Source organism: Pinus tabuliformis, chromosome 7 (genome assembly GCF_031772625.1).
Source record: "Pinus tabuliformis cultivar Carrire ecotype Pingquan chromosome 7, CPIR1, whole genome shotgun sequence".
NCBI classification, from domain to species: Eukaryota; Viridiplantae; Streptophyta; class Pinopsida; order Pinales; family Pinaceae; genus Pinus; species Pinus tabuliformis.
The window spans coordinates 1,877,253,115-1,877,325,203 of NC_142293.1; positions in this window are offsets into that span (position 1 = coordinate 1,877,253,115).

Below are 72,089 nucleotides of genomic sequence, written 5' to 3' on the forward strand. Positions count from 1 at the left end.
ATGTTGAAATTGATGAATGTGAAGCAGGTGCCTACTAAAGTGGGGTGGGAGGGCACGTCTCCAATGGAAACCGACTCCGAATGCTGCTCCAGAATTAAAATGGACATAACTCGGCCAATATAACTCAGAATATTTATTATAACATGTCTTTGGAAGCAGAAGGGTCATTTTTCATCTTCCCATGAGTTGGAAATCCTTATCTGGACACTCTGAGATCTCAGATTCGCACTGCAATAGTTCCGCCGTCACAAAAATTATGATAAAATAGCTGATTTTAAATCAGCGATATCTCTCACATCCGAACTCCGATTTGACCCTTTTTTTTTGAAATTGGGTGATTTTTCGAGAGGAATCCAGATCTGGTATTTATTTTTGTAAATTTCGTACCAAATGTTTCAGATCTGATCTGCAAAGTCGCCGCCCAAAAAAAAAATCCCTGCAAAAAAATGAGAAAAGAAAAATTCTTCCTGCTTGACCCAAGAAAGTGCTCTGTGCAGGTTGTAGCACATGCCTGAAGTATGCATCAAACCCTCATTCCCATGGAATCATAACTTGCTCTGATACCACTGATCCGGATCTTGGGGGGAGGCCCCCAAAATCTAAGAGATTGAAATGGATCTTGGGAGGAGAGACCCCCAAGATCTGAAAACTTGAATTGCCAGAAGAAAAAAAGAAGAGAATGCCCAATAAACAAAACCACAAAGAAACTTTTATTTAAAATAGTAATGAAAATAAATCAGCTAGGGTGATGGTAGCTTATCTCTGAGAAGAGATGTGGTGGCTACATGCCTCTGAACCATAAAGGCTACATTGTGGTGTACAATCTGTCCTTTTACAAAATGTGACTTCTTACTTATAGTATTTTTCAGTTACAATACCACGGGTCAATTCCATGGGTGAATGAATACCATGGGTGGATTTTACAATACCAGGGGCAGATGCCATTTACAATACCATGGGTGAATGAATACCATGGGTGGATTTTACAATACCATGGGCAGATGCCATTTACAATACCATGGGTAAATTCCATGGGTCAATGAATAATATGGGTGGATGAGTACCATGGGTTGATGCCATTTTCCATTCGGATCAATCCCGAATAGCACAGACCCATTTTGGAAGCTGAGGAGCTGAAAGAAGATCCTGAAAAGGTGGGGGAGGATTGTCATCCTCGCTGTCATATTCTAAAGAAGAAATACTTTTAGAAGTAGAAGGGATAGAGAGAGGTGGCACATCCACCGAACTAAGCTCGTAGGCCGATATATTTTTAGCAAACTTTACATCTCTTCTAATGATAACATTTTTGGACTTAAGTGGAATAAGTCTATATCCTTTGACATCTTTAGAATATCCAACAAAAATACATTTTTCACTCTTAGGTTCTAATGCTTTATGTTTCTCATCTGGAATATGGGCCCATGCTTTACTTCCAAAAACACGAAAGTGACTTACATCTAGTTTAATTAAGCTCCATGCTTCTTTTGGAGTGATATTCTTTAAAACCTTAGTAGCAGTGTGATTTAGTATGTAATTTTCACAGTTAATTGCTTCTACCCAAAAATTAAGACTGAGTCCTTTAGATTGAAGCATACAATTAGTCATTTCTTTTAAGGTGTGATTCTTCGTTTCAACTACACCATTTTTTTGTGGAGTATATGGAACAACATGTTGTGTTTGAATTCCATTCTCAATCCAAAAGTTGATGAATTTGTTGTTAACATATTCTCCGCCATTATTAGATCTTAGCTTAATAATTTGATGTCCAAATTGTTTTTTAGCAAAGGTCTTAAAGGTCAAGAACATGTTAAATACTTCACTCTTGAGTTTTAAGAAGTATACCCAAGTACGTCTGGAGAAATCATCAATGAAAGTTAAGGAATACTTGTAGCCAGAAAATGAAACAACTGGAAGTGGACCACATAAATCACTATGCACGAGCTGTAAAGGGGCTGAGGCATGTCAAGAGGCACGTTTTTCAAAACTATCTCGATGATGTTTTTCAAGTACACATCTGAAACAAACACCATCTCTGCAAGATACCATTGGAAGACCTATCACCATATTTTCTTTACATAGATTTTGAAGGGAGCAATAGTTTAAGTGATCGAGTCGCTCATGCCAAATTTTGCTTACTTCATCATTATGAGCAACAAATACTGAGGGAAGATTTGATGACCCAAGGTTGTTAAACTTATACAACCTTATAGAATCATCAGTAATTCCAGTAGCTAAAATCTATCTAGGATCTCTTAGGTCCTTAATTACAACATCGTGAGATGAAAAATTCAACGATTTTACCTTCACCTGAATGAGTTATCTTATATAAAGATAGAAGGTTGCATGATAAGGTTGGAAAACATAATACATCATTAAAGTGACCATTGTCTTGATGAATAGTTCTAGTCCCTACAACACTAAGAGATCTATCATCACCAACATATATATTTTTGGTGTTACAATCATTTAAAGAAGAAAACATGGCTTTGTTTTTGGTCATGTGATAAGAAGCTCTAGAATCAATGAGCCACTCATGAGAATGAGAAGAAGAAGATACATTTAGTGCATAACCAGACCAAGATGCTTGACAACCACATGTAGAAAGTATTATTCCTGGAGATGAAGTTGAAGTTGAAGAGTGCTCCAAATGGATGTTATGCTTCTTCATTGCTGCTTCCAAGGCTTCCATCTTCTTGAAGCATTTGGATTCTAAGTGACCATCTCGATTACAAAAGTGGCAATGTCTATCACTCTTCTTCCCTTTGTTTTTATTTTCCTTATCATTTTGTTGAAATGATTTTTCATTTTGAGACTGAAATTGCTTAGGACCCTTGTTTGGTTTAGGACTATTCTTTTTAAGATATTGCTTCTTAGGATTCTTTGAATTTGGTTGTTGTTGGGCAGCGAAGGCTTTCTTAGAAGAGTTTCCAAGATTAAGAAGACCAATATATAAGAGTTTTTCTTGTTCTCTTATTAAAGAATAAAAATGGCATCAAAAGATGTAGACTTGTAGTCTTGTCCTTGAGAAATGAATGTTTCTCTAGTAGAATGAAAGGTGGAAACAAACACAGAGTAGGCTAGTCCCAATTTAGTAAGAATGGAATAGATCAGGCTACCATCGTATTTCTTAACATTAACACCTTCCAAGAGAAGTCTAAGGGTCTTGAACTTAAACAAAAAATCTTCAATGGAAGAAAAATTATTGGGGTCCAATGTAAGCAACTCATTTTCGAGTTGATGGACTCTAATCTCATTTTTAATTCCAAAAACTTTAGTAAGTTGTTTCATTGCTTCATTAGGAGTATCAAGTTTTGCAATATGGAATCTAAGGTCTGGAGAAATAGACATCCCTATTAACCCACATGCTTGATCTTGCCTATTTTCGCGTTTGGTTTCCTTATCTTCATCTTTAGGTTTAGTTTCTTGGCCTGAGGCTATTCTATAAAGACCTTTACTTCTAAGTAAATCCACAATGTAGGACCACCATTGGAAGTAGTTTGTGTTGTCAAGAATAACTTAGCATGGACTTTCCATTTTAATAGAAATTGAAGCTGTAGATGATAAAACTAAATGTTCCAATGGAAAGATCTCGAAAAATTAGGCTAAATAAAAAAAAAGGCTCTGAAAATGGCTTCCGGATGAAGAAGTCATGGCTTTTTGAAAAAAAGTTGTTGAAGATGTCGACGAAGAGCATGAATATGCGGAAATGAATGATAATGTTATATTTAAAAAAAATCTTGTGCCCCCCCTTCCAAACTTAATCTAATTAGCCCACTTTAAAGAAAACAATTATGTGACTCACTTTTATAAATAAGTGAAAGTCACTTTTACAATGGTACTTTATGAGCTATCCACTAAATTATAATTTAAATAAAAGATAAAGAGACTTTAGAATTATAAGTGAGTCACTTTTTATAATGGCTGAGAACACTTTTACATAAAGTAACTTTAAAGCATAAGTTACATGTGCTTTTTGAAAAAGTAACTCAACAAAAAGAAAGACTTGAACTCAAGACCTTCTCATAAAGTAACTTTGGACCAAGTGAGCTAGTTTAAAAAGTTGGTAATTTTTGGAAAAACTAAAGGGCTCTTTGTTTTTTTTTTTTCACTAAAACTTTGGGGTGCGTGCTTACCTGAAAAAACTCTTTTTTTTCCTACAAAACAAAACCACAAAACCCAACACAAACATACAAAAAAAAAAACAAACCTTACTGCTTGAAATTAGCTTTGGTCGGAAACTAAATATTTTCCTCAATGTTTTTGATTTTCCGAGATCACACTAAGGCGCGACAGAAAAGAGCATACGCATGAGAAAAATCCTTCCTTTCTATTTCTTATTTTATCAAATCGCATAGAGTCGCGGGGCAAAGAGCATACGCAAAAATGAAAGGTATAGATTCGGTAATAAAAAACAGAGAGCTAAATAAACCGAAATAAACAGAGAGATGAATAGCTAGAAGTGCAAATAAATATTGTATACCTCCAAATCTTAAAAATGATGTAGCTAGGGCTACCATAAATCTTTTCACGTGAAACGAAAGGGGTTCATCACTGGAACAGATGCTCCTAACACAATAGAGCAGTCCTCTCAACCTAAAAGCAGTAAAAAATAGTAGATCTAGGAAACAACAATCGGATGCAGTTGTATCAGCTTTAGATTTGGATCACCAACAAATGCGGCCTTCAAATAGATCTGATACCATGTAGGAATTTACAAGGTGAGTTCCTCAGACAAAACATCAAAGGACACCACTCACAAACATATCATAGAGTAATACACCAGTATACTTAACGTGGTTAAAACCCTCAAAGTGGGAAACAGTCCACGACCTGAGCCAACGCGGCCACTTCAGGCAATTTATTAATAAATGAAAGAAAATTTACATAAGCTTCTCTCATGAATGGTCACCCTACAAATGACCCTCCATGCTCTTTAAATAGAGATCATGGACCAATCAGGTGTTAAGTCACAGATCAAGTGTTGGTAATACCGGGGAGAGAATGAACAGTCAGATCACTACATATCATGACCGTCAGATTGTAAGTTACAAAAGTACATAGTAATGAAACACACTTTACCTAACTCTAAAATAGACCAAGTTATACTTAAAACTAATTCCTATGTGTCAGAATATCCTAACAAGTTATCGAGAAAGATTGAGATGATCGAAAAGCAATTCATAACCTATAACCTCAAGATCAAGGGAAATACTCCCTATCCTATCTTCTTGATCGAAGCTAGTCTGTCCCTCACTGAAAGTGCGACTATGTTTAGTGTAGAGTTTCCTGTAGGTTTAGCAGCTCATGTAATTTCCTAAAACACAAGACAAGAATATGTAGAATTCCTACAGATACTCCGATAGATCTAGAATTCTAGTTAAATTAGACATAGGTAATTTGTTGATATTCAAGAGAGGAGAGAAAAAATTTGCTCCATAAAATGAATGTATTAAATTAATGAACAATAGTAATACATGAGCAACCAAACCCCTAATCCCAAAGGGAGGTGGTTATATAGAAATTGTCGAATCTAGAAAACTAGGAAAAAACTAGTAAAAAACTAGAAAATGCTAAGAAAAGCTAAAGGGAGGCCTAAAATAGCAACAAGGACTCAAGGCAACATATGCCAACTATCAGCCACAAGGAAAGCATGAGGAGGGGCGCATTTCATAAGGAATGCAACTTTAAAACATGCTAAAATGGTCCGGGGGACCAAATTCTTCTATTTAAGGGGGAATCTTCATGTGGGGCGCGAATCCTCAAATAACTCAAGTGGATGAGGTGTGGTTAGGTCTGAACATGCACTTAGATGTCTAAATGGTTTAAGAAAGTGGTTGGACCAATATTTCCATAATATTAAGCCTTTAAAGGCAAAAAACAAGGGAAAGTTGGTCCACTGAGCTAGTTTACCAAAAGCCAAGTGTGAACATGATTTTTAGTGCATGTGGCTAAGTCAAGGATACTTAGGCTAAAAGATAAATGTAGATATTAGGATTATATTCCAACACCCCACCTCATCCTAACTCACTTATCTAAATTGAGTCCTGGCCAAGATGTCATGTTAGGTACTCAGGTACAATAAATAAAATATCCTCATAAAATGAAGAAAGAGGGAAAACCTTGTGGGAACACCCCCCCCCCCCCCCCCCTCCCCCCCCCAAAAAAAAGGAAAAAAGGGATAAGTGGCCAGAAGGGCCTACTCAGCTCTCTCCACCACTCCAAGCCTAGCTCTTGGTTTTGAACATTTATTTTCAGTGAAAGACTTGGTGAAGATGTCTGCAACCTGCTGCTCAGTGGGGAAGTACTGCAGTGATATGACTCGGTCACGGATCAACTCGCAGATGTAATGCGTGTGAATCTCGATGTGCTTGGTCCTCTACCTCTGAACTGGATCAATCAATATCTAAATGGACCCCTGGTTGTCACAAAATATTACAGTCAGAAGTGGATATTGAATACCAAACTCGGAGAGAAGCCCCTGCAACCAAATAGCCTGTGTAGCTACATTCACTGCGCCTCTATACTTTGCCTCGACTATAGATAAAGAAATTGTGGATTTCTTCTTAATAGACCATCAAAAAGGCCCTGAAGCAAAGCTAAAAACATAACCAGAGGTGGACTTGCGGTCTATACCATCGCCAACCCAATTAGAATCTGTGTACCTAATTAGTGAAAGTGGGCAATCTGCAGCATAAAAGATACCAAAAATGGAAGTACCTTTCACATATCTAAGGATTCTCTTTGTAGTTTTCCATTGAAGCTCATGGGGCTCCTGCATATATCTGGAACAAACTCCTATTGCAAAATATATATCAGGTCGGGTGTGAGTAAGATACAAAAAACTCCCAACCAACTGTTGATATAGTGTACTGTCCACCAAAGGTGTAGTACCTGCATCCTCAAATCTGATCCCCGAAAGAATGGGAGATGTTGTTGGCTTGCATTCTATCATCTGAAAGCAGACAAGTAGATCTAATGCATACTTATACTATTCCATCTTGATCCCTAAAGTAGACTGAGAAACTTCAAGACCAAGAAAGTAGTGCAACAGTCCCGAATCTGTCATGGAAAATCGATCGTGCAATGCTAATTTTGCCGAATCAATAGCTGAGGTAAGGTTCCAAGTCATTAGTAAATCATCTACATAAGGTACTATCAGCAAAATGGAATCATCATGTTGTAGCAAATAAACATTCAGATCAGATTTTCATCGAATGAATCCAATGGAAAGCAGGAAAGAATCCATCTTTGCATACCAAGCTCTCGGAGCTTGTTTTAGGCCATACAAAGATTTCTTTAATCTGAAAAAAAAGAGTTCTGAATGTATCCCTATGGCTTCTCCATATATATCTAGTCCTTGATATCTCCATGAAGAAATTCACTCTTCACATCCATGTGATGAACTTCCCATCTGCGAGAAGTAGCAATGGCTAAAACTAGTCAAATGGAGTCCATTTTTGCAACAGGTGCAAATGTCTCTATGTAGTCTATGCCATGTACCTGTGAGTATCCTTTTGCAACAAGTCGATATTTGTACTTGCTAATCTCACCATCTGCAGGAATCTTTGTTCGATAGATCCATTGGCATCGAACACGATTTCTTCCTTTCGGAAGTGGAACCAAGTCCCATGTGTTGTTTTCCATGAGAGCAGAGTACTCTTCATCCATGGCAGCCTCCCAAAGTAGGTTTCCAGTAGCCTCAGAGTGTGACTATGGATCTGAACCAAGTTTCATATAGCAATGTATGGGAAGCAATGGTTCGGTGGCAGCCAGGGCTTGAGGAGCCCCAAAAAACTATGATCTAGTCCTTCTCGCATCCGCAGGATCACCGACTAGTTCACCTGCATCTTGCAGGGTTTTCTCTGCCCAAGTTGGAAGCTGAGTTGGAGTAGCCATGTCCTACTCCTCATCCTCTGAATCAGTCCCAAGAGGCTTCTCTGAAGTGCTCGAAGAAGTTTCGGACTCCCCCTCATCAGTTGCAACAAGCGGTTCCTTGGCAGGGTTTGCTGAAAAATCATGCAGTGATTCTTCTTCAAACTTCACACTCTGAGCTACAAGGAAATTTTCAGTGTGAGAGTCTAGCAATATATATCCTTTGACATTTTCAGGATATCCAACAAAGATACATTCAACACTTTGAGGCTCCGAAGCCTTCCTCTTATCTGTCAGAATGTGAGCCCATGCTCGTGAACCAAAAATGCGAAAGTGCGACACTTTCAGTTTCTTACCGGTCCAACATTCAAATGGAGTGGTGCCTTTGAGTGCTTTGTGAGGAATGCAGTTCTGAATGTATGCTGCACAATTAATAGCTTCAACCCATAGCTTAGGAGCTAATTATTTGGACTGTAGTATACAATTGGCCACCTCTTTTAACGACTAGTTTTTCCTCTCCGCGACGCCATTCTGCTGTGGTGTATATGGCACTGTGTGTTGTAGCTGTATACCTGCGTCAATACAAAGTTGTTGCACATCTTTGTTGACATACTCCCCCCCATTATCAATACGAAGTATCTTAATATTACACCTAGACTCATTCTCAACAAGTTCTTTAAATTCTATAAGGCATTCAAATACTTTCGATTTTAATTTCAGAAAAATACCCAAGTAGAGTGAGAGAAATCATCTATGAAGGTGAGTACATATCGAGCCTTACTGATTGAAGGATACGGGAATGGGCACATGATGTCACTGTGAATCAGCCCAAGAGATGAAGAAGCTCTCTGTGCCTTCCCTTTGTCAAACTTTTGCTCCGGATGCTTGCCAAGAATGCATCCTTTACATACACGCTTGTGAATTTAATAGCGGGCAATCCTTCTACCATGTTTTCCTTGTTGAGTTGATACATGTACTTACAGTTTAGATGGCCAAATATTTCATGCCATAACCTGCTGATATCATTATATTGTGATAGAAATACAATGCTAATATATTTAGGAACAAAGTGGGAGAAGAAATACAAATGAGAACCATGATCTGCAATTCCATGTGCAAGTTGTGAGCCTGTGGAAATGTTGATAATCACTACGGAGTCCGAAGTGAACTCCACCTTCCTTCCAGAGTTGGAATGCGTGATCTGATATATCGAGAGAAGATTTGTAGATAGTGAGGGAACATAAAGCACATTTGTAAAGCAACCCCCTTCAAGGTCTACAATTCCTTCTCTGCACACCTTTGTTGGTGTGGCATCTCCCAAGTAAATTGGGGATCTCGTGCTTTCTTCGATGGAGGAAAATTCATCTTTTGATGTAGCCATATGGTTCGATGCACCTGAATCAAGGATCCAAGCTAATGGAGTGGATGTGACAGCCATTAAAGCATGATCATCTCATGCTCTCCCTCTCCCATCTCCTGTTCTGTTATCATCCTTCTTCCTTGCATTCTCGGGCACGGTGAGATTGTGCTGCTACAATTGCTTAGCCATCTCATCGATTACTTTCCTCATGCAATTTTCTTCGAGATGAAAACCTTTGGAACAATAGCCACAAAGTTTTCTTTCCTTCTTCTTCTTACCCTTAGGCAAAGAAGAGCTCTCTGAAGATTGTACGGGTCTCTCCTTCTTCGATTCATTAAATTTACCCTTCCTTTTTGCTTCTCTCTTCCACTGCTCTTTGGAGCATTATTAGCCGCAAGTGCTTGGTTCTTTGAACTCTTGATGGCACCCATTTGGACTAACTTAGCTTGCTTTTGATTCAATGTTGCAATGAATTCATTCAATGGAGGCATTTTCCATTTTTTCTGAGTCAATTTAGATGCTTGAAAAGACGATACAAATACAAAATATTCAAGTCCTAATTTTGAGAGAATCGAAAGGATGAGTTGATCTTCCTCTTTCTTGAATCCACATGCATCAAGTTCAAAGAGGAGGGATTTAAACTTGGTGAAGTATTCTTGTAGGTTTCTAAAATGATTTGGACTGAGCAATATGAGTTCATTCTCCAGTTGATGCACTCTCATTTCATCCTGCTTGTCGAATAGTCCTTCAAATGTGGTCCAGACCGCATCAGGAGTAGTGGCTCCGCTGAGATGAAAGAGGATTTCTCTGGTAATTGATAGGAATATAAGCCCAATTGCTTCATCGAATTTATTGAAATAATTGATCTTCTACACTGCAGAAGTCGGTTCAGTCTCCGTTCCCATTATTACCCTGTAAAGCCCTTTGCTTCGAAGGAGCAGAGTAATCTCTGTCTTCCATTCGAAGTAATTGAAAGGATTTAGAACGAATTTTGTGGGCTGAGAGAGATGATCCATTGCTTCTTTCTGCACATCTTGATGATTTATACCTGCAAATAAAACCGTGTACAATCCACTAGATTCGAACTAGCTCCGATACCATGTAGAATTCTTGCAGAAACTCCAATAGATCTAGAATTCTAGTTAAATTACACACAAGTAATTTGTTGATATTCAAGAGAGGAGAGAAAGAATTTGCTAAATAAAATAATTTATTAAATTAATTAACAATAGTAATACATGAGTAACCAAACCTCTAATCCCAAAGGGAGGTGGTTATATAGAAATTGCTGAATCTAGAAAACTAGGAAAAAACTAGTAAAAAACTAGAAAAGGCTAAGAAAAGGTAAAGGGAGGCCTAAAATAGAAACAATGACTCAAGACAACCTATGTCAGCTATCAAACATGAGGAAAACATGAGGAGGGGCACATTTCCCAAGGAAGGAAACTTTAAAACATGCTAAAATGGTTCGGGGGACCAAATTCCTTGATTTAAGGGGGAATCTTCATGTGGGGCGCCAATCCTCAAATAACTCAAGTGGATGAGGTGTGGTTAGGTGTGAACATGCACTTAGATGTCTAAATGGTTTAGGAAAGTGGTTGGACCAATATTTCCATAATATTAAGCCTTTAAAGGAAAAAAACAAGGGAAATTTGGTCCACCGAGCTAGTTTACCAAAAACCAAGTGTGAACATTAATTTTTAGTGCATGTGGCTAAGTCAAGGATACTTAGGCTAAAAAATAAATGTAGATGTTAGGATTATATTCCAACAGAATCTACTCTTCTCTTTACAATGGAAGCCCATAAAGATCGATAAAAGCAGTAATTGACAAGAGGAAGATAATCAATGGCACATAACACAATATGTATCCAGGGAAAGCCACAACTCAAAACCCCTACTATCTATATTGTATTAATCAGAAATCTAAGATGAGAATACAATGCTTCTTCTCACAAGAACAATCCCTACACAAGTATAATCAACTCTCAACTCACAAGCTAGCTCAAGCCAAATCCTTAGCCTATTATGTAGCTCTCCAAGCCCTTATTTCCTTGTGCAATTCCTAGGATGAATAGCTCATATTTAAAGGGATTCATGCTTCTATAATTGTGCAATCTAAACATAGGTCCTTCTCTGATTGCATGCATGATATTTACAACTCAATAAATCATACAACTGATAGTATATGTCCCTGCACTCTAGACTCAACTGGGTCATTCTCTGAACTGACATGCATGAGTTTCTCATGAGGGAATCTTCTGTTAACTAGAGTAACACTTGTGGATGCACCAGTGCACCAACTGACTGTTAGTCCTCTATTAGTTCCATAAACAATTAGAACTAATTTAACTGACCATAACTCAGTAAACTAAGTTATCTAATTACAACTCAATTTAAACTTAATCTGGACCCATAAAATTTAGGGAGAACACTTACATGACTTCCAAAAGACTTCCAACTTGAAATTCCTAAGCTAATTAAGTCGACTTAACCTAGTTTAACTATTACAAGTTGTTATGAGAAAATAATTACAATTTAAATTCACATTTAAATTCAAGGACAAATTAAATTGGAATTTCTGGATTCTATTTTTAACATTTATTGTTGCTATTTTCAACACTCCCTCTCAACAAGAAAGGAATTCAAATCGATCTCGGTCTTGAACCTTTGGAATCTTCTGCATGCAACACTTCTCTATAATGTTGTTTCTACAACAACTCAAGAAACAAAATCCAACTTGAATCAGTATGATGCATTTGTTATCAAAGTCTCTGACTGCTACTACCTCTGTCAACTGAAAACTCTGCACTTATGTTGACTCTGCCTTTCTGCATTGTTGTCAACTCTTCTCTGTGCTCTTCAATATCTTACTGTTCGAACTTTTGTCACTCTGATCTCTGACTGCATTAATTGCGACTGATTCCTCCCACTATTATGTAATTTGGGCAACTGTAACAAGGTACAATCCATGAGTTAAAACCTCTCAATGGACCCTACCCACTTTCAACCCTCTTGGGACTATCACTTCACATTGCCCCACCTCACACCTGTAGGTATGGTTTCATGTTCTCCCTTTGCCCACTTGGCTCAAAATTTCCCCCTTGTTAGCACTCCTTTATGTCCCAAGGCTAAGAAAGGAGACCGATGGAGGTAACCTCAAACCAACTTTGGATCTAGTATGCCTAGCTGGATAGTGTCCTAGGTCATCAAAATAGTTAATGTGTCATCATATATCTCATGGTCTAGGATTTCACTTGATTTTCGTCATTATGTCAGTCATCAAAATCAAATAAGGGAGTCATGTCCGTCATTTGGATCACCATCATGAAGATAAGGCAATAGAAGACATCATTAAGGAGCAGTAGGCACAGATCAAAGAGTTACAATATGACCTTTCTAAATCCAACCACATGGTGGCATTCTTACAACAAGAAAACAAATAGCTAAGGAAAACCCTAGTAAAGCAAGGAAAAGTGAAAATGGACTCTTGATCATCAAAGGATAAGAGTAAGGACATCATGGATGTAAAGCAGCAATATGAAGACACACAAGTACATCTTGAGAGGAATACCACCAGGGCTATGGCAAAGAAAGGACAGCATCTGAAAAGCCATGTTCATCCCCAACCCTAGACACCATTGATGACACTATAACAGTTGAGTTTGAGAAAGACAAGGAATATTGGCTTGAGAAGGTCAATGAGCATCTGGATATGCTCTTGAAGAAGACCATCCAAGCATTATAATTCTTCATGTCATATTCATTGAGCATTTCTCCATCATTGAGCTTCATCTCAGCCACCAGGGCATCCAAATGCCTCCTAAAAACACTTGCTTACCTACTACGTTGTGTTTCTGGCTTCTATGCTATGGTTTTGAATTTGGAGGCCAAGCATGCATCAAAGGGGTTCCTTTCAAAATTTCACAAGTTTTATCATCTCCTTGGAAAGTAAGTAGACATTTGTCACCTTTCTTATGCATCATTCTTCTTAGAAAACTCAGTGAAAATCCCTCTCTTAGGGTTTCACTACGCTTTTGGTTTCTATGTGTTTTTGCTTCATTACAGTGATAAAACACCTAAATTTTCTTCTCTATCACCCTCACTTACACCTCACATACCTCCCCTAAACATTTCCCATACCCATTCCCTTCATCTCCCTCATTTTCCCTACAAACCCTAGCCTACGCTACGCTTTTGGAAAATTCCTAGGTTAGGATTGTGTTTTGGACCTTTTCACACCTTTCCCTCACTCTCTTCAAGAAATTCCACCTCCCTACACTCCCTAACATTTATCCATACCTCCTATAATTTTCTCACAAATTTACCTAATCCCTAACCCGTCCATTCCCTTTCCTCAATACAACAGTCCTTTTTTCCCTGTTTTTCCAATCATACCCTACCCTTCCTTCCTACCTAGATAGGGTTTTATCATGCAAATTGAAACCATGGATAGTGAGAACAAAAAGTATAAGGAGAGCAATTTTCTAGATATGAGCCAACTCATATCCAAGAAATCATGGCCTCATCTTTCATCAAGAAATCCTTTAAAGATGTAGGCTTCCTAGGTTTTTGTGAAAGGATTCAAGAGGCAGGTTTCCATACCAAATTGACAAGCCTCTTTGCCACCAATTTTAGGAGGGATAAGGCCAACAGGGACACCAAGCTTCAGAGAGACATGGCAAGGCACTATTACACAAGGAACTAGATTTCCAAAATTAGGGTTAGGAAAATGAAAAAGAAGCTAAAGAAAACCCTAATCAAGCTAAAGAAGAGAGACAACCTTGATTTGATTGTTGATGCATCATTGATTTTCCAATCCATCACTCTGAAAGAAAAAGAAAAAATTTGAAGAAAGTTTGAGAAATTTTGGTCAAATTTTGGAATTTTTGGCAATTTGACAATTTCATGATGCACATAAACACAACGAGTTCACGTCGTGCTTCTTCTCATATCCTCCAAATGATAACATTTTTGTATGGATGGATAGATATGGGTTAGTAAATTGCAGATATACACTTGGTTTTCCATGCCACTTCACAGGTTGCAAGGAAAAGCTAAAAAACTACCTTAAAAACATGTTTCTGCGACCTTTCTAGACCCCACGTTGTGCTTATGGGAGTACTTTTAGGAGAATGAAGTTTAAGGTGGATTGGAGGTGAATTTTTGTTGTTTTGAAGGTTCTAAGATCTACTAGACATCCTAATATATCTTCATCAACCCTTAATTCAGTAAAAAGATCAAGGAAAACCTCTCAAAAGTGCCCTCAAAGCCTCACGTTTTGCTTCTGTCCCTCATGTTGCGCTTCTGTCCCTCACACTGCGCTTTTGACTGTTTTTGGTAATCATTTTCAAAAGAGGTTTCTAACAAAATGAAGATGAATTTTGAAAAAAAAGAGAAGGTTTTTGTTACGGATAGATGAGATCACAATAACCTCCTTCAATTTCTGCACATGTTTCATGGATTGGGAGATATTCAAAATTTCTTACAAGCCTATTTCAGAAAATCAAATTCTCCAATTTAATTGGTTGTTTTAGCCATTCTTTTGTGGCACAGATTCTAAGAATATTGGAATGAATTCCATAAAAAACCTTATCTACAAAACCTCTCCCATTTTTGTAAAAAGTGTTATGGTTAAGAAGATATCAGCTTATCTTTGACCCATATTGTTTTGTTGTGCTTTTGCAATGCACGTTGCGCTTCTGTAGAAGAAAGTCAATTTTCGAGTTTTGCTTGGTCAAAGTCAACTCTTGTCATTGTAATTTTTTTCTAATGTGTTTGCATAATGTAATTAAGTGTCATAGTGATGGTAAAGGCCAATTTCATGTAAATTTCATTGTAATTAATTCTTGTGAAGTCAAAGTGAATCAGTTAGGGCTAAATTGGGAGTTAGTTTCTAACCTCCCTAGTTTTAGGTTTGGTTAGAGAGACTGATATAAACAGTTCCTATCATGATGGATTTGAACCTTAAGAGGGGGAAATGGTGTTTTTGATCTATATGTAGCTAGATCTAAGTAAAATCAAAGGTTGGATGCTTGAGAGTCAAAGGCTTTGAAACTAGTGTACACATCACTTTTGCCAAAGTAATATAGGCAGTTTGCAACTATTATCTTGGGATTCAAGTGCTATGACTTTGTGACAATATTTCTTCTTTGTTTTATCATCAGTATGAATGTTATGTCTCCTTAATTCCATCTTAATTCTTTCATGTGATCATCTCAGTAGTCTTCAAGAATAATTCATATGTTTATGCTTTATTTGATGAGATTTTCATGTTATGTGTTATTTCCTCTGATAAATGAATTCATAACTTTATGATCATTTTGATCCTTCCCTATTTCAACCTTGTACCACAATGACAACTCAAAAATGTCACTGAACATACCTACCTTTCCCCATTATATCTTTGTAGCTGATCTTTTGAAACCCTGACCTAGTTTCCTAAACCTATTAACCCTATTCCAGTGAACCCTAATATCAAATCCTACTAAGCTTTGAATATCTAGCCTGAGATATATCTTCCTCTCCAGTCACTCATTGGCTATGAGATCGTGGAGAGAGACCTCTTTGATTTGGTAGGGCTAGCTACCATATCCAAAGGTAGTTTGAGGTTGCCTCCGTAGGTCTCCTTTCTCAGCCTTGGGACACTAAGGAGTGCTGACACCCCTACCGAAGGTCTTTGCATGAGTGGATGCCTCCACTTGGTCTCCTCTTAGCTTCTCTAACTATGGCTGCTCCATAATTTCTTGAAGTTGCTTCTGAGATTTCTTCTAGGGATGCATTTTGAGATGTAATTTGCTCTCCCTCTCAACCGCCAAGTCTCTAACCTTTGCCTTTCTCCTCAAGGATTTGCATGCATCTTGTACCTCAAGAGCATACAAGTTCTTGACTCATGCACCGATCTATTTCACCTGTCCCATGGTGATGCGTCTAAGGAACACTTTTCCTTTACTAAAATCACATCATAGCCACGGTCTTCCAATACCGTGACTGAAACAAGATTCTTCTTTAGTCCTGGAACATACAACACATTTGTGATCCTGAGAAGGGAGCCAAACTCCCTCTGAAAGGTAACCGTACCGATCGTGGTAACTCTATACCTCCCATCATCTCCAAACTCTATGCTCTACTTGAGGTCTTTCTCCTTAAAATCACTAAAGAGATCTCTGCTTCTCTTCATATGGAATGAGGTACCGCTGTCAAGATACCACATGCCTCCCATTATAGTGTTGACCATGCATGCAATGAGAGTGAAATCAAGTTCATATTTTGAAGCTAGAGTTTCACCTGCTGCAACTACTGTAGGCTCCTTCTTGCTTGCTTTCTTCTGTGGGAAATTCGTGGCATAGTGCCCATGCTCGTGACAGTGAAAACACTTGAATTTTGACAAGTCCATATTCTTGCCACCCACCTCCCCTTGGGACTTCTTTCCCTTGGCCTTATTTACCTTACCTGCTAAGGCAAAGTCTTATGCCACTTCCTTGGAAGAGGTCCCATCTCTGGTGTTTCATAGAAACTCCTCTTGAACCAAATTCGACCACATTCATTCCCAATATAACAGCTTCTCCCTCCCATTGATAGAGTCCTGATAACTATGCCAAATATTGGAAAGTCTTAGAAGAGCTAGGCTCACCATATCATCCTCGGAAACAACGATTCCAACACTTCCAAGTGCATCCCGACAATGGGAGAACTTAGTCATGTTATTTGGAATTGAGTCGCTCGCCTCCATCTTGATTTTTCGAAGCTTTTCCTTCAGTGCTAACTTCCTATGGTCACTGTTGTTCTGAAACAGGTTCATCAATGCTTTCCACATAGCATGCAAAGTTTCCTTTCTATGGAGACTCGAGACATTGTGGTCTTGAACTCTCTCAAGGATAATTCGCCTCACCCTTGCCACACACTTCTTTCATTCAGCCAGATCTTTTGCATCCAATGTTGTCGGCTTAGGAATGTCTTGATCAATGAATTCCTTCAAGCCATTATCCTCCAACACAACCTCCATCCCGTCCTTCCAGGCTATATAATTTGAGCTGCCATCCAAGGCATACTCGAGCCACAAACTGTAGAATGCCATCTGCCGATCCTAAAGTATGTAATGCAAATTCAAATTTCACCTGTAGCCTTTAACTCAAAGAACTTGAAATCTCCTCTACTGTACTGTAATCAGCTCTAATACCATGTAGATTTTCCTGTAGGTTCAGTAGCTCATGTAATTTCCTAAGACACAAGACAAGCATCTACTCTTTTCTTTACAGCGAAGCCCATAAAGATCGATGAAAATGATAATTGACAGAAAGAAGATAATCAATGGAACATAACACCAATATGTATCTAAGGAAAGCCACAACTCAAAACCCCTACTATCTATATTGCATTAATAAGAAATCCAAGATGATAATACAATGCTTGTTCTCACAAGAACAATCCCTACACAAGTATAATCAACTCTCAGCTCACAAGCTAGCTCAAGCCAAATCCTTAGCCTATTCTGTAGCTCTCCAAGCCCCTATTTCCTTGCACAATTCCAAGCTCAAGCCAAATCCTTAGCCTATTCTATAGCTCTCCAAGCCCCTATTTCCTTGCACAATTCCAAGGATGAATAGCTTGTATTTAAAGGGAATTCATGCTTCCAAAATTGCACAATCCAAACATAGGTCCTTCTATGATTGCATGCATGATATTTACAACTCAGTAAATAATATAACTGATAGTACATTGTCCCTACACTCTAGTCTCAATTAGGTCTTTCTATGAACTGACATGCATGAGTTTCTCATGAGGGAATCTTCAGTTAAATGGAGTAACACTTGTGGATGCACCAATGCACCAATTGACTATTAGTCCTCTATTAATTCCACAAACAGTTAGAACTAATTTAACTGACCACAATAAGCTGAGTTATCTAATTACAACTCAATCTAAACTCAATCTAGACCCCTAAAATTTAGGGAGAACACTTATGTAACTTCCAAAAGACTTCCAACTCGAAATTCCTAAGCTAATTAAGTCAACTTAACTTAGTTTAACTATTACAAGTTGCTATGAGAAAAGAATTACAATTTAAATCCAAAATTTAATTCAAGGACAAATTAAACTGGAATTTCTGGATTCTATTTTTAACATTTATGCTTTCTATTTTCAACATTTAGATATTTAATGTATAAGAATAAGCTTCACAATATGGAATCCAAGAGGCTCCGAAAAAGTGCTTCTAACTTCGGTCAAAACCCCTACCTATGCCTCAAGCGCGGGTGGCATCAGGGTGCTCAGTCTTGGCTCAACCTTTGGGGTATTAAGGACGAGATCATCATGGGAAGCAAGGACGATATCAAAGATACTACTACCTCTAGTTTTAAGGATAAGATGTGGAATGATAAGGAGCTAGAAGGTAAAAGGAAGCTAAGGTACTATAAGGAGGTGATCAACCCCACCCTTGATAACCAGGATTATCTCTCTATGTTTACTAGCACTAAGAAGAAAATGAACATTGCTAGGATTAGAACTATCTCCCAATATTCCCTCGGAGAATAGAATTTGCCAAATTTGTGACAATAAAAAGATGGAAGATGAAAAGCACTTCCTTTTAGACTACTCGACTCTTGCTCGCATCCGATATCAATTCCTTATCATCAACCACACCTCCAATCTTCTTGACTTATTAAGCCAACCCAACTATAACAATCTTGGAACGCCCTGCACCTTCATCACAAAAACAAGATTTTGAAGGACAATTACACTATCTTTTCTTGAGATCCAATAGACCACATTGGTCTTCGTGGACGTTAATCATCATCATCATCATCATCATGATTTTTTTAATTGAAAATTTATTTATAATTTTATTAATAAAAATATATTACAATATAATTTTATTAATTTTAACTTTTTATTATTAATTTAACCAACATTTAAATTTTTAAACTCAACATTATTACTTTACATTTTTATTTAAGTGTGCATGTAAATATTTACAAACATTTATGATTACAACTCTCCAATACTTTTTTGTTGTTAAATTTAATTTTTAAAATGTTATTAAATAAAATTAAAATAAAATATTTATAAAATATTTTGATTTTGAAATGAGATATGGTTTTTGGACATGTGGTATTGATAAGCCATGGTATTGTAGCAAAACTTATTTACAAATTAATAATATCCATAATAAAGTAAGATTCAATATTCATAGTTAAATTAAAATTCACTATTCAATTTATATAAACAGATTTTTTATATATAATTTGTCAAAAACAATTTTTATAAATATAAATCACAAAAAATTGCATCTCACCAATTATTCTTATATTATATATTTTACTATATATTTTACTGTATTATGTATATTATAATTTTTTTATTTAATTTTTTTCCAGTACTTTTATTTTATAAAAAAAATTAAATTCTCAGTGAAATAGGTACAATACCTCTTCATAAGGGCGAATCGATGATGAGAAGAAGACCGCTGACTTGACTCGCTTCATCAATCTACGCGACAGGCGAAATGTGCGGAGGAAAATACTCTCCTGCAACGATCACGCAAGAACGAAAAATGCTATTGGAGGACCGCTTTACCGTCCACATCAAAGGAGAAACCGATCACGCAAGTCAAGTCAGCAGTTTTCATTTTACTTTATTAGTTTTTATTTTACTTTATTTGAAACTTGATACAATACCTCTTAATAATGGCGAATCGATGATGAGAAGAAGACTGCTGACTTGACTCGCTTCATCAATCTACGCGGCACGCGAAATGTGCGGAGGAAAATACTCTCCTCCAACGATCACGCAGGAACGAAAAATGTTATTGGAGGACCGTTTTATCGGTCCACGGAGAAAGGGATAACGCAAGTCAAGTCAGCCATTTTCACTTTACTTTATTAATTTTTAGTTTATTTTATTTGGAAATTAGTCTTGAATTAATGATGAACTACACTAGTGATTTTGCGAAAGACTTTATTTAATTATATTTAAAATTATAATAAAAAAATTTATTTAATTATATTTAAAATTATAATAATATAATGGCGAATCGATGATGAGAAGAAGACTGCTGACTTGACTCGCTTCATCAATCTACGCGGCAGCGAAATGTGTGGAGGAAAATACTCTCCTGCAACGATCACGCAAGAACGAAAAATGCTATAGGAGGACAGCTTTACCGGTCCACATCAAAAGAGAAACCGATCAGGCAAGTCAAGTCAGCAGTTTTCATTTTATTTTATTAATTTTCATTTTACTTTATTTGGAAACTAGTTCTGAACTGATGATGAATCACATTAGTGATTTGCGAAAAACTTTATTTAATTATATTTAAAATTATAATAAATTTTGTTGTTTAATTATATTTAAAATTATAATAATATAAAAATATTAATATTAAAATATACATCAAATTATAAGTTATATTCTAAAACTTTAACTTTAATTTTACAATATTTCAAACTCCATCATAAAATCAATCATTATAAGTTATATTCTAAAACTTTAACTTTAATTTACAATATTTCAAACTCCATCATAAAATCAATCATTATAAGTTATATTCTAAAACTTTAACTTTAATTTTACAATATTTCAAATTCCATCATAAAATCAATCAGAAATTACTGATTTAAATTAAAAGGACAAAAGTTACATTTTGATAATCAAATATAGTCAAAATATTTAATCCCCTTAATCAAATACTTCATAAAAGGAAACAGCGTTCCAAATGTCAAAATTTTGTTAAACAACATAATTCCGAATTTTAAAATTTAAATCTCCCCATGTCCATGCTAAAGTCATTTATTGTTGGTTGGTGTAATATAGATTTGGTGGTGGGATATAATCTAAATATTATAAAATTTAACATTGATTTTAACTTAAAATTTAATCCAACTTATTAAAATTATATATTATAATTTATTGAAATTACAAATTATAATTATTAATTTTATACCTTTTAAATTTTTCGAAACATTAATTTATTAAAAGATTTTATAATTTAATATAGAGATGTTGTCACCTAACATTAAATTTAAAAATAATAAAATAATAATTTACATTAACAAATTATAAATAATAATACTCAAAAAAATAATCTTGCTCATAGTTAAAATACTTCAATTTACACTTTATTTTTACATGAGTTTATGTAAAGATATAAATTAACCGAAAGTTTAAAAAAAATTACATTTTAGTATAAAGACGAAATGTAATTTCTCTAGTGAGATGTAATGACCCGAGAAGATGTAAATGTGAATTTTACTATGGTAAAAGACAGTATAGTAGTTGTTGTTTTATGTTTAAAAGAAACAAAACTTTGATAAACTACATTATTGAATAATTTAAATATTTTCTTGAAATGCTGGCAGCCTCTGGGAAGTGGATTTCAAAGAAAGAGATTAGTTGTAATAACTGATTGAAACTGCCCTCCCAAACAGGAAAAGTCCTGGTTGTAGGGAGGAAGTTCTGTGCTGTTGGGACAGAGAGAAGAAATCTTTTCTAAGGAAAAGGAAAAAAAAAAAGACAAGAAAGAAACGGGTTAAGTCTGGTAAGGACCAGATAACCAGGCATAAGGTGCACAAATCTTGTTGAGGCCTGAAGGCCTGCAAGATAGCTCGGGGGGAGAATCCTGTCTGATGGATGGGTCTCATGGCTGGGTGGAAGAGCAGAATCAAGGTACAGAAGACTTGCTTAAGTACCTGTTCATGACTCTGGTGAACCAGGTATGGTTTCAAACTGCAGGGTCTCTGTTGAAATTAAAAAAATGAAGGAATGTACAGTAGACTTACAGTGGTCAAATGATAACTGTGTTTCATTCCCGTGATTACTACTCAGCTAATAATATAACTGCATAGATGTAGTTTAAAATAAGGACAGATTATTAATTGTTAGGCATGACCTAAAACTTGCTAAATTGTTAACATAGCTACACAGGTGTAGTTTTCCGTTAAACAACAGATTATAAAATGATCAACATGATACAAAGCAATCAGGGAGACAGAGATAGTCTCAAGCAGGAAAAGCGATTAACGGGACCAGCAGTCCGGAACCCTTGAATACAAACAAACTGTTAACGAAATATGCTATAATAAGAAAAAATTTGGAAACATCTGAGCCTGAGTATTAAATACCGGCGGTAGTTCGAAATTGATATACATTGACAGACAGAAGTGAATCTATGTATATTTATAAGAATCTGTTGAAAAGCGAGCAACTAATATACTATTCCAGACACAGAAGGAAATAAACATATTCTGTAAACGTACGAGATGGAGAGCCATACCCTAAACTGTTACATTCTTTATTAGCAAATAGCAACGTTTGCAGTTACAGTCACCGAGGAATTGGTTCATTATAAAATGACAAGGAAAAACGAGATAGTAGATCAAGAAAAACCGTGCATGCAACCATAGAAATACTTTATACATGCGTATCATTCGACTTTGCTGAATGAAAGAAATATGGTGTGCCAAATTAAACAAACTGAGAACATCCATAGCAAGCTAATATTGGCAACAAGCATATGGAAAATACCAGAACGTTTTCCTGGAACTGTAACGAAAACTTGAAGTAAATCAAGAGCCCTGCCGTCGCTGAGACGGGCAGCTTACCATAGATAGAGATAGAAATCAACAGTAAACAAGGGAAGACTAACCGAGATTTCTATTACCATTGTTAAGCACGCAACCCATTTTAATAACATTGCTCAAAGCACAAGCAACCAGAGGGGGTTCGAACAGAGCCATGTTCCATATATACATATAAACTAAAAACAAAATACCCCGATAGTAAAACCCTGGAAGGGTAAATATATAACAGAAAACTTCCAAAAATAAACCTGGATTCGTAACCCAAGACTGTGCATTAGGGCCAGGTCCTGTTCAATAACATATATCAAGTACAAAGGCCCAATGTTTAAAGATGCCGAAAGGGGCGATTACGCCATAACAAGATTAATCTACAGATAGATGAAGACTGAGTACATGGGTCGCCATGGACTATGTATTCACGGTGCTGGACATAGACTCAATAAATAACAAACACATATAAACCCTGAGGGTCCGCTTGGAAATACCTAAGCAATCGAAGTAAGGCCAACCAGCGTTCGAACGACGGGCTGCCACAATCATAAATACGAATTTATCAAGGTTGAGGAGCTTCTGAGCTCTCACATGCAAAACAAAAGTGCAATAAGACATATGAACTTACCTGTGGCCGCCGAGAAAGCAGTGGCGTTGAGCCTAAGGGCTGTGACACTGTCGAAAGGAAATGACTAGACCCATCTGCACACCTTGCTAGAAAATAGAAACAAATTAGGACGAACCGTGAGCGAATAACAGTTTAGTTCACTCTGAATGCAAGAATTTTAATTAAGAACAGATGACCATTACCTGTGCAGGCGTAACGCTGAGCACTCCACGATCTCCTGAAGTCTAGCAAGGTGTGAAGACGATGCTGGAGGTTTCGAACCGGCGTCAGAGCACCAAGTGAAATCGGAAGGGCTGTGAAAAATGAGTTCTGGGCTTGCTCCGGTGGGGTTTTGAGCAGCCCTAAAACCCTCGACTCGTTCCAACCATTCGATATGAGATTTGGATCCTGACCGTCGAATGTAGAGCGGGAAGCTGGAGCGGAGTAACCGAGATACCCGAGCCCGAGGTGTCACATGGCGGGGTGGGAAAGTCATGCCACCTGCCAAGGGGAGGACTGAGCTCATAAAAGCAGCGGATGACTTGGCGCCTGCAATGGCTGCGGTCGGACCACCAAACCCCGCGCTGCATTAACACACCATGTACTGGGGAGGGTCATAGAGTTAAGGGTTTAGACATGAGTCAAATATGGCCACAACTTAAACACTATACAAAGTATATATCATGGCAGCGTATAACCAACACATGGTAAGGTGTTGGAACTTGGCCGCATGGAGTAACAATATTATATAGTATAAATGTTGATATTGCATCATGTTGATAACGCATCATTGAATTCCATATGCGGTAATACTTAGTATTATGAAGTTTACAATGCAGTAAAACAACTTATATGGTATTCATAATTTTTGTTTATATGTATGTTAAAGAGGGTGTGACAATTTGGTATCAAAGCCCAGTTTCAACACTGTGGCCTCAAGAATGACATGTTTCACTGTGCAGGAGATTACACCATGTATACATATAAAGGTTAATAAGTTAATTAGCTGTTGTTTCTGTCTCTTTAGGGGTGAGATACAGGAATATAACAATTGATAGTTAAGCCAGGAAAAATAGTGAAATGCAAGGAGCCGGCAGCAACCCTCGGGAAAACCCAGAGCTGTGGGTACAGTTGGGTGAGGAAACACGAAGTACCAATCTTGCAATACTGGAAACTGTTCAGGAGTTGAAAAATGAGATGGCACGATTACGAGAAGACAGCGCGCGCTTGACAGTAGAACAAGAGAGAATTCTGAAGAGTTTGTTGGACAGGCAGAACCCACCTTTATCTAACCCCAGCGCAGAACAACAGAGGATGACAGAAGAACAAGATTATCAGTTTGGACCTGAGAATTCAGAAGGTAAGGAGGATCATTCTGATAATGTACCAGAACAGCAAACCTCAAAACGTCAGAAAATGGAGCTGCAGGGGGAATTTCGAAAAATTAAACCCCCACATTTTGATGGAGAACAGGAAGAAGCAGCTGAAGCATGGCTAATAAATATGAACAAATATTTTCAATTGTACGAGTATGATCATAACTTGAAGGTGCAACTAGCTATTTTTCAGTTACAAGGCAAGGCAACCCTGTGGTGGGAGGAAATCAAGATTTTCAAGGGGGTAAGTGAACGGACCATCACATGGGAGAAGTTTCAGAAATACTTCAAAGAAAGATACCTGACCGAGCGCTTCTACGATGAAAAGGCGAGAGAATTCCATGATTTAAGACTGGGGCAGCAGACTATGGACGAGTTCATTAACCGCTTTACTTCTCTGCTACGTTATGTACCTTATATCAAAGAGGAAAAGGCCAAGGTACAAAGGTTTGTGAGTAGCTTACCTTCATATATAAGAGAAAGGATTGAGTTTGACAATCCTAGAACCATGGATGAGGCTATTCGTAAAGCAAGAATCTGCTACCAGCAGAATAAACAGAAGGGGGATGCTTCAAATAAAAAATGGAATGAAAAAAAGAGTAGTAGGATGTTTGGAAACAGCAAAGGAGGTCGTAGTAATGGAGTTAAGGGGGTTGGTAAAGGGTTAAACAACATAACTGTAGCAAAAAGTGCCCCCCGAGCTAGGCCAATAAGTGAATCTAAAGTAAGTGAACAGCTTGTTAGGCCAGAAGGTGAAGGGATGACTAGACCTCTAGTTCAATGTTGGGGCTGTGGAGGACTTCACTATGTTAAAAACTGCCCACAGCGAAAAGGGACGGACCAGATATCTCAAATTCATGAAGCATCGACCGTTGGGGACGTGGCACGTAGTGTACCAAGGATTAACGCAGCCTTGGAAGACCGCCAAGCGGAATACCAGCCGACTATGGTGGAATTTGAAGGTAAAATTTCAAACCTTTCTATAGCTGTTCTTATTGATCCAGGAGCTACTTTAAGTTATATTAGCCCAAAGATAGTAGAACAGTGTAAGTTACAATCTGAAAAATTCAGAAATCCGTGGTTGGTCCAATTAGCTACAGGAGCCAAGAGACGGGTCTTGGCAAAAATAAATAACTGCTCTTTAACTGTAGCAGGACAGCCAATAGTGGTGGACCTGAACGTACTACCCTTGGGTTCATATGACATCCTGATTGGGATGGATTGGCTGGAAAAACACTGGTCCTTAGTGAACTGCAAGACTAAAACCATTTACTATAAAAATGAGCTAGGAGAGCAGCAAGAACTACAAGGAATCAAGCATCCCGTACGGATTCGACCCATTACAGCATCTCAGTTAGCTAAATGCATCAAAAAGAAATGTCAGATTTACGCTATTCAGGTGGGTTACGCAAATCAGAAAGATAAAACTGCTATGTTGGGCAACATTCCGGTGGTGCAAGAATTTGTAGATGTTTTTCCAGAGGAAGTACCGGGATTACCACCTAAAAGAGATGTGGACTTTACCATCGAATTGATTCCGGGGGCAACACCTGTGTCACGGGCACCATACCGAATGAGCGTACCAGAATTAACAGAATTAAAAATGCAACTGCAGGAGCTGCTAGACAAAAATTACATCCGTCCCAGTGTATCACCCTGGGGAGCCCCAATGTTATTTGTCAAAAAGAAAGATGGAACTTTTCGGATGTGTATTGATTATTGTCAGCTGAATAAGCTCACAATAAAAAATAAATATACTTTGCCCCGGATTGACGAACTCTTTGATCAAGTGAAGGGGGCAACGGTGTTCTCTAAGATCGATCTGCGATCTGGTTATCATCAGATTAGAATTAAAGAGGAAGATATCGCTAAGACAACTTTTAGAACGCGGTATGGGCATTATGAGTTCGTGGTGTTACCTTTTGGTCTGACCAATGCACTCGCTACATTCATGTGTTTGATGAACAGTGTGTTCCACAAGTTCTTAGATAAATTTGTGTTGATATTCATAGACGATATTCTGATTTACTCCCGATCGAGGAAGGAGCATGAGGAACACCTTAGAGTGGTGCTGCAAACTTTGCGAGAACATCAGTTATATGCAAAGTTTAGTAAGTGTGATTTCTTCCAGGAGGAGATACAATACTTAGGCCATATAATCACCAAGGAGGGGATTGCAGTAGACCCTGAAAAAATAAGGACTATAATGGAATGGCCCATACCAAAGGACGTGGCAGATATTAGGTCCTTTATGGGGCTAGCTGGTTATTATAGAAGGTTTGTGGAAGGCTTTTCAAGGGTAGCATACCCTATCACCTCCTTACAAAAGAAGGGGAAGGTATTTAAGTGGACTTCAGAATGCCAGCGGAGCTTTGAGCAGCTTAAACACTTACTCACCACAACACCCATTTTGAATATAGCTGATCCTAACAAGGATTACGTGGTCTGCACTAACGCGAGCAAAGAGGCTGTGGGAGGAGTGCTGATGCAAGAGGGAAGAGTAATTGCATACGAATCAAGAAAGCTAAAGGAACATGAGCAGAAATACTCTGCTTATGACTTGGAATTGGCAGTCGTTATCCATGCACTGAAAATGTGGCGACATTACCTTTTGGGAAGGAAATTTCTGTTGTTGACCGACCATCACAGTTTAACAAGCTATTTCAGCCAACCCACCTTAAATATAAGACAAGCTCGTTGGGCAGACTTCTTAAGCGGGTTTGATTTTGAAATTAAGCATTTGAAGGGAAAGGAGAACCGGGTAGCTGATGCCTTGAGTCGAAAGGTGCAATGCGTGTGCAGAATTTCAGTCAGTAAATGGCAGAGTACCTTACTGGAAAAGGTAAAATTAGCGGCTGATCAAGATGCTGTTTATCAGCAAATTAAACAGCAGATACAACAACTTTCTGATAAGGAAATACAACAGGGATACGAGTTAGACGATGCCGGAATGCTATATTTCCATAAAAGGCTGTATGTGCCCAATGAAGATAGTCTTAGAAAACTGATTCTAGACGAATTTCATATCAGCCATTACACCGGGCATCCAGGATACCAGAAGATGGTCACCGCACTTCGGAAGGAGTACTATTGGCCAAAAATGAAGAAGGAGATAGCTGAATATCTAGCGCGATGTCTAGAATGTCAACAGATTAAGGCGGAGCATTTGCATCCAGCAGGGTTGATACAACCCTTACCCATTCCGGAATGGAAATGGGAAACTATTTCCATGGACTTTATAACCGGATTGCCTCGAACGAAGAAAAATAATGATTCCATTATGGTGGTAGTGGATAAGTTAAGTAAGGCAGCACACTTCATACCGGTACAATCCACGTATAAAGCTGTGCAAATTTCTCATATTTTCATGCAAAATGTGTTCAAGTTGCATGGACTTCCGAAGGTAATAATCTCGGATCGTGATGTTGAGTTCACATCAACTTTTTGGAGGACATTGTTTGCTCAATTGGGAACACAACTGAACTTTAGCACAGCCTATCATCCTCAGACCGATGGTCAAACAGAGCGGGTGAACCAGGTAGTGGAGGACACGCTGAGAGCATGTGTTATGATGAAACCAACCCAATGGGAGGAATACCTCCATCTGGTTGAATTCGCGTATAATAATGGGTATCATACGTCAACACAATTGAGTCCCTTTGAGGTTCTGTATGGGCGAAAGTGCCGCACACCCTCAAGTTGGGGTGGACCTGAGGATAGGTTAAGATTTGGTCCGGATATTCTCAAAGAAATGGAAGACATGGTGAAAAAGGTGCGTAACAACTTAAAGGCTGCTCAGGATAGACAAAAAAAATTTGCAGACCGGAAAAGAAGGTTTAAAGAATTCCAGGCCGAAGACCATGTTTTTGTAAGGATTCAAACCAGAAGGAGTACCTTGCTGTGGAGTGCGTGTGCCAAACTTGCACCTCGCTATTTTGGACCTTTTCAAATCCTGGCAAGAGTGGGGCCAGTAGCTTATCAACTCGCCCTACCAAGTCATATTAAGATCCACAATGTTTTCCACGTTTCCGTACTAAAAAAATACGTCTACGATCCTAAACATGTGATCCAATGGCAGGATGTTCAGGTAAGAATTAATCTGGTCATTCTAGATAAGCTTTGTTCTTAAACAAGGAAATAACTAAATCTGTTGCTGTTTGCAGGTCGAGCCGGAAGGCGAGGTTCTGGTCGAACCACTGAACATTCTCGACCAGAGAGAAGTGCGGCTGCGGAAACGGGTTATTTTCCAAGCTAAAGTGCAGTGGCAGCACTATGGGCCTGAAGAGGCCACTTGGGAGGATGAGGAACTCCTTAAAGAAGCTTACCCGAATTTGTTTAAGGGAAACAGACATCGGGACGATGTCCAATCACAGGAGGGGGAGATGTAATGACCCCAGAAGTTGTAAATGTGAATTTTACTATGGTAAAAGACAGTATGGTAGTTGTTGTTTTATGTTTTAAAAAAAAACAAAACTTTGATAAACTACTTTATTGAATAATTAAATATTTTCTTGAAATGCTGGCAGCCTCTGGGAGGTGGATTTCAAAGAAAGAGATCAGTTGTAATAACTGATTGAAACTGCCCTCCCAAACAGGAAAAGTCCTGGTTGTAGGGAGGAAGTTTTGTGCTGTGGGGACAGACAGAAGAGAAATCTTTTCTAAGGAAAAGGAAAAAGAAAATACAAGAAAGAAACGGGTTAAGTCTGGTAAGGACCAGATAACCGGGCACAAGGTGCACATATCTTGTTGAGGGCTGAAGGCCTGCAAGATGGCTCGGGGGGAGAATCCCGTCTGATGGATGGATCTCATGGCTGGGTGGAAGAGCAGAATCAAGGTACAGGTGACTTGCTTAAGTACCTGTTCATGACTCTGGTGAACCAGGTATGGTTTCAAACTGCAGAGTCTCTCTTGAAATTAAAAAAATGAAGGAATGTACAGTAGACTTACAGTGGTCAAATGATAACTGTGTTTCATTCCCGTGATTACTGCTAAGCTAATAATATAACTGCATAGATGTAGTTTAAAATAAGGACAGGTTATTAATTGTTAGGCATGACCTAAAACTTGCTAAACTGTTAACATAGCTACACAGGTGTAGTTTTCCATTAAACAACAGATTATAAAATGATCAACATGATACGAAGAAATCAGGGAGACAGAGATAGTCTCAAGCAGGAAAAGCGATTAACGGGACCAGCAGTCCGGAACCCTTGAATACAAACAAACTGTTAACGAAATATGCTATAATAAGAACAAGTTTGGAAACATCTGAGCCTGAGTATTAAATACCGGTGGTAGTTCGAAATTGATATACATTGACAGGCAGAAGTGAATCTATGTATATTTATAAGAATATATTGAAAAGCGAGAAACTAATATACTATTCCAGACACAGAAGGAAATAAACATATTCTGTAAATGTACGAGATGGAGAGCCATACCCTAAACTGTTACATTCTTTATTAGCAAATAGCAATGTTTGCAGTTACAGTCACCGAGGAATCGGTTCATTATAAAATGACAAGGAAAAATGAGATAGTAGATCAAGAAAAACCGTGCATGTGACGATAGAAATACTTTATACATGCGTATCATTCGACTTTGCTGAATGAAAGAAATATGGTGTGCCGAATTAAAACAAACTGAGAACATCCATAGCAAGCTAATATTGGCACCAAACATATGGAAAATACCATAACGTTTTCCTGGAACTGTAACGAAAACTTGAAGTAAATCAAGAGCCCCGTCGTCGCTGAGACGGGCAGCTTACCATAGATAGAGATAGAAATCAACAGTAAACAAGGGAAGACTAACCGAGATTTCTATTACCATTGTTAAGCACACAACCCATTTTAATAACATTGCTCAAAGCGCAAGCAACTAGAGGGGGTTCGAACAGAGCCATGTTCCATATATACATATAAACTAAAAAAAAAATACCCCGATAGTAAAACCCTGGAAGGGTAATATTGTGCAAATATATAACAGAAAACTTCCAAAAATAAACCTGGATTCGTAACCCAAGACTGTGCATTAGGGCCAGGTCCTGTGCAATAACATATATCAAGTACAGAGGCCCAATGTTTAAAAATGCCGAAAGGGGCGATTACGCCATAACAAAATTAATCTACAGATAGATGAAGACTAAGTACATGGGTTGCCATGGACTATGTATTCCCGGTGCTTGACATAGATTCAATAAATAAAAAACACATATAAACCCTGAGGGTCCGCTTGGAAATACCTCAGCAATCAAAGTAAGGCCAACCAGCGTTCGAACGACGGGCTGCCACAATCATAAATACGAATTTATCAAGGTTGAGGAGCTTCTGAGCTCTCACATGCAAAAGAAAAGTGCAATAAGACATATGAACTTACCTGTGGCCACCGAGAAAGCAGTGGCATTGAGCCTAAGGGCTGTGACACTGTCGGAAGGAAATGACCAGACCCATCTGCACACCTTGCCAGCAAATAGAAACAAATTAGGACGAATCGTGAGCGAATAACAGTTTAGTTCACTCTGAACGCAAGACTTTTAATTAAGAACAGATGACCATTACCTGTGCAGGCGTAACGCTGAGCACTCCACGATCTCCTGAAGTCTAGCAAGGTGTGAAGACGATGCTGGAGGTTTCGAACCGGCGCCAGAGCACCAAGTGAAATCGGAAGGGCTGTGAAAAATGAGTTCTGGGCTTGCTCCGATGGGGTTTTGAGCAGCCCTAAAACCCTCGACTCGTTCCAACCATTCGATCAGAGATTTGGATCCTGACCGTCGAATGTAGAGCAGGAAGCTGGAGCGGAGTAACCGAGATACCCGAGCCCGAGGTGTCACATGGCGGGGTGGGCAAGTCATGCCACCTGCCAAGGGGAGGACTGAGCTCATAAAAGTAGCGGATGACTTGGCGCCTGCAATGGCTGCGGTCGGACCACCAAACCCCGCGCTGCATTAACACACCGTGTACTGGGGAGGGTCATCGAGTTAAGGGTTTAGACATGAGTCAAATATGGCCACAACTTAAACACTATACAAAGTATATATCATGGCAGCGTATAACCAACACATGGTAAGGTGTTGGAACTTGGCCGCATGGAGTAACAATATTATATAGTATAAATGTTGATATTGCATCATGTTGATAACGCATCATTGAATTCCATATGCGGTAATACTTAGTATTATGAATTTTACACTGCAGTAAATCAACTTATATGGTATTCATAATTTTTTTTTATATGTATGTTAAAGAGGGTGTGACATGAGATGAAGATTATTTTACTTTTAGTACAAGGAAGAAATGTAAATTTTTCACTACTTATTATGGAGATGATATGAAATAGTACCAATATAGATCTTCACTACTTAATATGGAGATGATATGAATTAGTACTAGTAAGAACCAAGAGGAATCAAATCTTTTGAGGTGAAAACTTCTCACAGTGTAAAATTTGAATAAAATGTTTGCACCTCGACAGATTTGATCTTGTGAAGCACTTATTTTTCATTGTTTATTTTGCATTTTTTACAGATTTGATCCTCTAAAGCACTTGTAATTTTTCATTTTTTATGTTGCATTTTTTAATGTATAAAATGGATCAAAATTTAGTTGGCCATTTAACTTTTAACTATTTTACTTGGAGAGAAAGAGCTCACTTGTAATTTTTCATTGTTTATGTTGCAATTTTGAATGTATAAAATGAATCAAAATTTAGTTGGACATTTAACTTTTAACTATTTTACCTCTCTATAAAGTTGATCACTTTTATTTTCCTATTATATTTGAGGTGAAATATTTTATTTATAGTTGAGAGTGAGTGAAATATTTTTACCACTTCTCCTTAGTATGGCCATTGATAGTGAGATTATTGATATTACATGATGTGTTATTCATTTTATCTTCACCTTACATGTGTATTTAAAACAAATGTCCATATTAAATAGCATAATTTTATATCTACTTTATATAGAGAAAAATAAAGTAATTTAAATTAAAAAAAATCTTATAATTTCATTTTCCACAACTAAGGAGATGTGTAATTTATTTCATTTTTAATATGGGTGGTATTTATAAGATTTTAAAAATATCAATAATAAAGAAAAATTTAATATGAATTATAAATCAAATATTTCAATATTGACTAAATGATTTTAACATGAAACACATATAGAGAGAGAAAGATTGTGAAATTTATTAATTTCATTAATAGTGGCTTTCTAATTCAATGTATGAGAGAGCTTGGTAATTCTTTCATGTTTAATATGGATTTGATATCTAATATTTTAGAAAAAATAATAATAAAAATAATTAAATGTATGTAAATATATGAAAGCACATGTTTTATCATTTTAATGTGGAGAACATGAATTATAAATAAAATATTTCAATGTCAACTGCATATTATACCAACCTAAATCAATCTTAATGTTTTATAATTTCAAATCTATCAATTTGTAATATCCTTACTTTAAATACTCATGTAAAAACTTAAGTAAAATAAAATATTTTTAATTACCATTTCAATATGCTTAAAATATTATTAATAAAATGTCTCTTGAACTGTTTTATTTAGGGCTCGATTGGCATGGTTGGAACTACTTTATGATTAGTGAAATCTTTTTTTTTTTTTTGTAAGCTGAGGCGTTACTCTGTTTTTCCATTACTGAAAATAAAAGACATTACATATATAGGCAGGTCTCAACCCGCCCATAAAGGAAACCGGGTTTCTTGACCATCTGAAGTTTTTAAAAGCCATCCAAAAAAAGTATATTACCAGTCTCTCTATCCAAGCTAAATACCCCTCTATTCTTACTATAGACAAACTGTTTCTTACTATAGACAAATTGTTTTTCTCTGAGTCATTAACATCTAATATTTCAAAAAACAAAATAGAGATATATAAAAACCTCCTTGCAGCAGCTCCATCTTCTACTAGTTCTACTGGTTCATAGTATCAAGCTTTATCTCCCTCTCTACCTTGACTCCCATTCCACCCGCTTGCAGCATCTGCTGAATCTCGTCCATCTTTCTATCTTCCATACATAGAATGACCTGGATATTCTTCATGTCCCCTTGCAGAGTTGGGATTCGCTGGGCCAATTCAGTCATTTCCATGGCCACCTGCTCCATAGCTTTGGCTAGTAACCGCTTCATTCCCCAGTAAACATGTAATGATTGCTTATACAGGGACATTCTTCCTCTCGTATGCCCCGGATCAGGGAGGAACCGCTCCCAATCTTCCATTTCGGGATCTGAAATCTCTTGCATAGCTTCTTCCTCTAAGTGATCGATTATCCTTCTAATATTCGGATTTGTATCATGGTAATACGCTTCTTCTGCTTCCTGTAGCTTTTTCCTCATGTCTTTCTTACCTCTGCCTCTGCCTCTTACCTCACTAGCTTTTCCTTCCTCGTGTTCCAGTCTTACGCCCCTACTCCCTCGACCTCCTCGTCCTCCAGTTCCCCCTCTGCCTCTCTGGTTACCGCGCCCTCGCGTTCCTCTACCCCTTACTCGTCTCCCATCCTCCTCTTCTTCGTCTTCTTCCTGGTCCTCTTCCTCGACTTCCCGGTCTCCCGTTCCAATCTTATTCCCCTTCAACTTACCTTCTTTACCAGCCTTTGCTCATCCTAGCTCCTCATCGATAATGTAATTCCGGATGTCAAACTCTTCCTCTGACTCGTCCGGGATTGACAGAAAGATCTTCTCCAGGGAATCCTCTACTTTGCCCTTTCCTTTCTCTTCTGAATTTACCGCCTTACTCCTCGTCCACCTTCCCGCTCCCCTGTCTTGGTTATCTGCCATTTTCCTTGCTCTCTTTCGCTTACGCTGACTTGCCCCCGTCTGCTGCAATTTCCTAATTCTTCCCCTCACCTGGATTCGATTCGCTCTTAGTTCCGCCCTTTGCGTCGTTCTACTTCATGCAGAATCTATATTACCCCCACTTTGCCACCTTTCCTTCTTGAAACATCTTTTCTGCCTGACCTCCTCATTAATATCCTTTCCATTTTCGCTATCATGATGGCTAGCGCTCGTTGGTTCTCTGACAATTCCACCTCTCCTCCTCGGTATCTTACCCACTTTTCTCCTTGGGATGATCATCCTTCCCGTGGGCTTATTGATCCCACCCGTCATGACTTGATCTTCACATACTCGCTCATGCAAACGCTCTGATCGATCATTGATTACCCTGTCTTTTCCCCTCCTTCCCATAATCAGGAGGCGTCTAATTATTCCTTTCCTGTGCGATCGCTTCATTATGATCTTGACTTATTAGATTATTTAACTCAACCCAGCTTGGATCATCCTTTAATGATGTCCAGCTGCCGTCCACTGTCCTGTTCGAACCTTCACTTCCCCAATCGGCCAATAGATCCGCTGCGCGATTTCCGGTTCTCAATACATGGTTTATTATTGTATATTCTATCCTACTCAGCAGTCCTTCGATATCCTGGATTATCCCTGCCGTCCTCCAACTTTTCGCTACATGATCCCATCTCTTACCATCCCTTAACTTCCTTAGCATTTCTATCGTAATTTGGGAGTCTCCCTCGATTTCAAGATTCATGTACCCGTTTCTAACTGCTATCCGGAGTCCATGATGTACTGCCCATAATTCTGCTTCGTTGTTCGTCATTTCCCCGCCCCATTCTGCATACACCCATCTTGTATTGCCTCTGCTATCTCTGAAAATGCCTCCCAGACCTGCTTGTCCCGGGTTACCCTTTGAGGCCCCATCGAAGTTTAATTTAATCCGTCGATCCCCAGGAAATCTGAAATGGTTGGGGCTCTACATGCCAGTTCTGATCCTCCTTTCTGTACTGGGGTAGACCATCTTAAATTCCAAATTCAGTTTTGAGACTATTCTCTGCTCCTCCGGGTTCAATTTCCAATCGTCTTCCTCCCAGGCTTCGGACAAAACCGTTTCTTTAATTGACCTGCATATTTCATCCCAAATTCTCGATTCTTGACAGCTTTTATCCCTAAAGATTCTTCGATTTCTCTCTTTCCAAATCGCCCATATTACGAAACCTACCACCAGGTTCCATATTCTTCTTACAACTTTGCTTTGGAAATTCCCCTTTCCCCATCGAAGCAAACTATTCCTGATGTTGTCTGGATCCCTTTTTGTCATACCAAAGAGCACCCTAATTTCCTCCCACATACTCTGAGCATATAAACATTTGTTCAATAAGTGCTCCTGAGTTTCTATTTCCTTGCTACAAAGATTACATCTTGATGGTCCATTCATTCCTCTTTTCTGAATATTGTCCCATGTCAGGATCCTTCCCCTGCTCACCAGCCATACGAAAATTGTTACTTTTGGCCACCATTTTCCTTCCCAAATCTTTTTCCATTCCATTGGTTCCTCCTCTCTTTCCTCCTTCGTTTCCCAGTAATATGCTTCTTTTACTGTGAACATACCCTTCATCGCTTTACCCCATCTAAGGATATCCTTACCTTCTCTGATCTTAATTTTCCTCGAATCTATTTCTTTGGTATACACTTGCTCAGCCTCCTGGCTTATATTATCATCCCATTCCTCCGGTCTTTTCCAGACTCTCCATATGTCATTTAATTCTTCTCTTTTCCAATAGTCCCTCACATATTCCATTCCTTCTCTTTGCGCTTTTTCTCGGACTTCATGAAGCGTTTGGATCCTATCCAGATTGGCACGCTGTTGCCATCCTTCCTCCCAAAATCTTGCTGAGCTACCTTCACAGATTTCCCAGAAGGCAAGGTTCCTAACTATATCCCTATTTCTACTTGCTAAATCCCAAATCTGTGATCCTCTTGGAGTTTCCTCTATCCTTAAACGCCCTTCAATTGTATCAGGCATGCAATATTTTTGATTCCATATTTTTTTCCATACATCTGTTCCCCCCTGGACCCATCTCCACCATAGTTTCGCCCCTAGAACCTTATTTACAATTTCAGGATCTCTTACTCCCAGGCCTCCTTCCTCTTTCCTCTTGATTACATTCTTCCATGAAACCAGAGTCCATTTCTTCTGTTGCTTGGGACCCCCCCATAGAAATTTTCCCAGTATTTCTCTCATTTTGGAAAAAACTCCTTTGGGAGCAGCCATAATGGACAGGTGGTATATGGGGATAGATAATAAGACCGATTTTAATAGGACAATTCTGCTTGCAATATTCAGCAATCTGAACGACCAACTAGCTAATCTTTTCCTGATTTTTTCCAACAAACTCTGCCAATTCTTTATCCGGTTAGGGTTTATATCCAATTGGATACCCAAATACTTAGTGGGTAACTCTCCCTGTCTAAAACCTAGGATTATGGTTAAATGGGCTTTGATAGACTCATGCGAATTAAATATGAAAGTACAAGATTTATCTTTGTTAATCTCCATACCTGATGCGCTCATGAAGACTTCTAAGAACGGGGGAAACGGAATTGAAAAGTAGGATAATACATATTGGTAACAAACTAATGGAAAAAATGGTTTAAAAAAAAGAACTTCAGGGCGTTGGTGGTTTCTTATTCATCTGCTTGTCACTGCATATCTGGCGTCGTTGTTTTGGCAGTGTGCGGGCAATCATGGCAGTGGAAATAAGTAACCATATTTAAAAAAAAATAAGTAATCATATTCAAAAAAAATGTTAGCATATGATTTAAGGGTCGAATTTTTTATTAGTAACCTTGGGAATAATTGTGAACTTCCTGTGCACAAGATTTCTTGAAACATTTCTACGGGTTGGTGTGTAAAAATATTAGGTAGCCCTGTGTAAGTTAGTTTTACTGTTTTCGCTGGAAAAAATACGTAGACATATAAGCCTTGTTATTTCATTAAAAGATTATGGGCATACATGTGTATATCTTGTTAAGTTTTTGAAAATGTTTGTTTAGTTTATGAACAATAAAAGATAAGTTAGGAATGAAAACCCGCGTGAAACTTGCATACAAAAAGATATCATGATATTCTTCACGAAACGAATGAATGTATATATATATATATATATATATATATATATATATATATATATATATATATATATATATATATATATATATATATATATATATATATATATATATATATATATATATATGAAATGTGAAAGAAGATAAGTTATTTCATTAAAAAAAAGGATTGTAGAGAAATAGTGAGAGAGCTAGATTTTTGGAGATATTAGCTTCATTCCTACATATTTTTAATAGGAATTTTTGCACAATAATAGTATCCATTATATTTGAATTCTTGAAATAGATTTTTATGTTAATTCTTGAAAGAGAAATATTAATTGCATGCATCATTGTATTAGATTTTCGAAATGAAATGTCCTTACATAAATTATCGTATTAGATTCTTGGAAAAGAGGGAAGAATTTGCATGCATTATTGTGTGTGTGTTTAATGCACAAAAATGACAACTAATTGGGATAAATTTTCTTGAAAAAGAAAAGAAATTAATTAGACTACTTTTCTTGGAAGGGTTTTCATGAATTTGTATGCATGTATTTCTCATGTTGCATATTTAAAGACTGCATGGGTTTGAGTGCGGAAAGATTGCATAGGAGTTTTGTGCATGAATTGATGAAAAATAAAGATTGTTTTTTAAATTATGCATATGAAACTTGTTTATACAAGAACAATAATGCATGTTTGTTTCTTGAAAATATTATGTGCATTGAAGTAAGGGTGATTGTGTTAGGAAAAAACACATGTTGCATGCACAAAAGGGTGGTCGTTATGATATAGAAAATGTATTATTTGGTGTAGATAAAGAAAGTTATTATGTTAATTTTCTTGAAAAGAATAATGTCTTGAAAAGATTGTCTCACTAGATGAATTGTGTCAATTTCTTGATTTATGTGCATAAAAGGTTAAGTTAACCTTGTTATTGTTGGTTGTGGTTTATGCATAAAGATGGCTATCTATGGTAATTTCTTGAAGGGAAGCATGAGAAACTTTCCTATAAAAAGATAGACAAATGAGGTTATATTAACTTCCTTTTGGAAAAGAAGTACTTGTTTGTTTACATGAAAATAATAGCTAATGATGGTATAATTCTAAAAAAGGGAATAAGTGTTGCACACATTAAAGAAAAATTATTATGATAAGTTGTTGCATACACAATAACAGTCATTGTGTTATAGACATATGTTCTTTGCATTGATAGAAGAACTATTGAGCTATATTTCATTATCAAAATTATATGTAGTTACTTTTATGCTATCATAACCATTATCTTAGTTTCTTTTGGAATAAGATGTATATGCATGCAAGATTTGTGTTAGCATTCATTTGGAAATAATATGCATTCACATGTAGGAAAGGACAACATGTTGTGTTAGCCTACATTGGAAAAGATCCTTTAGGAAATTATATGCATTTGCATGCATAGGAATAACATTCATTATGTTAGCTTTCTTTGCATATTTGCATGCACCAAAAGTAATAGTTGAAGGGTCAGTTTTGTTGATAAAGCATATGCAATTCGCATGCATGATGTGTTAGTTTCCTTTAAAGGAATGCCTGGAAATTTGTAACGATTTGTCTTGCAAGAATGTGTGCTTATGTGAAAGGAAATATTAGTTAATGGGGTATTTATTTTATAGACATGCTTTGATGGTTACAGGATTATAACTAGTGCATATGCAGTGTTGTTAAAGGAAGCATGTCGCAATATTTTGCTTGTATTTCGTAAATGTATGTGAATAAATGGTGAAGCATAACTAGTATAAATTTATGAATTAGTTGATTAATACTTCATGTAATCATGATACCAACATATGCTGATGAAAACAATTGCATGAAAGGATGGTGACTTCTGCAAATGATAGATTATGTTTAACATTGTGGCAAGTAAATAATTAATGGTACATGCAAATGAGTGCGAGCTGTAGGATGGTCCACTAAAGGAATAACCAAGCCACAAAGATATAGAGATTGAAGATTTGTAGTTGAATTATATCATGATGATTGTAATTTTAGCTAGATATTTTGTATTTAAATGACATCCTTGTAAGATTTTATGACAATAGTTAAGGGATGCACTCCCCTATAAGCCACTGAGTGAGGGGTGAACACCATCATGAGAATTTAAAAATTAACTTAAATATTTGATGGTTTTCACCTTATGAGGTTTCCAAGGTATATTGGTGTTCAATGATGTGATTGCTTATTGTGTCAATTTGATGATGTTGATTTCTTGCATGATTTGATGTTTATAATATCAAGTATGTGTTTAACTAATCTAGTTAATGGAATCGTGAAAATGATGCAAGGTTACATAAGAAAGTTTATGGCAATATGTTACAACAATGGTTGTTAATGGTTATGTAACTTACTATTCCCTACTAAAGTACTCCATGTATTGATGAATATTATACCTAATGGCTAATGAGGAATCTAGAATAGTAAATTGGATAGTTACCCGTGGGTAAATTATGTAAAATAATTCTAACTCCATGAATTTTCATGTGAGCTTACTAGGGCATGTTACAAGTGTTATCAGAGTTGAAGGTTGCAGCAATGGCACCTTTGAGAATCATTAGGAAGAAAGGAAATCGAGGTATGCTATTGGTGAGCATCAACTCAGGTATGCTACTAGTGAGCAATAGACTACTTTTGACATGAGATGCATGTTACATGTTTATAACTGCATTGAAGAGTAATTAGTAATAAAGTTTGTTGCAAAACTATATTCATGACATTTGAATCATGATGAGGATAAAATACAATAAAAATTTTGTTGCACCTATGAATAACTTGAGTACTCACTAGTGAAAGTGAGAATCAAATACCAACCTTCGCAAATATGACAATATTACTAATACATTAATGAACATGACTAAAGTTACAATGCACTATTGATAAAGAATAAATGCATGAATGGAAAAGATGAGAAATTTCCTTGAAGAGGATGATAGAGTGTTTTCAAAGGACATTGAAAGAACCCCTCTCGATATTAAAAATAAACCATGAGTCGAGTAGTGAGACTTGACCGTAATAGTTAGTTGCTAATTGAGTTTTGTCATGGCTAATTAGTTAGCACTGTAGGAATAACTATTATAACTTATGTGCATGAATTGGATTTTATATAAGGTTATTTCAAGTGATTATGGTAGTTACTGCATGTACCCGTCTGTTGATAATAATACACTGTGGGAATTGGAAACTTTTGGATTGTTGCTTAACTATTATTGACGTTTACACATTAATGAATATTTGTATATACTTTTATGCATGATAATGTTGTATGCATGAAACTAAAATGGTTGTGAAAGTGAATACTTGATTAAATAATGCATATTTATGACTAACGTTGTTGATGAGATTAAGCACGAGTAACTTAATGGCAACATGAAAACCTGTGAAGGTAAAACATTGAAATGTGAATTACAATTGTAAATGAGAATGTATAATGTTATGAATGCATGGTGTACATAAATGTTTCTTCTATTTTAATGATAATATGCATATGATTCGTTATGTAAATTACTGTGGGAAAGAGTGATAAATGAGAATTTTACATGCCAAACAGTGGTGGACAGTTGTGAAAGGCTAAGAGGCCTTGGGTTGATGGCAGTTGCCTGCCCGGAGGGGTTGATGGTGCTTTCCTACCCGAATTTCCTCTCCCTAGAGATAAATGATCTCAGTAATGGAAAAGAGTTGGCCAAGATGATGAAGAGGGGAAAAATCCTGAGACAATTCTATTGATTTTGGAGCCTATTGGAGGAGGCCCAAAATTCCTCATAGATGGGATATTGTTGGAGGAATAGGCAAGACGCTGCCAAGAGGAATCTTATATAGGACCCTTTTTGGTCATTGGAATTCTTGAGTTGGTTGGCTAGTGGAATTCCAGAGTAGACTTGGTATGGTATTTGTCAAAGAATTATCTGGATTTGAAAATGGCTTGATCTGATTGTGGAAACTAGTTCCCATTGGTTGGGAGGAGAATTTTTTTTCCACTATGGTTCTCATAGTATAAAAAATTAACTAATCAATTATGCGTTGTGTTAAAAATGAATTTTCTATATAATTGTGTAAATATTTTATGTACATCTTAACATGAAAGGGCCCTAGTGCTAGGTAAGGGACTATTGGTAGTGTAGTTCCTTTATTGTATTACCAATATTATGAATGTCTCTAGCAAGGGCTAAGATAATTTGCACTTGATGCAATTACTGATCATTTCGATGATTGGAGAGTTAGGTACACTCTGAGTACTTTTAAAAGTACTATGTGGATGTATTTATGATGAGCCTCATCATTGAGTAATTATATGGGCCTTAATTCATCTCCTAGCTTAGTCAAACCAACTATTCTCACAACTTATTGCATACTTTTGATTATATTTTGTTTATGAGATGCGTTAGAGTCGTGTATTTTGTGTTGTGGTCTGGAATAAAGGATAAAAGCAAGGAAAATGTAGGCATAAAGGATAAAAGCAAGGAACTATGGCAAAGACCTTGGTCAAAACTCAAATGGGACAAGAGAGAGTAATTATAGGAGGTAAACCCTCCTCATTTACTACCCCTCCATTCGAATGTTCCTCCTTTAGCTTAGAGTGCAAACAACCATCACTTTGAAGACTATAAGACAACCAAGCAAGTGAAAGTGACACAAACTTGTTTTTCTTGAGTCAGAGGCCAAGCCTCCCTAATGTGAAGAAAGTCGTTAGAGGCTTCAGATGTATAAATATAGAGGCTTAGGACATTAGTAGGATTTAGACTTCATTTTTAAAAACTCTATTTCATTTCTAAGCTACAGGACTTGTGACAAGTTGTTCTATAATCCATGGTTTTCATAATGAGAATGAGTTCTGTTTTAAGCCAGCTCTGAGTTACTGTGAGGGTTGAAGCTCTTGGGTTAGGGCTTGACTTGAGTAGCCAAATATCCTCTTCATTGCACATATCTGTTAGCATAGATTTCTGTTCATTTGCTTAAATAGATTCATGGTTTCTCATTGTTTATCTGCTTAGTAGATTTCTAGTTCTATTTATTTGCTTAAGTAGCTTCTTGGTTCTGTTCATTTGCTTAAGTAGGATTCATGGTTTTTCTGGTTATTTTCTTAGGTAGCTGCATTTTCATTACAGTAGCGTAGAGTAGATCGGTTGTGTTGTAGTTTACTTCCATTTGTGCCTTCTTTTAGTTTATAGGTTAGCTAGGTGAAAAAGATCACTATCAGGTTGTGCGCAAGTGTCTCGACCTCATCTCCTCCCTCTGGGACCATGACTTGAGGAAGAGACCCTTCAACAACCCCAAAAACACAGGTTTCTGGTTCTCATGTGAGCTATGGAGTTTTTCGTTTGATGGAGTTACTCGTCCACCTCACTGTTTTTTTCTGTTGTTTTCCCTTTGAAATGGCCTTTAGCACGTTCTTCATGCATCGCTTCCTCGACCCTTCGATCCCCAAAAAACCTTCACAATCACCATCTGATTCGTTATTTTCTCTAAATTCTGCCTTGTGTGAAGTCTTCCACTTACTTTATGCACTATAAGTTCCCACCGTCGATCTACCTCACTTGATTCAACTGCTATCACTTCACCCGATTGCTAACTAACTTGGATGATCTCCACCGTTGATTAGCCTCGCTTGATCCAATGGATGTTGTGAAATCTTGCGTGAATTAGTGCATAAATGTTATCCACCCAAGAGCACGTCATAAAAGTGGTTTTCTCGTGCTACGTGTCACGTTGTAAGGCTAATCGCATGAAATCTTAAAATACAACTTACAACCTTGAGGGCACGTGAGAAACTACTTACTGCCTTAGAAACCCGCTCCATCATTTATGTACGTTTCTTTTTCCCGCGACACGATCTATGTCGTCCATCTCTTGACTTCATCCACGCGATAAGATCTCAGCCGTTCATCACTGCTATTAGCCTCGTTCGTCCATCTCTTGAATTAATCTTCGTGATTAGATCTCGACCATTTATCTCCAGTTAACCTCGTTCGTCCATCCACTCACTTAATTCCTTCATTACTGCAGTAGAGTAGCTCTCTCTTAGAATAGGTTTGCTCCTCTTCCATCAAAGAGTTAAGCTTCTTTTGACCCTATAGAAGTCTGGCTTGGAACCCCTAGGGTCTCTTACCAGATGAGCAATGATAACAGGCAATATCTTCACTTTTACTTGTGCATATAGCACTGTCACCTCCAAGTTCGTACGAACCCCAGGTTGATAAGTAAAGCTGGTAACCATGGGAGTTGCAACATTCTTGTTGCAATACCTAGGCTCATCACTTTTTGGCGCCCTTGCCGGGGAGGTGTCTAAGTAAAATTTGATTACTACTTTCTTCTATTTCTAGTCTCCAAATTTATTTTCTTCTACTTCTAGTCTTCAATTTCCTCCATTGGTTTATTTATGCAAAAGTGATCTAGCTTGATCTCTTTCATTTGTCATTATCTGATTTCCTTTCCATTCTGCAAGTACTTTATAGCTTTAAAGAAAATCTTACAAAAACTAACCCAAAAACATTTCCTTTCATGCCTCGTATGAATAGGGACAATTTAGGGAAATTCTTTACAAATACCTCCACTACATCCAATAGTCAACCTTATCTCTTCTTCGTTGACTGTGAAGTGGAAGAACCTTTAGGTGAGAAACCTTACATATTTGAAGAACCTACAAGGGAAGAAGAAGAGGAAGAACCCATTCCTACTGAACCAATGGCTGGAAACCAAAATGACAGGGAAGATAGAGAGAGAATTGAGAGTGCCTTCCCCATTAGGGAAATCAATGGGGACACTAAGGTGAAGAACATAAGCCCCTCTTCTCTACCTCATTTCCATGGCCTAACCACAAAGGACCTTGACACTTTCCTATTTGAGTTTGTTGTCATATGACAAACCTATGACTATATAGATGATGAGAAAAAGTTAAAATTGTTTCCATCTACCCTCAAGGATGTAGCATTGCATTGGTTCATGGGTTTACCTAGAGATAACATCACAAATTGGGCTCAGATGCAACAGAATTTTAACAACAAATATAGGGACTACTATAGGTCAAAGGATACTAAAGAAGAGATTTTCAGGATGGCTATAGGCCAGGATGAATCCTTAGAAGACTATGAAGAAAGATTCCAGCTTAGTTACAAAAGGGCCAAGTGCACACTTGATCCTGAGTCGCTAAAGTTGGTCCTTCTTAGAGGAGTAAGGGAATATCTTCTGGATACCTTACATATTATAGCAGGAGGAGATGTCTACCAATTACCTTATAAGGATATTAAGACTATCTTTAGAAACCATTCTAACGCAGCCAGGAAAAAGGGTAGGGGTAGTCAACTTATGGCCAGTACATCATCCTCCAACTTATCCATCAAGGGTGAAATTGGAAATATGGTGGAAGATTTCAAAAGTGATATGTTGCAAACCCTTACCTTGCAATTAGACACCATGAACATCAAAAGGAAGTAAGAGGAAGCAGAGAGAGCCTTGGCCATCCTTTGTCCTAGATGCACCAGGAGGCCTCCTAGGAACAAATGTCCATTGAACTATATTAAGATTTGCTCAGTCTATGAAGAAAAACACTCCATAGACAAGTTCCCTTCTTTACCTGGACTCAAAGATGTATATCAAGGAGCTGAAGGGGTCACTGATAAGCTTTTCTACATCAACCAAAGGAGACATCCTAGGCCTAGACCATAACACCAGGGTATGCAAGGGTCATCCCATGCATATTACAACCCTAGCCAAACCAAAACTATACCTTCTTGGGGACCCTCTACTCATACTTCCTGGTCTACACCCCCTTCTTGGTCCTACGCATATCAATATCAATCCTAGTCAGCCAACCAGTCATTTCAACCTTGTGTTCAGCCACAACATCAGTGGAATACCCCACACCAGGGGTGGAGGCCCCAATTCAACAATGTTCTAGCCTTATTGCCTCCACCACCTACCCAACCACAACTCTTGCACTCTACTCCACCTAAGAAACCCTAGATGCCTGCCCAGCCAAATCCGAACCCAAACAATAGGCAAGCTCAACAAGTATACAATGGAGAGACATCATACCTAGCTTATGTTATAGAAATCCAGGAGATCAACCTAAGATCTGGGAGAATTATCCCTAATAACCAACCTCCCTCTCCACATAGGGAGGTCGAGGAAGAAAGAGAGGAAAGAAACCTTAAAGTAAATCCACCCTTTCCTGAGAGATTAGCCCAATCACTCCAACCTACCCTAGAAGAAACTGATTTTCTGGGAGAATTGAAAAATTTATGTGTAAAAATCCCCCTTCTCCAGGCAACCAAAGATGTTCCCATTTACAATAAGTTGATTAAGGAGAAGTTCTTCAAGCATCCAGGAAGAAGAAAAAGGGATGTCCCTACCAACAATGTCATTGGTTTGTTGTCTGAATTAATGCTGGGGCAGGTAATATGTCCAAAATATTTGGACCCTGGAAGCCCTATAGTAGATGCGCACATCAATGGCACCATTTTCCCACACACTCTAATTGACCTTGGGGTTTCCATTAATGTGATGACCAAGGACACCATGCTCAAGCTCAACCTCCAAGGGTCATTGAGGAAGACCAAAACAATTCTACAACTTGTAGACCATTCCACAGTCACCGCTAAGGGAATTGTGGAGGATGTGATGGTCTCCATTGACTCCTGGGAGTACCCTACAGATTTCCTGGTTCTCCAGCCTAAGGTTAAGCTTACTAGTTACCCTCTCATCCTTGGTAGACCATGGTTGGCCACAACTGATGCTTACATTAGCCGCAGAACTAGGAATATGACCATCAAGAATGGGAATATGTCCAAACAATTAGTCATATACCCTCCCGCTCAACCTTTTATAGAGCATGATTTACCTTTATGGTTGGAGGAGGAGGAAGAAGATGAGGTTTATTCTTCCCAACTTTATGTTTTGGAAGCAACCATAGGAGGAGGACAACAAGATGAGGATGAATTAATTGAACACCTACTTCAAAGTCCAACTCCTAGTTCACTACCATTAGAAGAAGAAGTGAAACCCAGAACAATCATCTAATTGACTTATGCTTGGCCAATTCCAACCCCCTCCATGTAAAAACCATAGAATTTGTCCCAGTGAAAACTTTGAAAATTAATCCATCTCTTTCTGCTTTAGAAGAGGAAAGTCTATGCAACATGTTGAGATAAAACCTAGAAGCCTTCGCTTGGAGTTATAAGGAAATGAAGGGAGTGCATCCGTTAGTGTGTACTCACCACATATATACCAAACAAGGTTGCAAACTAGTTAGGAAACCACAAAGGAGGATGAATCCAGCTCTTAAAGACATAGTCAAAGAGGAACTGCAAAAACTGTTAGATGCAGGATTCATTTACCCTATCTTAGACAGTGAGTGGATCTCTCCTTTAGTGTTAGTTCCTGAGAAAAATGGTAAGTGGAGGATTTGTGTTGATTATAGGGAGTTGAACAAAGCCACAAAGAAGGATCATTTCCCCCTACCCTTCATTGACCAAGTGCTAGATGACTTGGTAGGGAAGAAGTTTTTTTCATTACTAGATGGATTCAGTGGGTACAACCAAATCTAAATCTGCCCAGAAGACTATGATAAGACCACATTCACCTGTCCTTGGGGTACTTTTGCCTATAGGGTCCTTCCCTTTTGCCTATACAATGCTCTTGCCACTTTCCAGAGAGAAGGCTTGTGTATTTTTGCTGAATTAGTACATGATGTTGTGGAAATCTATATGGATGACTTTACACCTTATGGCTGTGATTTTCAAGAAGCCCTGACTAACCTAGGCAAAGTATTACATAAATGCATTGAAATGAATCTGTCTCTTAGTCTAGAAAAATGTGAATTCTTAATGACTGAAGGGACTGTGCTAGGTCATTTAATATCTCAACAAGGACTGCAAGGGGACCCAAACAAAATAGCAATCATCCAAAGGGTCCCACCTCCACAAAATCAGAGAGATGTCAAGAGTTTCTTGGGGTTAGCTGGATACTACCAAAGGTTCATAAAGGACTTCAAAAAATTGACCTCTTCTTTGTTTGGGTTGTTGGCCAAAGATTTTGAGTTTATATGGTCAAAGAGCTGTCAAGAGCCCTTAGACATTCTAAAGGGTAAGTTAATCACTGCACCAATCCTTAGAGGCCCAAACTGGAACCTCCCTTTTCATATTCATTTTGATGCCTCACACAAAGCCATAGGAGCAGCCTTAGGTCAGGAAGAGGAGAAATTGCCCTATGCCATCTATTTTATCAGTATGAATCTGTCAAAGGCTGAGCTAAACTATAATGTGACCGAAAAGGAACTCCTAGCTATTGTGCATTCATTAAAAAAATTTAGGCATTACATTACAGGCTATCAAACATTTGTGCATACTGATCATGCTGCAATAAGAGATTTAATGAACAAGCCAGATGTAAATGCTAGAATTATAAGATGGTTGCTTTTATTACAGCAGTTTGATATAACTATTGTTGATAAGCTTGGTAAGGAAAATTTTGTTGCTAACTTTCTATCTAGAATGAATTTGCCTGTAGGTGAAAAAGGAATGGTGGATGACCAGTTACCAGATGAGCATATGTTTGCTATTTCAGTTCTCTCCCCATGGTTTGCTGATATAGCAAACTATTTGGTGTCAGCACAGATCCCACCAAACATGCCCTCCAAAGAAAAGAGCAAGATGATCAGGGAAAGCACCCCTTTCACCTGGATTAGGGGCAATCTGTTCAAACTTGGCCCAGATCAAATCTTGAGAAGGTGTGTAAGGGAAGAGGAAGTATTTGACATCCTTTTGACTTGTCATGATGGGCCTTGTGGAGGTCACTTTGCAGCAAAGAGCACATCATTAAAAGTGTTGCAAGCATGCTATTATTGGCCTACTCTTCATCAGTATGTGAAAAAATACATTAGTTAGTGTGATTGGTGCCAAAGGATGGGAAAGCCTACTCCAAGAGATGAAATTCCCCTACAACCTCAAGTGACTTTCAAGCCATTTGACAACTGGGGCATGGACTTCATTAGACTTATCAACCCTCCTTCAAAGCAAAAACAACACATCATTGTGTGCACTGATTATTTGACTAAGTGGGCTAAAACCAAGGAAATTAATACAGCAACAGAAGAGAATGTGGTTGAGTTCCTAAGGGAGAATGTATTCTACAAATTTGGGTACCCTAGAGAGCTAGTCATAGACCAAGGCCGCCAGTTTACCTCTAGCATGATTGAAGAACTACTCAGCCATCAAAAAATCAAGCATATGACCTCCACTCCCTATCATCCACAAGCTAATGGGCAAGTGGAGGTGACCAATAGGGCATTTGGGAACATCTTAACCAAGGTAGTGAGCAGAAATAGGAAGGATGGGTAGAGAGAATAGTTGAGGCCACCTGGGCCTATAATACAACATGGAAGACCACCACTCGATTTACACCCTATGAGCTGGTTTATGGGAAAAAGCTTTTGTTGTCCATCGAGTTTGAATATAACACATTGAGGATGGTAGCCCAACTAGATTTGGATCTCAGTCATGCACAAAAATAAAGGCTGTTACATTTAAATAGCTTGGATGAATTCAGAATGCAGGCCCTCCTACATATAGAGATAGTTCAGCTTCAGAGGAAGATCTAGCATGAAAAACATATCAAGGAGAAGCAATTTCAAGAGGGAGACTGGGCATTGTTATATGATTCAAGGTATAAAGACTTCAAGGGAAAGCTAAGGACAAGATAGCTCAGACCTTATGTGGTGGAAAGATGCCATGACAATGGTTCAGTGCAAATCAGAACTATTGATGAAGAAGCCATTCCATTGCTAGTTAATGGACACCAATTGAAAATGTACAAGAGGCCTTTATCAAAACAAGAGTTCATTGACAATATCAATAAGACAATGATGATGGTGGAGCAAGTTCCAACTCCTCCCTCATTAGGTCACTAAAAAAGGAAAAAAGAATAAGGATTCAGGTGAAAACCTCCATGAGGTGCCAAAGTCCCATCTTTGGGTTGAAAACCTCATGAGGCAGCCCAAGGATGAGAAAAATGAGAAGGATAAGAAGATCCCTGGGTGAAAACCTTCCTTGAGGCGCCCAAGGAAGATATCTAGGGTGAAAACCTCTCTAAGGTAGCCTAGGTGTTTAATATATATATATATATATATATATATAATAAAATAAAAAAACTTAATTGTTATTTATAAGTGGGTGAGAAAGACAATCAAATAGCAAGGAGAAGATCCAAAGGGAACCCTGCCTCACATATATTCATCTCCTCCAATACTTAACATGCATCCTTCCATCAATTCCCTTGTTTTTCACTTCATTGTTTCAATTCAGGTAAAGATTGTGTTTTTTACAGGATCCCCTGAATGGTAGATTGGTTAGGTCCCCAAAATTCATTCTAGACATGATCTAACTAATCACCTCATCCATTACCATAATCCCTACATCCACACACACTCCTACTCCCTTTGTCCATTCATTATAACATCCTCACAACACCAACCAACAACATGATTAAGAAATTCTAAGGGAGACACCAAACATTGCCAACTGGTAATCGAAGAGCTCCACAGCAATAGCAACAACATCAGATCTTCAGTCATAGGCACCTGCAAAAGCTAATAAACCATCAGTAGACAACAGAGGAGAAAGAAGAATGACCATCAACAACACCTCTGATCTTTGACAACTGCAGCATGGCATCAAGACCACAAGTAAGTATCCCAATCACTCACTCAATGCATTATTTGATCAAAAGTTGTAAAGGTTAAGAGGTAGTTGGTTTAAAAGTGAAAGGGTGGAAAAATGGAAATTATTTAATAAGTCAAAAGAGAATGCAAGAGTCCATAGATACAAAATTGTTATGGCAACATTTGAGAATGATTTAAGAATGAAGACTTCGGGTAGAAACACCAATTCACCAAAGACTCAACATACCCTATTTCTTGATGCAATCACTCATAGACTCCAGCAACAAAGTAAAGGAAGGGAATTCCCAACAGTTGGCTCGCCATGGTTTGATTAGAATCCTCATTGAGGATGCCCTCCAAAACCTCAGGATCCCTATAAAATGGTAAGTGTTCAGAGATTTACCAGCAGAGGATGACATCAAAACCCTCATCTATGATGTTAGTCCTACAGTCAGTAATGAGGAGGCAAAATAAGAAGAAGATACAGAGCTAGATGGGATGAGATGGATGGAGAAGAAACTAATACAGAGGAACATGCTGAAACTCAAGGAGGATGATGCTGAAATAGAGCAAGAAACTAATGGAGATGAGAAAGAACAACAAAAGGAAGAAGATAAGAAAAACAGAGAGGAAAACTACAAGAAAAGGAAAACTAGCTAGAATGTATGGTGAAGCTCTCCTTGGAGGCCATCCAATGTAGGATGCCAGCTAAATCATATACTCTTTACCTCAAAGAACAATGCCTGCAATTTCAGGTTAAAACACTAGAACAAAGGGGCACCATGCCATTTCAAGACTGCAAACAATTTATTGATCTTTGTGATCAAAGTGCACTAGAGGATAGGGCCAAAATGGCCGAGTTTTACTTGCACAACATGGCCCTCAAAAAAATGAATATTTGGGATCCTAATGTAGAGCTAGGAGATCTACAATTAATGGCTTTGGAATCATTGATGAACCATGAGAAGTCAAGGGCTGTAGAGATGAAAAGGATATTGAACATAGAGAAAAATGAACCCCTTTTCATCATAGCTTACCAATCAAATCCCATGGCCCTAATCAACACCCATAATCTAATTGAAAATGATCCTCAGCTGACACATAGATATCTTGCTACCCAAGAGCAAGCAATTTCACATTTTGAGGATATGTTTAGGCTGGTAAGAGATGATAATATACATGCCTACTAAAGGAGATGGAAAACACTGCCACACATCTTGAAGACCAGAGAATATCACTCCCCTCAAAGGTTGAGAGAGGCACTCAATAGGACACCTATGTATAAGAAATCAATGCAAAGGTTGAAGGTCAATTGGATACGCCTAAAACGCATTCCACCACTACTCCTAGGGATGCTAGTAGGGAGAAAAGAAGAAGAGGAAAAGAGGTAGTGGGAAGAAGTAGAAAGGAAAGTAGGCTTCTATAAACAAGAAGAAGAGACCACAACAGAAGCATGGGATGTCAGAGAGGCTACTAGAGCCATGAAGGACATGGACATTGACTAAGTTTCTTAGAGGATGAGCAACACTTTGAGTGGGGGGGGGTGATGATGAGCCTCATCATTGAGTGAGTATATGGGCCTTAATTGGCCTTAATTCACCTCCTAGCTTAGTCAAACCAACTATTCTCACAACTTATTGCATACTTTTGATTATATTTTGTTTATGAGATGAGTTAGAGTCAGATATTTTGCTTTGTGATCTAATGTGCATATAATGCAAGAATAAAAGATAAAAGAAAGGAAAATGCAGGCATAAAGGATAAAAGAAAGGAACTATTGTTTCCAGGAAAACTAGTGTCTACTCAGATCTACTAGTCCCACTAAGATGGGTAGCTATCTTAGAAACAAACAATTCAAAGCAACCTGTGTTTTCCTTTATGAGAGATAGATGAGAGAGAAGCAAAGAGCACCAATGTTAGTCTTTCTTTTGGCTCCTTGCTTGTTTCATCTCTCCTTTGATAGAGCTTTTTCCACTCCTTTCTCACTTGTCCCGCTTCAAAGAACACCTGTAGAGTCAAAGCAACAAAATACCATCAAATCATATAGATCTATAACCATAAACAATATAGGATCAAATGTACATTAACCATACAAATGCATACACAAATACAAGATTCAGAAATATACAAGTATATGGAGGAAAACTCAAATAACTTTATTGATAGAAGTAGTAGAAGAGAGGATTACAAACTAGTTGTCTAATCCAACGCCATCCTCCCAGCATGAAAGCCCTCTTCACCTCATGAAAATCTAGATCACCCAACAATACAATGCTTCACAGAGAAACCAACAATACTTCTTACAAAATACAAAATTCCAGCCTTTGGATCCCTAGGATGAGGGATCCATATATAGATATTTGTAGGGGGGTGAGTTAGCTTCTGGGATTTTTATTAGTGTCATTTCACTGATAGTTCTTGGTTCCACTTGGAGATTTCATGATGTCTTACTCATCCCTAGGCGAATTCAGAGAGGCAAGTGTCATATGAGCAGTTTCTAGAAGATTCTTTGGGTTTCCTCCTAGAAAACTGCCTTTGCCATTTGTCTGTTCTCTCTCACCACACCCTCTATGTGTAGCAGGTGAGATGCATCGCACCCTCAACATGGAGCAGTCTGTATAGTCCAGTTTTGACCATTTCTGAGCAGTTTTTCAGGGAGAACTTCTGGGAAATGATGTAATCAATTGACCTTGAGCCTTAAGGGTATGAAACAACACTTTTATGGGTTTAGGAGCCCTTGGTTTATGGATATATGTGATTGGAGTTGTAGTGCCCAAATATGTCTATAACAGTTTCCCCCTAAAGCATGAGGTCATAAATCTTCTGATGTCGGGTGAAATGCTTTATTATGAGGATCCGAGGTTTTTCGAACTGGAAGGTGACCTATAATAAGATACAATACAATACATTATCTTCTTAACATTTTCATGATCTAGCTGAGGCATGCATTCCCATGCTCAGCTTTATAAATTCATTTTCATGTACATAGGACAGACAATCGTCTATGTGGCACACTGATGATTCTGGTAGAGCCATCATCCCTTAGCTTGGATCATTATCTATGCAGCTATGGAGTACATTTGATATCTTTATTTTCCTGAATATATCGTAGCCTGAATGGATGAAACTAGATTTGGGGTCTTCAGACTTGTTCAATCTTCGCCTGATGTACAAGTCGATCCATGTGAAAAGATGTTCTAATGTCGAACATGGAAAGACATCGCCTGATTACCAGCCAATGGTGTAAGCTATTAACAGGCGCAAGAGGAATCACTGATAATGATAATGACCCTCGCGGTACTGTAGTACAATTCACGTGGTGTGAATACATGAGTCGATGTCAAACACCACGCAAAATCTTTCGATCGAAGGCCATTGATGTAAACCTGCCACTGAAAGTGAGAAACTTGCCATTGAGGCATGCAAGCTTCATAGTACTGAAAGGGTTGTTCCTAGGTCAACTTCTTGGATAATGAGCTAATGTCGACAAGATGTGACCTATCGTAGGAGGGCCTTAATGAATGCCACATTACGACATGAAACAGAGCAAATGATTTTGTGGAGGTGAAAACGATCTGATGATACAAGGTTCAGGGTCGCGGTCATGAAAGAATGGAGCGTGAAGGTATTGCAGTGGATGAGGTGTTAGCTGGGTTGGTGAATTCTCTGAGCGACTTCTCTTGAACATATCAGTGACATTGAAATGGATTGGTAGCGTTAACCCCAAAAATGGATGGTACGAAGGACCAATGGTGATATGACCGGTGAACGGAATAACCCAACCCGACTCAATCATGGTGATGGAGTGAAAGTGTCATGTTCAAGAGCGACCTGCTACCAATGAAGTTCTTCAAGTTTTCTTCCCTTTTTTCCCCAGTCATTGCTGACCAGTACCTCTTTATTTTTGTCAAGCTTGGGGAGGATAACATATGCTTGTTCTATAATTTTCTCTTCGGGCAAACCTGTCACTATGTTTGAGCGAGCCTAGTGACAGTGAAACTCGCTCTTGTCTGCATGGACAAGTTTGTCGCTATTGTTTTAACAAGTTTAACGACAAAGATAACTCAGGCCTTTTTAGTTTTAGAGAGTATGAAAAGAGACGGAAAGGAAACTCCAGTAGTCCCTTTTTCATAGTATAATCCCTTAAGTCTGAAAAAGTATAAAATAATACAAAAGGGATGACTTTTCGGTAGTTTGAGCGAGCCGAACAAGACAAGTGCTCGATATTTTTGTGTAATGATCCCTCGGGTCCAAAAATATTAAAATATAGAGGAGGGATGGCACTTCCAATCACTTTAATGAGTTGGAGAGGCCAATTGCTCGGAAATCTTTTCATATTTTATGAGTCTAAAAAGAGCTTAAAAGAGACTCGTTTTTGAGGAACGAGTGATATTTTCGGGTAGCATTTGGTTCCAAGTAAGTTTGGAACTTTCCAATCACGACAGTGTAAAGAACATAGCTAACAGAATCACTCGTCGCAGTTGTTCCTCAAAAGGGTAAACAATCAAGTGGAGGCGTATGATCGGCTAAAAAGTGGAGGTGATGGTAAGAACACGACCAAGGCTCAAAAGCTAATAGCAATGCAATCACAAAGGTTATTTACTGAAGGTGGGTTCATTTTTTAATGAGCTTGAACTCTAGGGGAACATATGCTCATTGCTAGGTTTATTTTTTAACAAGCTTGAACTTCGCGTAAACCTGCTCGTGCCAATTGTCTAATAAGGATGTCTCTCATTAGTAGGTTCGTTTTTTAGGGAGCTTGCCCCATGCGGAACTTTTCTCCGGAGCCTTTTGTATGCAAGCTAGGAACAACCAACTACTGTCCTAAGGGTTAATGAACTACTAAGGTTAGGTAGGATAGTTTCGTACAAAACATTTCCTTTACTTTGCCGTCTTCGTCGGTCCCGGCAAAGGAGAATGGTGGATCATACCAATCACCTAACTTAAGTAGTTGAAGTTAGTAAAAACTATGGGGTTAGAGTTACGCTGGTTGCTTTTGAATTGCGTAAAAAAGGTTTGCATGCCCCTATATATAAATAAAAGTAGAATTTCCAGGTTACCATATGGAAGTTCTTGCATTAAAGCAAGGTTGTTTAGTCCACGTTGCAAACGAAACACTTCCTCGGCTCTGTCCATCAAAATACACAGGTGAATGGTGTGAGCTTCCAATCACATAACCTTTGATGAGGAAATATTTTTCCAGACTGATCCCATTTTCCTAAACAGACGAGTGTGTCAGATTGGTCATATATCCTATGAGGAAACATATCTTTTACCTGGGGTTTTCCTGCCGAAGCAGGCTAGGGCACGTGCCCCCTGGGTTCCATCACATTCACCGAATCACTCACGGTCATTAGGTGGATGGACTGGAGATTGATGAGACATTCCTTGTGCAAAAAGACCATTTAGGGATGGCATTTGACTGGTAGCCGTGTTTGAATCGGGGAATGAAAGCTGGTCAACGAGTTGGACCATTCTGCCTTCATATGAGAAACACATCACTCGAAAGAGTTGATGAAAATGCAATTAACTCAGAAAAATATATAAATCACACATATAAAAACCAGAGACACAATATTGACGGAAAAAGGCTGAAGCCTCATGTATTCTCTCTCACTCATACATTACTTGCATCAAAATAATTGAAATAGTGTTACAAATAAATAGATGAGAGATATTCGTCTCAAGATAGTGCGTGCTATCTTGGACATCTTTGGTTGAGATAATTTCTCCTTTGGTTGAGATAATTTCTCACTAGACACACCAATATAGGAGTTACCTAAACTAACTCCTATCTTAGAGGAACAACCCAAGAGTTAGGCACAAATTCCTAACTTGGGAAATTTAATTAATCAATTTATGTTTGGATTTATTATTGTTTTATGAGAGAGTCTAACATTCCCCCCCTCAATGATAAATCCAAAAACGAGAACCATCTTCCAAGTTCTCATGTTGATCCTCAAAAACATTGCCTGAAAAAACTGCCAAAACTGGATGCTGGAAAAAACTCAAATCTGAAGAGAACGTGAATCAGCTACATGCTTGATTCATCTCTGAAGGACGCTTGACAACTCCATCATGTGCCAAGCAGCAAAAGGATCCAACTGTCCTTTGCTTGAAAACAGCATCCGGTGTCCACTGACACAATTTGATGATGATTGCCCACTGGCTGAAGATGTCGAAAAACAACTCAATGTTGCTTTTGCTATGATGAAAGCTGCTCACTGCTGCTTTGGCTGTCGATCACCCACTGGCGAATTTGCTGATGCTCACTGCTGATGACAAATGCCCACTGGCTGATGAAGATTCCCACTGGCTGCTTCGCTGATGTTGTCGAGACTTTCAGTCTGACAACCACTTGTCAATTTCATTGACATTTTCCCCCCTTTGTCAGCTGAAAGGAGAGACAATCTGCTCCAAAATATATTTGAACTCCCCCCCTTCAGGTGTAGGAGAGTTTCACTGTTGTACTCCCTCATTCAACTGCATGAGAGTACCATCATCTGTTCACTGCTGGCTGCACTATGTATGATTGTAGTCGGTTGTAGAACTGAGACAACCGTTTGACTGTGGATGACCATTCCCAAGGATCAATCCAGTCATAATGTATCTTCAATCTGCCTGATTTTTGTTGGTTGCGACATTTTTCTGAGGAATGATTGTGCTTGCCACAATGGCAACACGGATGGAGATCAAAACATTGATCTTCCATATGACCAGTTCTTTGACAATGAGAACACTTTGGTTGAACTTCAACTTCAGGTTGCGTGCAATTTAGTTTGTCTGCAACTTGCTCAGTACCTGCTGAGGTGAGTGGTTCAAGAAATCCTGCACTCACAAACTTAATTGGCTTGGAATAATCTGGGATTTGTAAATTGATGTCATCAGGAACATATCCTAAGCCTCGTCTATTCTTGTTATTTTGAATTTCTTCCCAGGGCTTGATGATGGGTTTGGAAGAAATTTGACTTTGATCATGAACAACTTCGACACTTGAAGTTGTTGGGATGAATGACTTATCATCTGGATGGTTCAAAGACTTGAAAGTATCACTCTTTTCTTGCAATTCATTCCTTTGAAGTTGGGACTCAAGTTCAAGAAACTCAATGGTTTCATGCGTTTGCTGTAGATGCCGTGAAATATCAGCAAGAGTTTCTTTGCTGACGTGCACCATGTCTTCATCACTGGAGATGATCAAACTGTGAAGAATGTTTAATAACTGAATATGCTGCGCCATCTGAACTTGCTCACTTGAAGTCAGGCTCTCTTGTAGTAGATGTTGTGCACTTGATTTTGTTTCACTTTACTTGAATGACAGGCTCGCTTGCTATGGGTTTTGACTGGCACGCTCGCTTGATGACGATTGTGAACTTGTTTCTTATTTGCTTTAAAATTCGTACATTCAATAGAGTCTGCTTAAAGAAAGGGTGTCGAACACTGTCGAAAATGCACCCAAAAAAGCTTACAATGATTGTAATGACTCACATAAAACAAGGAATTCACTTGTCTTAATTTGACTAAGTTGAAGAGAATGGACGTGCTTGACTTATGATCAAATCAAAACATGGGTGTCGGTTTCAACCGAGAATGCACCCGTACAATTCAATTTAATTGGAATTTGATTCACAAGTTCTGAAATTTGTTTGCAAGAATGTTGATGTAGACTTTGCTTTGAAACAGTGAAGTTTACAAATTCATTAACTTGATTGAATTTGCTTGTTGAAGTAGAATGTCGATGTTGAAAACTTTGATGAGTTGTTGTATGTGTGGAGCTTAATTATCCTTCCTTGCAACTATTTCGATATAGGTGTTGTGCTTGCTGGCATTGTATTTTATGTGTGCATGAAATGAGATCATTTATGTGTCAAAACTAGACACAAATCATAAGCAAAAAAAATGAAGCATGCACCATCATCAACACACTCTTCGTGTACCTAAGATCCCCTTATTCAATTTCGGGCGGATCTAGGACACATCAACACCAAAAAAATGATATCTTTATTAATCATGGAGTACATCTGAAGTAATGATAATGTCAAGATGACAAATGCTTGAAACAACTCGCCTTAAGTGGCCGGGCTTTTCACAAAAATTCATGTAGACAGATTTTTCACAGAACTTCAGGCATAAACATCACGCAAGGGTTAAAGATGTGGAGAATCCCATCAATGCTGCAATTTAGACTGTGCAAAAAAAAAAACTGTGAACTTCCCAAAAAAAATCTTTCTCCACGTTACCTGGTCCTTGTGGCTTCCAAGGAATACTCAGCCAAATAAAACTTCTTGTGCGCTTGTTCACAGCAGCTGCTCTCAATTCTGTTTCAAAGAGTTTTGTTTGCTCCCTACTTTCTGCGATCAACAAACAGTTTTGAGTTTACCTCGTCTCTCTGTGCAGATTCATTCGATCTAAATGGCTGAAAAGTTTTTTAAGTACGTTATTGTGGGTGGTGGCATTGCAGCTGGATATGCGGCCAGAGAATTTGTCAAGTTGGGTCTCAAATCCGGAGAGCTTGCGATTATATCGAAAGAGGCTGTAGCTCCATATGAAAGACCTGCACTTAGCAAGGGTTATCTCTTTCCGGAAGGAGCTGCACTTGTTCTTCACGCTTCACTTGTTCTTTACGCTTCCGTGGTCTCCTTGTAATTTAATTTGCACGATTCAATCACATGCGACAGATCGATTCCTTGGTTGAGTTGCAGCTCCGCAGGCTCAATTTAACAGTAATAGAAACCCCTTAAAATTGCATCCCCTTAAAAATCTATCAGATTGAATGCCAAAACAGCATCAAACCAATCCAGATGTGATAAATGGAACTCGGCTTCTGAATATATATTACTTGTGACTGTAGCGTTGTTTACTCCATTTATGCTAATCAAAGCTATGCAAAAACTCCATTAAAAGATGGACGGAAGACTGTTGTGAAAAGTCAGACTTTGAAGAATTTATTTGCATGACGGAAGAGGGACCACGGATAATTGAAGAAGGGCATTCATTAAAATCGGAACAATTTAAGCAAAAAATACCTTTCCAACGCTACTTGCAGGTTCCACGTTCCAGATTAAGCTCCTTTCTGTCAATTTCCAGCATCTCCAGGTCGTTGAACATCACATCGAATTCGGGCAGATTCTGTAAGGGTGGAAAGTAATATTATTCAATCATGAGCATTAGTTCAGTTGAAACAATGCCCTTTCCCAGCTGCATCGAGAGTCGAGAAGATCTGTGTGCAGAAGAATTGCGCTCAATGTAAAGATCCCCGATCATGTTTCATATGATCAACGACGCCAATAAGCGCAGTCGCATGATGACTGCTGCACCAACGATCAATACAGCCATGATGGGTTCTTGGGACTTGGCAGCTGCCATAATGCGATCTGGAAACCAGAGTTGAATCTACGCTGGAACTCGGCTTTGCATGCCAACAATGCTTTTACGCCATGTAATACCTTTCACAAGACATTCAAATTATCGATCCATTCTCTCCACGGGCTACTTTACATACGTTTAGAATTTCCATGGGTTTCGATACCACATGATGAAAATGCAATTAACTCAGAAAAATATATAAATCACACATATAAAAACCAGAGACACAATATTGACGGAAAAAGGCTGAAGCCTCATGTATTCTCTCTCACTCATACATTACTTGCATCAAAATAATTGAAATAGTGTTACAAATAAATAGATGAGAGATATTCGTCTCAAGATAGTGCGTGCTATCTTGGACATCTTTGGTTGAGATAATTTCTCCTTTGGTTGAGATAATTTCTCACCAGACACACCAATATAGGAGTTACCTAAACTAACTCCTATCTTAGAGGAACAACCCAAGAGTTAGGCACAAATTCCTAACTTGGAATATTTAATTAATCAATTTATGTTTGGATTTATTATTGTTTTATGAGAGAGTCTAACAAGAGTGAGGAAACAATAGCTCCCATGCTGTAAATGTAGTCATGCCCAAGGAGTAGATTGTAATCTAGTGGCCCTTTGACTACCATCACGTTTAAGTGAATTTTTTTCCTTCTCAAAGTTATAGGTAAATTTGGAAGGATCCCTAATGGTCGACTGGTTCCTTTATTGAAGCCTGACATATTTCGAATCTCAGGCAGAAGCGATGGCGAACCAAGTGATTTCCAAGCAGTTGAGGAAAGGATACTCACAGAGGCCCCTTCATCTATGATAGCGCTAGCCATGATCATTCTGTAAGCTTGTACTATGATTCGGAATGACACATTAGATGGCAGGCGGGGTCTCACTAGAAGATTCCAACCAAAGGAAATGACTAGATTACTTGGAGGAGGGACCGAATAAACAGCCGGATGAATCTCTTGAACTAAGGAACTTCCCTCATGTGGTAAAGGAACAGGTAGATTTCCCCCATGCTCATCGGATTCTCTGTTAACAAAAATAATTTGAACGGTGTCGTTCTCATTCTCTTTGGAGACTGTATCATCTGAAGGTGGACCTTCTGAAGACAATACTGGGTCAACTGCCATCTCGACCTGTTGACTTTGGTCCAGTGTGGACTCAGAAGGTTCATCTTCAATGATAGGCACTTCGACCAATAACAGAGGTGTGTCAATCGTGTTTTCAACTAGCGATGGACTTAGTAAGAGTTTCTTGTATCCAGGTGGAAGTCGTTGCGGTGAAGTAGGATGGTTATCCAAGACTCTTTTAGCTTCGTCCAGGAAAGGACAACGGTGGAGGGCATGATCGCCTTCACACAGCCTACAAGGAAATTTAGATCTTCCTTTTTGTTTGTTGACTTCATTTTCACTGCCCCCTTTCACTGTTGGCTTCTTCTTCCTCTTCTTCTTCCCTTTCTTCTTCTTCTTCTCAGTTACTTGGTTTTTAGTGTTACTAGTTTCACCAAGCGAAGAGGAAGAAGGAGAGGGAGAAACAAACAGAGTGGAAGATGGGGAAGAAACTTCAGTATCATCCGATTGTTGATTTGATTGCTAAGGAATTACAATGTTTTGAACAACAGAGGTCGAGAAAAGCCATACTGGCAGGCCAATTGTGAGTCTTGGAAGGGACAATGTAGCCATGTATGGTGCACCAATATCTCCCCAAGAAGAGAAAGGACTAGGATTCCCCCCAAGGGGAAATCCTTGATTGGTGGACTCCATTTTCTCAACCTAAGATCAACGAGGTAATAGTGATGTTATTCCGAATAAAATAAATTTTATGATGCTTTGACACAACTTGCTTTTTCAATTTTCAAGAGTCGAGAAAAAGCTAAATATGACTCTAGTCGCCTTCGATTTTTAATGAGTCTGAAGTGACAAGTGCTCAGATGGACCTTTTCTTTTAAGGAGTCTGAAGAGGAAAGAAAGTGACTACTCTGGAAATCTAGACAGAGGGATTACCAAACCAATCGCAAAACTGCAATATACACCTCGGTGGTAAATTATAGAGAAATTACCGAGGACTTTATGTACAACAGTCAATCTTCTCGAATGTTGTGTTCAGTGCATTGCGATTGATAGGGCGACAGACATGGCTTCCTAAGGACAAAGGATATAGCCTATTGTGGTCTCCCAATATATACTCGACAGTACGTGGGAGCACAAGTCCGTACTGGCACTTGTCATATCAAAGAGGAGGAATCACCCAACCTACAATGAAAACGATAATTACCAGGTTTTATGACGCCGGAATACATCTCTAACCTAGACTTCTAGATGTTTTGCGTTAGGTTCCAGAGCATTTTTATGTTAATTGAGGTTTATTTTACAGTTGATATTTCTTAAGAAGTTTTCCTTTCAAGGTTCACCACGCGATGTAGATGTGCAATTCCTAAATATGCAATCTAAGATGATAAACAGTCGTTTATTTTCTTTTAGCAATGAAAATCCTAGCTACTAGGGAAAGAAAAGTAAAATTCTTTCAACATAGATCAGAGAGCACACACTAAATGCCCTTTTCCTAAATCAATTTCCGCATGCAGTCTAAATGAAAATGCACATGCATGTATTTTTTTTTTTCCGTTTCCTTAATGTGAGAATGACAAAAAGAAAGTTAAGTACAGATCTTAACTATCTTTCCTCAAAGTGACGCTTTAGCAATTTCTTTTCAAAAATGAAAGGAAGACTAAGACAACACTTTCAATTTAAAAGGGAAAATTGCTTTCGACACTTCAAATAATTGACAATTCAAATCAAATACAACGGAAAAAGTGTAATCTACTATCTAAAAGAGGAAGACTTTATGGCATTCCTTTCTTGATTGAAAACGACAGTTGCAACACTTTCAAATCAAAAGACGACAGTTCGATTAAGCTACTTTTTGCAAAGGAGGACTGTAAATGATGAAAAATACATAAAAAAAATTCACAATTCCTTATCAATGGAGGCTGAATAATGTAAAGGAAGGAGGTTTCAACAGTGATATACTGATCATAGACAACAAAACTACTTAATAAAGCTGAAAAAAATGAAGAAAAAACCAAAATCTAGAGGGAGAAATAGTCTCATTCAATCATCACACCTGTCCTTAAGGGAAACAGGGATGCATCTCACCTGCAGCACACAGGAGGTGTGATGCATCCAAACTTCCAATGAGAGATAGTGCGATGGTCTAGGGACGAGACTGAGCTTGTTTTTCACCCACAGTTTGCAGCTAAGTTTAGGGATTTAGGCTGAGCTTATGATAGATAGTAAACACAAAGTATAGGGGTTGATCTAATGAGGTTAATGAGCTACCACCAGGGCTCTTAGGATGTTTGCAATTCAGATGCTCAGTCCATAAACCAACCCGAAGATTGATTGAAGCAACGTTGATCTACTTTGTAGTTGCATAGAAAAAGCATTTCGAAGGCTAGCTAGCTTAACTTCAGGCTCCGTCTATAGTTTATAAAGCAAACAATAGTAACAAACAAACAAACTATTTGTCCCCAGCGGAGTCGCCATTTTGTTTCTGGGAAAACTAGTGTCTACTCAGATCTGCTAGTCCCACTAAGACGGGTAGCTATCTTAGAAACAAACAATTCAAAGAAACCTATGTTTTCCTTTATGAGAGATAGATGAAAGAGGAGCAGAGAGCACCAACCTTAGTCTTTCACTTGGCTCCTTGCTTGTTTCCTCTCTCCTTTGATAGAGATTTCGTCACTCCTTTCTCACTTGTCCTACTTCAAAGAACACTTGTAGATTCAAAGCAACAAAATACCATCAAAGCATAGAGATCTATAACCATAAACAATATAGGATCATATGTACATTAACCATACAAATGCATACACAAATACACGATTCAGAAATATACAAGTATATGGAGGAAAACTCAAATAGCTTTATTGATAGAAGTAGTAGAAGAGAGGATTACAACCTAGCTGTCTGATCCAGCACCATCCTCCCAGCATGAAAGCCCTCTTCACCTCATGAAAAGCTAGATCACCCAACAATACAATGCTTCACAAAGAAACCAACAGTACTTCCTTACAAAATACAAAATTCCAGCCTTTGGATCTCTAGGATGAGGGATCCATATATATATATTTGCAGGGGGGTGAGTTAGCTTATAGGATTTTGATTAGTGTCATTTCACTGATATTTTTTGGCTCCACTTGGAGATTTCATGATTTCTTACTCATCCCTGGGCGAATTCAGAGAGGCAAGTTTCATATGAGCAGTTTCTAGAAGATTCTCTTGGTTTTTCACCTAGCAAATTGCCTCTGCCATTTGTTTGCTCTCGCTCATCGCACCCTACAAAAGGGCTTTTTAGTATTCATTGCACCCTCTATGTGTAGCAGGTGAGATGCATCGCACCCTTAGCATGGAGCAGTCTGTATGGTCTAGTTTTGACCATTTCTGAGTAGTTTTTTAGGGAGAACTTCTGGGAAATGATGTAATCAGTTGACCTTGATCCTTAAGGGTATGAAACAACACTTTTAGGGGTTTAGGAGACCTTGGTTTATGGACATATGTGATTGGGGTTGCAGTGCCAAAATATGTCTATAACAACTATGGCAAAGACCTTGGTCAAAACTCGAAATAGGAGGTAAACCCTTCTCATTTACTACCCCTCCATTCGAATATTCCTCGTTTAGCTCAAAGTGCAAACAACCATCACTTTGAAGACTAGAAGATAGCCGAGCAAGTGAAATTGACACAAACCAGTTTTTTTTGAGTTAGAGGCCAAGCCTCCCTAATGGGAAGGAAGTCGTTAGAGACTTCAGATGTATAAATAGAGAGGCTTAGGACCTTAGTAGGATTCAGACTTCATTTTTAAAAACTCTATTTCATTTATGAGATGCAAGACTTGTGACAAGTTGTTCTGTAATCCATGGTTTTCATAATGAGAATGAGTTTTGTTCTAAGCCAACTCTGAGTTAACTCTGAGGGCTGAAGCTCTTGGGTTAGGGCCTGACTCGGGTAGCCAAAGCTCCTCTTCATTGTACATATCTGTTAGCATAGATTTTGGTTCATTTTCTTAAATAGATTCATGGTTTTTCATTGTTTATCTGCTCAGTAGATTTCTGGTTTTGTTTATTTTCTTAAGTAGCTTCTTAGTTCTATTCATTTGCTTAAGTAGGATTCATGGTTTCTCTAGTTATTTTCTTAAGTAGCTACATTTTCATTACAGTAGCATAGAGTATATCGGTTGTGCTATAGTTTACTTCCATTTATGCCTTCCTTCAGTTTATAGGTTAGCTAGGTGAAAAAGATCACTATCAGGTTGTGTGCAGGTGTCTCAGCCTCATCTACTCCCTCTGGGACAATGACTTGAGGAAGAGACTACTGGGCATCAGATCCCCTGTGCAACGGTTTTGGGGCTTAAAGCCCGAATTTTGGGAAAATTGTATTGTAAAGACTCCCCATTAAGCCAACAGGCACCCTTCAGCAACCCCAAAAACACAGGTTTTTGGTTCTCGCATGAGCTATGGATTTTTTTGTTTGATGCAGTTACTCATCCACCTCACTGTGTTTTTCTGTCATTTTCCCTTTGAAACCACCTTCAACATGTTCTTCATGCATCACTTCCTCAACCTTCTGATTCCCAAAAAACCTTCACAATCACCGTCTGATTCGTTATTTTCTCTAACTGTTGCCTCATGTGAAGTCTTCCACTTACTTTATGCACCTTAAGTCCCCACCGTTGATTTACCTCACCTGATCCAATGACTATCACTTCACCCGATCACCAACTAGCTTGGCCGATCTCCGCCATTGATCAGACCCCCCTGATCCAATGGCTATCGTGTAATCTCGTACGGATTAGTGCATAGTTGTTATCCACACAAGAGCACGCGAGAAAAGTGGTTTTCTCATTCTACGTGTCATGCAGTAAGGATAATCGCGTGAAATTTTAAAATACAACTTATAGCCTTGAGGGCGTGTGAGAAACTACTTACTGTCTTAGAAACCTACTCCATCATTTCCACACGTTTCTTTTTCCCGCAACACATTCTCTGTGGTCCATCTCTTGACTTAATTCGCATGATAAGATCTCAGCCATTCATCGGTCCTATTAACCTCATCCATCCATCTCTTGAATTAATCCCCACGATTAGATCTTGGCCATTCATCTGTTGTTAACCTTGTTCATCCATACACTCACTTAATTCCTCACGATATGATCTTCGTCATCCATTCTGTTCATTAACCCTGTTCATCCATTTATTTGCTTAAGCCCCGTGATAAGATCTCCACCATCCATCTTCTGTTTGTTGATCAATCCAACGGTCCCTATGCGCTACTGCATCCTTACGTCCTCCTTTCATTGATTTCAACCTCTGATCGCTCTTCCGCTTGAAAACCAATTTCACTTAAGTTTCTTTGCTTGCACCTTAGTATAGTTTTGTGCTCTTTACCTATGCAACTTAGCTAGTAGCCTTAGGTTAGTGATTGTTTTAGCAATTCTGCTTAATATAGTTGTTTAATTGGTTAATCAGGTTATGGTATGGTTTAGCATTTCATGTTGTTTTATTCATTACTGCAGTAGAGTAGCTCTTGCTTAGAATAGGTTTTCTCTTCTTCCATCAAATACTTAAGCTTCTCTTGACCCTATAAAATTTTGGCTTGGAACCCCTGGGGTCTCTTTCCAAATGAGCAGTGACAACATGCAGTACCTTCACTTTTTCTTGTGCATATAGCACTGTCACCTCCAAGTTTGTACGAACCCCAGGTTGATAAGTAAAGATGGTAGCTTTAGGATTTGCAGCATTCTTGTTGCAATACCTAGGCTCATCACTTTAGTGGGAGCTAAGACAGAAGACAGTGTGCACATAGTGTAGTGAACTATTATTTTGATGATTAAAGTGTTGGTGCCCTCTAAGTACTTGTATAAGTGCTATGATAATGATTCATAGTTAAAGTATTGTGAATTTCATTTGACTGAAATGTTGTGACTAATATGATTATGTTGGATTTGTTAGCCATATATTATAGGGTTCTTTCCATGGAGTATTCATGGGTTGTCAAACCATTCTAAGAGAACTTGCATAAAAGTGACAATGACTTTCAAGAGTAATTGGTAAGTAATGGGAAGTTGATATATAGATTTTGTTTTCTATTTTATGAATTTAAATAATGGCCAAGTGATGGAAAGTAGAACTTGCATATTCTTGTAGTTATAAATGCGTATGACTATTGATAAAATGTTATTTTTTTTTACCTTTGATTCTTTCTTGGAAATCAAAACCTTCATTTTGAAGGGGAACTATCCCCTTTTGCATTGTTTATATTGTTATATCTTGAGTAAAAGTAAAAGTTCTAGTGAGAGATGAACACCGAGGACGTGTTCTTATTAATGGGGGGAGTATATACTATCCCTACAGTAAATACTCATGTAAAAACTTAAGTAAAATAAAATATTTTTATTTACAATTTTGATATACATAGAATATTATTAATAGTGTACCTTTAACTGTTTTAGTTAGGGTTCAATTGGCCTGGTTGGAACTACTTTATGATTCGTTTCATAACGAAATCTTGATGGCGAAAATGGAATTTAAGAGTAGGATAATACATATCAGTAACAAACTAATGGAAAAAAAGGTTTAAAAATAAAAACTTCAAATAGGTTCCTACATGAGCAAATTATGTCGTTTGTTCCTTCATTGTTGTTTCTTAACATATATATTGAAGGGGAGGTTGTTTGTAAGCCAGTGGAATTGTTAAATTAACTCTTTCTCACTTTTACTTAATGCCCACATGCATGTTAGGTTAACAAAATTTGCAAGACTATAGAAATACTTTGAAGGACAACTTTGTGACATTTCAAGAAACAAATCTATTGAGACTACCAGCATCTGTGTATAGTTTTGCTCCATTGAGTAGGGTCGGATTTACAAAGACCACAAATTATGGTACCTTCAAGGCATTGGCAGTTTCTTATTCATCGTCTTGTCAGTTCATATGCATTTGGCATCGTTGTTTTGGCAGTGTGTGGGAAATCATGGTCGTGGAGATAAGTAATCATATTCTCTTTTAAAATAAATGTTGCCTATGTTTTAAGGGTAGATTCTTTTATTAGTACTCTTGGGAATAATTTTGAACTTCCCATGCATAAGATTTCTTGAAACTTTTATAGGGGTTGGTGTGTAAAAATATTAGGTCGCTCTCACATTGTCTTGGAAGAAATTACATGAGAATCTTGTGCATAATCTAGCTTTATTGTTTTCCTTAGAAAACGATACATAGGCATATACGCTTTGTTGCTTCATTAAAAAATTGTGTGCATACATATGTATATCTTGATAAGTTCTTGAAAATGTTTGCTTAGTTTATGCACAATAAAAGATAAGTTAGGGATGTTGTTTTCTTGGAAAGAAAACCCACATGAAACCTGCACACAAAAAGATTAAAGAAATCATGATATTCTTCATGAAAAGAATGAATGTACACTTTTATTATAAAAAGAGAAAGAAGATGAGTTTTTCATTAAAGAAATATTGGCGAGAAATAGTGAGAGAGCTAGATTCTTGGAGATATTAGCCCGATCCTACATACTCTTAATAGAAATATGTGCAAAATAATAGTATCCATTATATTTGAATTCTTTAAATATATTTCTATGTTAATTCTTGAAAGGGAGATATTAATTGCATGCATTATTATGTTAGATTTCAAAGTGAAATGTCCTTACATACATTATCGTATTAGATTCTTGGAAAGGAAGGAAGATTTTGCATGCATTATTGTATGTGTGTTTAATGCACAAAAATGACAACTAATTGGGATATGTTTTCTTGAAAAAGAAAAGAAAAGAAAAAGTCAATTAGATTACTTTTCTTGGAAGGGTTTTCATGGATTTGCATGCATATATTTGTCATGTTGTATATTTAAACACTGCATGCATTTGAGTGCAGAAAGATTGCATAGGAGTTTTGTGCATGAATTGATGAAAAATAAAAATTGTTTCTTAAATTATGCATATGAAACTTGTTTATACAAGAACAATAATGCATGCTTGTTTCTTGAAAAGATTATGTGCATTGAAGTAAGGGTGATTGTGTTAGGAAAAAAAAAACATGTTGCATGCACAAAAGGGTATTCATTTTGTTATAGAAAATGTGTTATTGGGTTTAGATAAAGAAAGTTATTATGTTAATTTTCTTGAAAATAATAATCTCTTGAAAAGATTGTCTGGCTAGATGAATTGTGTCAATTTCTTGATTTATGTGCATAAATGGTTAAGGTAGCCTTGTTATTTTTGGTTGGGTTTTATGCATAAAGATGGATATCTATGATAATTTCTTGAAAGGGAAGCATGAAAAAATTGCATATAGAAAGATAGAGAAATGAGGTTATATTAACTTCCTTTTGAAAAAGAAGTACTTGTTTGTTTAAATGAAAATAATAGCTAATGATGGTAGGATTCTAAACAAGGGAATAAGTGTTACGTACATTGAAGAAGGGATATTATGATAAGTTGTTGCATGTACAAGAATAGTCATTGTGTTATAGACATGTGTTCTTTGCATGGATAGAATAACTATTGAGCTATATTTCTTTATCGAAATTATATGTAATTACTTTTATGCTATCGTAACTATTATATTAGTTTATTTTGGAATAAGATGTATATTATGCATGCAATATTTGTGTTAACATTTGTTTGGAAATAATATACATTCACATGCAGGAAACGAAAACATGTTGTGTTAGCCTACATTGGAAATGATCCTTTTGGAAAGTATATGCATTTGCATGCATAGGAACAACATTCATTATGTTAGCTTTAATTACGTATTTGCATGCACTAAAAGTAATAGTTGAAGGGCCAATTCTGTTGATAAATCTTATGTAATTGACATGCATGATGTGTTAGATTCCTTTAAAGGAATGTCTAGAAAGTTGTAGTGATTTTTCTTGCAAGAATGTGTGCTTATGTGAAAGGAAATATTAGTTAATGTGGTATTTATCTTATACGCATGATTTGATGGTTACATAATTATAACTAGTGCATATGTAGTGTTATTAAAGGAAACATGTCACGATATTTTGTTTTTATTTCATGAATGTACGTGAATAGATAGTGTAGCATCACTAGTATAGATTTATGAATTGGTTGATTAATACTTCATGTAATCATGATATCAATCTATGCTGACGAAAACAATGGCAGGAAAGGATGACAACTTGTGCAAAGGATATATTATGTTTAACATCGTGGTAGGTAAAGAATTAATGGTCCATGTAGATGAGTGTGAGCTACAAGATGGCCCACTGAAGGAACAACCAGGCTACAAAGATATAGAGATTGAAGATTTGTGGATAAATGACATCATGGTGATTGTAATTTTAGCTAGATATTTTGTATTTAAATGACATTTCCTTGAAATATTTTATGAAAATGGTTAAGGGATGGACTCCCTTATAAGCCATCGAGTGAGGGGTGTACACCCCCACAAGTGTTTAATAATAAAATTAAACGTTTGTTGGTTTTCACCCTACGGGGTTTCCAGGGTATATTTATGTTCAATGATGTGATTTCTTATTGTGTCAGTTTGATGATGTTGATTCCTTGCATGATGTGATGTTTATAATATCAAGTATGTATTTAACTAATCTAGTTAATGGAAACATGAAAATGATGCAAGGTTACATCAAAATGTTTATGTCAATATGCTGTAAAAGAGCTTGTTAATGGTTATGTAACTTACTATTTCCTTACTAAAGTACTCTAAGTAATGGTGAAGATTCTATCTAATGGCCAATGAGGAATCTAGAATAGTAAATTGGATAGTTACCCGTGGGTAAATTATGTAAATTTTTTCTAACTCCATGCATTTTCATATGAGGTTACCAAGGGATGTTACAATTTCACTCTAATAGATGTTGTCCCTTGATAGATCTGGAGTTAAGATGGATTTACATTGATTTAACTGAAAATTATAGAAATTATTAATTATAATTATTAATTTTATACAATTTAAATACCTTATAAAGTTTTCAAAATATTCATACATTTATATATTAAAATAAAGTTTAAATGAAAAAATTATAATCTCACTTAAAAAATAACTAAATTATCAAAAATGACTTGAGAACGAGGGGATCTAGAGGAGGGTTTTGAGCCGAACCCTAAAAGGCAAACAGAGGGTTTTGTTGTTGGTCACCATGGTGGGGCACAAAGGAGGGGGATCAGGTCCCTCCTACAATCAAGTGGTTGCAGAAAAAAGCAAGGGACTTGGATCACATCGCTTCAAGAAACCAACGGAGGTGGTAACAGAGGCTAAGAATACAAAAAAATAGGAAACGATCAAACCTCAAGGACAAGAAGATATTCACGAGGAAGCTAGTAAGGAGAAGAGGACAGAGGTTAGCAGTCTGAAAGTTGCTCCTATGAGTACATCAAAGGTCTATAAACCCAAGTCGACCACTATTCCTCGAGTCATTTTAAGTGACCCAGTGTTGCAGGTACACAGAGACCACATGTCAGAGTATGCTATTATCTGTAAATTTATGGGGATTTGGCCGACGGAGAAGGCTTTGCAAGCATGGATAAGGAACCACTAGAAACCAAAGGGGGAAATTGACCTTCACCTTGGGTCCAAGGGCTTCTTCATGGTGGTGTTCACAATATTAGAGGATAAAGACAGAGTGTTCGAGGGAGGACCCTATTTTTACGCTTTTGCAGGCCTTTATATGAGACCATGGCTAATGAACTTTGTCCCAGAACGAGAAACTTTTACCTCAGTGCTGGTATGGATAAGACTCTATTCCCTTCCTTTATATTACTGGCTGTCGGAGTCTCTAGAGTCTATCGGGAACAAGCTAGGGCATTTGATCAAGATCTCAGATGCTACTCTAAGAGGCAAATACACTTCCTTCACCGGGATATGTGTGGAAATGGACTTATCTAGGGAACTTTCAGATGCAATCATTTTAGAAGTGTATGATGAGGAATGGGTGCAGGTCGTGGACTATGAACACGTCCCATTTAGGTGCCGTAAGTGCCATGAGCACGGGCACCTATATAGGGACTGCCTATTGAACAAGCTGGAGAGCAATATGAAAGCCACTACAGGCAAGGATCCTGAAGGTTTTACTAAGGTTGGGGGTAAAGGAAAAGGAGGCAAGCAGTACCAAAATAATATTAAAGAATATGGACAACCTAGTCAAAATAGTTTCAAGATCTTAGAAGAAGAAGTCGAAAACAACGAGCCAAAACAGGAATCGGAGAATATTCCCACTGAGAAGGAAACTGATACTAATATGGAGGATATACCAGAAAACAACAAACAAAAGGATG